At 43.0% G+C, this 71,603-nt stretch overlaps 3 protein-coding genes and 3 long non-coding RNA genes across 16 annotated transcripts in view; 3 read left to right on the plus strand and 3 right to left on the minus strand.

Annotated features, from left to right (window-relative positions):
* Positions 1-12,151: 12,151 nt before the first annotated feature.
* LOC118357428 (regulator of G-protein signaling 9-like) lies at positions 12,152-30,773 on the minus strand. Of its 3 annotated transcripts, none has more exons than XM_052478189.1 (19): positions 30,621-30,773; positions 25,499-25,595; positions 24,415-24,465; positions 23,869-23,975; positions 23,724-23,775; positions 23,535-23,593; positions 23,377-23,453; positions 23,111-23,192; positions 21,739-21,801; positions 21,234-21,263; positions 21,046-21,107; positions 20,752-20,865; positions 20,521-20,636; positions 20,126-20,213; positions 17,030-17,168; positions 16,735-16,817; positions 15,833-15,956; positions 13,073-13,181; positions 12,152-12,982 (listed from the first exon to the last, which is right to left on the minus strand). In XM_052478189.1, exons 2-19 carry the CDS (start codon positions 25,581-25,583, stop codon positions 12,894-12,896), a joined length of 1,530 nt encoding a protein of 509 aa, XP_052334149.1. In that variant the 5' UTR covers positions 25,584-25,595; positions 30,621-30,773; the 3' UTR covers positions 12,152-12,893. The 3 variants fall into 3 exon arrangements, with proteins under 3 accessions (XP_052334149.1, XP_052334148.1, XP_052334150.1); XM_052478188.1 differs by lacking the exon at positions 30,621-30,773 and adding an exon at positions 29,566-30,070; XM_052478190.1 differs by lacking the exons at positions 12,152-12,982; positions 13,073-13,181; positions 30,621-30,773 and adding an exon at positions 29,566-30,001 and having other exon boundaries at positions 13,715-15,956.
* LOC127911450 (uncharacterized) lies at positions 17,163-18,139 on the plus strand. Its single transcript, XR_008078579.1, has 3 exons — positions 17,163-17,293; positions 17,794-17,917; positions 18,085-18,139. It is a non-coding gene; the product is annotated as an uncharacterized LOC127911450 (long non-coding RNA).
* Positions 17,778-20,119, minus strand: LOC127911449 (uncharacterized). Its single transcript, XR_008078578.1, has 4 exons — positions 19,275-20,119; positions 18,289-18,648; positions 17,912-17,951; positions 17,778-17,869 (listed from the first exon to the last, which is right to left on the minus strand). It is a non-coding gene; the product is annotated as an uncharacterized LOC127911449 (long non-coding RNA).
* Positions 30,566-42,611, plus strand: LOC118357427 (guanine nucleotide-binding protein subunit alpha-13-like). The gene is made up of 6 exons (XM_035734509.2): positions 30,566-31,008; positions 31,590-31,816; positions 39,649-39,699; positions 39,804-40,004; positions 40,127-40,261; positions 40,484-42,611. Exons 1-6 carry the CDS (start codon positions 30,726-30,728, stop codon positions 40,718-40,720), a joined length of 1,134 nt encoding a protein of 377 aa, XP_035590402.1. The 5' UTR covers positions 30,566-30,725; the 3' UTR covers positions 40,721-42,611.
* A 9,553-nt stretch (positions 42,612-52,164) lies between these two features.
* Positions 52,165-58,183, plus strand: LOC118402649 (uncharacterized). Of its 5 annotated transcripts, XR_004829523.2 has the most exons (5): positions 52,165-52,439; positions 52,522-52,643; positions 52,711-57,683; positions 57,759-57,958; positions 58,034-58,183. It is a non-coding gene; the product is annotated as an uncharacterized LOC118402649 (long non-coding RNA). The 5 variants fall into 5 exon arrangements; XR_008078574.1 differs by having other exon boundaries at positions 52,522-57,683; XR_008078575.1 differs by having other exon boundaries at positions 52,522-57,683; positions 57,759-57,933.
* LOC118357429 (BRD4-interacting chromatin-remodeling complex-associated protein-like) overlaps positions 56,312-71,603 on the minus strand; it is a 22,402-nt gene continuing 7,110 nt past the window's right edge. For all 5 annotated transcript variants that reach the window (XM_035734514.2, XM_035734512.2, XM_035734515.2 and 2 more), the window contains 5 exons: positions 71,302-71,351; positions 70,397-70,542; positions 60,355-60,449; positions 60,174-60,276; positions 56,312-60,084 (listed from right to left, as the gene is read on the minus strand). In XM_035734514.2, coding sequence (XP_035590407.1) covers positions 59,624-60,084; positions 60,174-60,276; positions 60,355-60,449; positions 70,397-70,542; positions 71,302-71,351 — 855 coding nt within the window. In that variant the 3' untranslated portion in view covers positions 56,312-59,623. The remainder of the gene's footprint in view (positions 60,085-60,173; positions 60,277-60,354; positions 60,450-70,396; positions 70,543-71,301; positions 71,352-71,603) is intronic.

A 71,603-nucleotide genomic window follows, 5' to 3' on the forward strand; every position in this document is an offset into this window, starting at 1 on the left:
GTAGGGGGGAAGGTGAGAGGGTGAGGTCAAAAGAGGAAAGGAGTGGAAAGAAGGAGGCAGAGAGGAATGAGTCAAAGGTAGACGTGGGGAGGTTAAAGTCGCCCAGAACTGTGAGAGGTGAGCCGTCCTCAGGAAAGGAGCTTATCAAGACATCAAGCTCATTGATGAACTCTCCGAGGGGACCTGGAGGGCGATAAATGATAAGGATGTTAAGCTTGAAAGGGCTGGTAACTGTGACAGCATGAAATTCAAAGGAGGCGATAGACAGATGGGTAAGGGAGAAAGAGAGAATGACCACTTGGGAGAGATGAGGATCCCGGTGCCACCACCCCGCTGACCAGAAGCTCTCGGGGTGTGCGAGAACACGTGGGCGGACGAAGAGAGAGCAGTAGGAGTAGCAGTGTTATCTGTGGTGATCCATGTTTCCGTCAGTGCCAAGAAGTCGAGGGACTGGAGGGAGGCATAGGCTGAGATGAACTCTGCCTTGTTGGCCTCAGATCGGCAGTTCCAGAGGCTACCGGAGACCTGGAACTCCACGTGGGTCGTGCGCGCTGGGACCACCAAATTAGGGTGGCCGCGGCCACGCGGTGTGGAGCGTTTGTATGGTCTGTGCAGAGAGGAGATAACAGGGATAGACAGACACATAGTTGACAGGCTACAGAAGAGGCTACGCTAATGCAAGGAGATTGGAATGACAAGTGGACTACACGTCTCGAATGTTCAGAAAGTTAAGCTTACGTAGCAAGAATCTTATTGACTAAAATGATACAGTACTGCTAAAGTAGGCTAGCTGGCAGTGGCTGCGTTGTTGACTTTGTAGGCTAGCTGGCAGTGGCTGCGTTGTTGACACTACACTAATCAAGTCGTTCCGTTGAGTGTAATAGTTTCTACAGTGCTGCTATTCCATGGGACCACGCAGCCATCATACAGCTCAGGAAGGAGACACACTATTATTACTATTATATTTTATACCTATATTTTGAGGCCTAATCTAGTATTAAAAAAATATGCCCAGAGCCCTAAATCAAATCGTATTTAAGACCTTTTAACATCTGCAGGTGTCACAATGTGCATATACAGGAACACATCCTAAAACTCCAAACTAACACGAAGATGTGTATCGGGTATGTAACCCACTGCTGAGTCAAAGAATGATGGCAAGTTATTAATCAATGGATAAAATGGGGATATTTTGTCACTGGCCTAAACACAATACATCAGATGTCCCAATTGAGATGGTTTGGGATGAGATGGACCGCAGAGTGAAGGAAAATCAGCCAACAAGTGCTCAGCATATGTGGGAACTCTTTCAAGACTGTTGGGAAAGGATTCCAGGTGAAGCTGGTTGAGAGAATGCCAAGCGTGTGCAAAGCTGTCATCAAGGCAAAGGGTGGCTACTGTGAATAATCTCCAATATAAAATATATATTGATTTGGTTAACACTTTTTTAGTTACTACATGATTTAATATGTGTTATTTCATAGTTTTGATGTCTTTACTATTATTCTACAATGTAGAAAATAGCAACAAAAAAATTAAAACCCTTGAATGAGTAGGTGTTGGTCGGATTCGCGTTTATCGTCGAAGGAATGAGCATTACACCGAGGCCTGTACTCTGCAGCTGGATCAATTTGGAGGTGGGGGGTCCGTCATGGTCTGGGGCAGTGTGTCACAGCATCATCGGACTGAGCTTGTTGTCATTGCAGGCAATCTCAATGCTGTGCATTACAGGGAAGACATCCTCCTTCCTCATGTGGTACCCTTCCTGCAGGCTCATCCTGACATGACCCTACAGCTTGACAATGCCACCAGACATACTGCTCATTCTGTGCGTGATTTCCTTTAAGACAGGAATGTCAGTGTTCTGCCAGTGCCAGCGAAGAGCACGGGACCTGTTGGACCTAAGTCTGGGACCTGTTGGATCGGAGGGTGAGGGCTAGGGCCATTCCCCACAGAGATGTCCGGGAAGTCTGTGAACTTGCAGGTGCCTTGGTGGAAGAGTGGGGTAACATCTCACAGCAAGAACGGGCAAATCTGGTGCAGTCCATGAGGAGGAGATGCACTGCAGTACTTAATGCAGCTGGTGGCAACACCAGATACTGACTGTTACTTTTGATTTTGACCCCCCGTTTATTCAGGGACACATTATTCCAATTATGTTAGTCTCATGTCTATGGAACTTGTTCAGTTTATGTTTCAGTTGTTGAATCGTATGTTCATACAAATATTTACACATGGTAAGTTTGCTGAAAATAAACACAGTTGACAGTGAGAGGACGCTTCTTTTTTTGCTAAGTTTATATATAATATTCTATTGTCACAAACCGAGCGAGAGTTGCACCCCTTCTGAAAAAACCTACACTCGATCCCTCCGATGTCAACAACTACAGACCAGTATCCCTTCTTTCTTTTCTCTCCAAAACTCTTGAACGTGCCGTCCTTGGCCAGCTCTCCCGCTATCTCTCTCAGAATGACCTTCTTGATCCAAATCAGTCAGGTTTCAAGACTAGTCATTCAACTGAGACTGCTCTTCTCTGTATCACGGAGGCGCTCCGCACTGCTAAAGCTAACTCTCTCTCCTCTGCTCTCATCCTTCTAGACCTATCGGCTGCCTTCGATACTGTGAACCATCAGATCCTCCTCTCCACCCTCTCCGAGTTGGGCATCTCCGGCGCGGCCCACGCTTGGATTGCGTCCTACCTGACAGGTCGCTCCTACCAGGTGGCGTGGCGAGAATCTGTCTCCTCACCACGCGCTCTCACCACTGGTGTCCCCCAGGGCTCTGTTCTAGGCCCTCTCCTATTCTCGCTATACACCAAGTCACTTGGCTCTGTCATAACCTCACATGGTCTCTCCTATCATTGCTATGCAGACGACACACAATTAATCTTCTCCTTTCCCCCTTCTGATGACCAGGTGGCGAATCACATCTCTGCATGTCTGGCAGACATATCAGTGTGGATGACGGATCACCACCTCAAGCTGAACCTCGGCAAGACGGAGCTGCTCTTCCTCCCGGGGAAGCACTGCCCGTTCCATGATCTCGCCATCACGGTTGACAACTCCATTGTGTCCTCCTCCCAGAGCGCTAAGAACCTTGGCGTGATCCTGGACAACACCCTGTCGTTCTCAACTAACATCAAGGCGGTGGCCCGTTCCTGTAGGTTCATGCTCTACAACATCCGCAGAGTACGACCCTGCCTCACACAGGAAGCGGCGCAGGTCCTAATCCAGGCACTTGTCATCTCCCGTCTGGATTACTGAAACTCGCTGTTGGCTGGGCTCCCTGCCTGTGCCATTAAACCCCTACAACTCATCCAGAACGCCGCAGCCCGTCTGGTGTTCAACCTTCCCAAGTTCTCTCACGTCACCCCGCTCCTCCGCTCTTTCCACTGGCTTCCAGTTGAAGTTCGCATCCGCTACAAGACCATGGTGATTGCCTACGGAGCTGTGAGGGGAACGGCACCTCAGTACCTCCAGGCTCTGATCAGGCCCTACACCCAAACAAGGGCACTGCGTTCATCCACCTCTGGCCTGCTCGCCTCCCTACCACTGAGGAAGTACAGTTCCCGCTCAGCCCAGTCAAAACTGTTCGCTGCTCTGGCCCCCCAATGGTGGAACAGACTCCCTCACGACGCCAGGACAGCGGAGTCAATCACCACCTTCCGGAGACACCTGAAACCCCACCTCTTTAAGGAATACCTAGGATAGGATAAAGTAATCCTTCTCACCCCCCCCTCCCCTTAAAAGATGTAGATGCACTATTGTAAAGTGGCTGTTCCACTGGATGTCATAAGGTGAATGCACCAATTTGTAAGTCGCTCTGGATAAGAGCGTCTGCTAAATGACTTAAATGTAAATGTAAATGTATTGGTTGCAAGAATTTTGTATAGTAATTTAAATGTAAAAACTTAAACCATGTGCCATGAAATCGGTACATCGAAAATCTCTTCCCAACTATTTTGCAATCAATATGACACAGCTGTCAATTCTTTGGTCCTTAAATTAAACTGATATACTTTTTTATTTATCACAATTTTCTTTAACCGATGTTGGTGCTTAATGCAGGTCCAACAGACAAGTTCCTTACTTTCTACCCAACACAATTGCCTCTTCCATTTTTGCGGTAATGCTGCAATTAGATGGTTGTAATTTTGGGTAGCATATATTTCCATCTATTTTTGTTAGCTGAATGTGTGACATAACTCCACCAGTCCTATTTATGATATAAATTACAAAGCTTATACTTTTTTTGCCACAAATAGTGTTTGTTTATCAATTTGTATAATTGAGTTGAACCATAATATGTTGTAATATTTGTTCTGCCTTTTCTGGTGGATTAAACTGAAATTGCAACCATCTTTCTATGGCTTGTTTTAAAAATAGAGACATTTTGGTGATTATTTCATTTTCAAATAACCGAAAGTGAGAGTATGTAATCTGAATAAAGTGAAAAAGGCCATTCTTGAACATATGGTGAGACAGATTTACTAATCTGCTGTTTTCAAATAACCGAAAGTGAGAGGTTGTAATCTGAGTAAAGTGAAAAGGGCCATTCTTGAACATGGGGTGAGACATATTTACTAATCTGCTGGAGAACCAGTTTGGATTTAAGTATAACTTTTGTATGATTGAAGCATTTAGTTAGAGGTTTAATGCTTTAATATTTAATCATTTCTGCCTTCTGAATTCATATTTATTATATAAATAGGCCCGATTAATTTTGTCTGGCTTACCGTTCCAAATAAAATGTCATATCTTTTTCTAAAAAAACAACAACAAAACAAGTCACTAGGTGTAGGCAAGGCCATAAGCAAATAGGTAAACTGGGATATGACTAAAGAGTTAATCAGGTAGATTTTTCCACAAATAGATGTCTTATCTATTTTTGATAACTCTCTATGAACATTTATTGTAGTGAGATCATTTCTTTCTTTAGGGATATTAATACACAGTATGTCCACTTCACCATCAGACCATTTGATTGGTAAACTACACGGTAATGTAAAAGTTATTTTTTATTGATCCAATACGTAACATTTATCAGTGCACTACTTTTGTGAGAGGGTTGTGGCAGCACCCTCAGCACCCTTACTTCCTGTGGCTATGCCTATTGGTGGGTAAAAATACAATTAAAAGCAGATACTGAATATTCCTTTGAGCATGGTGAAGTTATTAATTCCACTTTGGATGGTGTATCAATACACCCAGTCAACATAAAGATACAGGCGTCCTAACTAACTCAGTTGCCGGAGAGTAAGGAATCCGCACAGAAAACAGTTTGAGTTTAATGGCTATAACAGGAAAAAACTAAGGATGGATCACCAACATTGTAGTTACTCCACAATATTAATCTAATTAACAGAATTAACAGAGTGAACAGAAGGAACCCTGTAGAGAAAAAACAATTATTCCAAAACATGCATTCTGTTTGCAACAAGGCACTAAAGTAATACTGCAAAAAATGTGGCAAACCAACTAACTTTTTGTCCTGAATACAAAGTCTTATGTTTGGGGCAAATCCAACACAACACATTAATGAGTACCACTCTCCATATTTTCAAGCATGGTGGTGGCTGCATCATGCTTGGGTATGCTTGTAATCATTAAGGACTGGAGAGTTTTGCTTTCCTGGGAGATTAATTCACCTTTCAGCAGGACAATAAACCTAAAACACAAGGCCAAATCCAGTGCTTCATTTGTAAATCTATCTATCTATCTACCTATCACTCTGATTTGGTCCTGCCGTACATACCTACACGTACGCTACGGTCACAAGACGCAGGCCTCCTAATTGTCCCTAGAATTTCTAAGCAAACAGCTGGAGGCAGGACTTTCTTGTATAGAGCTCCATTTTTATGGAACGGTCTGCCTACCCATGTCAGAGACGCAAACTCTGTCACAACCTTTAAGTCTTTACTGAAGACTCATCTCTTCAGTGGGTCATATGATTGAGTGCAGTCTGGCCCAGGAGTGGGAAGGTGAACGGAAAGGCTCTGGAACAACGAACCGCCCTTGCTGTCTCTGCCTGGCCGGTTCCCCTCTTTCCACTGGGATTCTCTGCCTCTAACCCTATTACAGGGGCTGAGTCACTGGCCTATTCGGGCTCTCTCATGCCGTCCCTGGAAGGGGTGCGTCACCTGAGTGGGTTGATTCACTGATGTGGTCATCCTGTCTGGGTTGGTGCCCCCCCCCCCTTGGGCTGTGCCATGGCGGAGATCTTTGTGGGCTATACTCAGCCTTGTCTCAGGACGGTAGGTTGGTGGTTGAAGATATCCCTCTAGTGGTGTGGGGGCTGTGCTTTGGTAAAGTGTGTGGGGTTATATCCTTCCTGTTTGGCCCTGTCTGGGAGTGTCCTCGGATGGGGCCACAGTGTCTCCTGACCCCTCCTGTCTCAGCCTCCAGTATTTATGCTGCAGTAGTTTATGTGTCGGGGGGCTAGGGTCAGTTTGTTATATCTGGAGTACTTCTCCTGTCCTATTCGGTGTCCTGTGTGAATCTAAGTGTGCGTTCTCTAATTCTCTCCTTCTCTCTTTCTTTCTCTCTCTCTGAGGACCTGAGCCCTAGGACCATGCCCCAGGACTACCTGACATGATGACTCCTTGCTGTCCCCAGTCCACCTGACCGTGCTGCTGCTCCAGTTTCAACTGTTCTGCCTTATTATTATTCAGAACATTTGAACATCTTGGCCATGTTCTGTTATAATCTCCACCCGGCACAGCCAGAAGAGGACTGGCCACCCCACATAGCCTGGTTCCTCTCTAGGTTTCTTCCTTGGTTTTGGCCTTTCTAGGGAGTTTTTCCTAGCCACCGTGCTTCTACACCTGCATTGCTTGCTGTTTGGAGTTTTAGGCTGGGTTTCTGTACAGCACTTTGAGATATCAGCTGATGTATGAAGGGATATATAAATACATTTGATTTGATTTGATTTGATTTAAATCGGGAGGTTCTGGAACAAAAAGAGAGAGGGGGGTGACCTAGGGAGTTCTGGGGTACCGGAACGCATGAAAGAAAAAAATCACCTTTATAACAAAGCATTGCACGCATGTCATCACATTTGCGTCATGGCATAGAGCACCAGAGTAGAGTCACTTACAGAAGTTGCATACATGTAGCCTTGGATCCAGGAAACATTTGGCCTTTTATAAATGCATTTCATGCCATTCTACATCATTTTACATGACTGGAGACTTTGGCAGAATCTTTTTTTAATACCGCACAAATGGTCGAAATGGCAGGCTACTTTGACACTGACAAACTAAGAATCTGAGATCAATAAAAAACGACCTTGTCTTGAATCCATCAACAGCGTAGGCCTAATTGTGTGGAGACCAGTGACGAACCGTCATTCAGGGCAGTTTTGAGCCCCACATTTTTAGCTAAAATAAAATGTTTTGCATGTTGTTTTGCCATTAATACGTGTCACGTATAAGTTTGCAAACAATGTATAATTTGTTTTATTTATAATTGAGTTAATAAAGCCGCATACAAACATGGTCTCATTTTTGTTTCCTTGAGCAAGGCAGGTGTTTGAGCCTAGCTCAGTGCTTTCTGTGGTGGTGTGGCAAGCCAGCAGAAAATACGGAGCGTTGCGCCGTGATTGGATTAATGTTCTGTCACTCATGGGGACACAACGCCACCGCCAAGTCTAAGGGTAGAGCTAGAAAATCATTTTAACCCGTGTCATATGATGAGAAATAATGAAGAGAAATTATAGATAAAATATATCGGTGCTCATCGGCCACTGGACATAAACATTACACAACAAGTTGGAAATCACAAATTCAACAATGAGTGGTTTGGAAGGATTCAGGTACAGTGGCTAACTGAAAGCATTGCAAAGCAATCACTATCCTGCTATTCAGTGGAGTGGCTGTGTAGTCCCAAATCTGGGATTAAGGGGCTCTTTTCCAAATTTAAAATGATAAACATTCAACATTGGCCATGCAAGAGCTTTCATTGTTTGCTTATATGCCCCCTGTATTTATCCTACCAGTTCTAACTTGGTGTACAGGGAGAACACTGTATGAACGGCCCATGTTCTGAATTCTGTCGCTGTACATTTCAAAAGTCCTAAACAAATAGTTATATTGACCATGTCCATCCTTAAAGGCAGTAAATGAGGCTGAATGAACTGTTTTGCTGCCAGATAAGGCTCCACTGACAGCCAGGTGTAGCAGTGGTAAGATGTTGGGACTACTGTTGGGCCAGCTTTATGTAGGCCGTTTGTGGTCACCGTTTGTCACCATTATAGTGCAATTAATGTATTGTTTAGTGTTGTGTAGTGGCTTTGCTGGCATGCATCTCACTTTAAAAAAATATACCCACCAAGATTACATGCTAAAATTGCCACTGGTGGAGATATATCGTAGGCTACAATATGAGGAGGAAATGATGGTCCTAAAAATGCTTTCCAGTTTCACGGACTCACCCAATGATGCACAGCTCACTTGCTGGTGATGGCCTATGCACTCGTGCCAAAAGCCTGTCTCTCTTGTTTTACTTTGTAAAACAATATTTGGAAGTTGATCAAATATTTTGGTAGACTCCTTTTTCCCTCTCGATTTGTATTTTAAATATTGCGAAAGCCCTGTTTGGTCTGCATGCTGTTTTTTCAGTAATGCTTTAAACACACCGACAACGTTATTGCGCAAAATAGTACGCAGCATCATATGGATATGTTTTCAACAAAAGTTCAACATTCACCTTCTGCTACCATTTCTGTCAAGCCGTCCACTCATACAGTTTGATGCATATGTTCGATAAATCCAATGTATGCACTACACCGAACCACTGGCTCGCCTGGTTCACCAACTACTTCTCTGATAGAGCTCAGTGTGTCAAATCGGAGGGCCTGTTGTCCGGAACTCTGGCAGTCTCTATGGGGGTGCCACAGGGTTCAATTCTCGGGCCGACTCTCTTCTCTGTATACATCAATGATGTCGCTCTTGCTGCTGGTGATTCTCTGATTCACCTCTACGCAGACGACACCATTCTGTATACTTCTGGCCCTTCTTTGGACACTGTGTTAACTAACCTCCAGACGAGCTTCAATGCCATTACAACTCTCCTTCCGTGGCCTCCAACTGCTCTTAAACGCAAATAAAACTAAATGCATGCTATTCAACCGATCATTGCCCGCACCTGCCGCCCATCCAGCATCACTACTCTGGACGGCTCTGACTTAGAATACGTGGATAACTACAAATACCTAGGTGTCTGGCTAGACTGTCCACTCTCCTTCCAGACTCACATTAAGCATCTCCAATCAAACATTAAATCTAGAATCGGCTTCCTATTTGGCAACAAAGCTTCCTTCACTCATGCTGCCAAACATACCCTCGTAAAATTGACCATCCTACCAATCCTTGACTTCGGCGATGTCATCTATAAAATAGCCTCCAACACTCTACTCAGCAAACTGGATGTCGTCTATCACAGTGCCATCTGTTTTGCCCCAAAGCCAATTCCTCCTTTGCTCGCCTTTCCTTCCAGTTCTCTGCTGCCACTGACTGGAACGAACTGCAAAAATCACAGAAGCTGGAGATTCCCATCTCCCTCACTAGCTTTAAGAACCATCTGTCAGAGCAGCTCACAGATCACTGCTAATGTTCATATCCCATCTGTATACAGCCCATCTATCTACCTCATCCCCATACTGTATTTATTTTTCTCCTTTTGCACCACAGTATCTCTACTTGCACATCCATATTTTGCACATCTAACCTTCCAGTGTTTAATTGCCATATTGTAATTACTTCGCCACCATGGCCTATTTATTGCCTTAACTCCCTTATTTGACCTAATTTGCACTCACTGTATATAGACTTTTTTTTCCTACTGTATTATTGACTGTATGTTTTGTTAATTCCAGGTGTAACTCTGTGTTTTTGTATGTGTCGAACTGCTATGCTTTATCTTGGCCAGGTCACAGTTGCAAATGAGAACTTGTTCTCAACTAGCTTACCTGGTTAAATAAAGGTGAAATAAAAAACATTTAAAATATATATAATTTATTATATCAATAGGCCTGTGAGAGTTGCAGGGTCATGTCTATCAGAGCAGAGAGGGAGAGAGATCATAGAAAGTGAATCTCATTCTAGTTATGTGAGCGATAGCTACTGGCTCTTCTCACACAGCCACGGCCACGTGTTGGCCAGCCCAACTCAAATCAACTCTTAGAATATTAGGCCCAGGCTGAAAATCGACTTTTTCACATAGTTGTTTAGTGTGGGCAGGAGAATGAACGAATAGGCAACTTGAATGAACTTTGATCGCTTTTGTAAAAATTAGTACATTGCAAAAAGTAAAAATTAAAGATAATTTTTCATGCCACCAGAGGTACCGGATCCGTTCTTTTGCCGAAAATCTCCCCCCTTCCAGAATCCCCCCCCCTTCACGTTCTTCATTGCCGCGCCCGCCCGCACCCGGTGAGATGTCGCCCGTACCTAAATCCGCTACTGAATTTTGTATTAGTCTATAAATAAATCTCTTTGCAAAAATTCGTCATCCCTCCCATGTCTTATTCGCCTAGTATTTTTGAAAGTGTAAGGATAATAATTCAGCCGTAGTTGTTCTGAAATGTTTATTGCTTGCCAACATTTTACTCCCTCCTCTATGTTTAATATAACACACATATATGAATTATTAATTTCAGTTGCCTATCCTGACGTGAAGTTTGTTCTATAGAAAGTATTTGACTGATGTGTACCACAGAAAGTATTTGACTCTTGCCACAAAATTAAGGAAATTAGAAGGGGGGGGGGGCTAGAATAAAAGTCCAAAATGGCAAGGTGCAGGATCATGTTCCGGATTGATCTGTCTCAAATGAAGCACTGCTAATCTACATTGGATTTGCTCACCAAGAATACAGTGAATGTTCCTTAGCGGCCGAGTTAGTTTTTTTCCTACTTGAAAATCTGTGGCAAGACCTGAAAATTATTGTCTAGCAATGATCAACAACTAATTTGACAGAGCATGAAGATCTTTAAAATGGGCAAGTGTTGCACAATTCAGGTGTGGAAAGCACTTAGAAACGTACTCAGAAAGACGCACAGCTGTAATCGCTGCCAAAGGTGCTTCTACAAAGTATTGACTCAGAGGTGTGGAATACTTATGTAAATTTGATATTTCTCTATTTCACTTTAAATACATTTGCAAACATTTCTAAAAACATGTTTTCACTTTTGTCATTATAGGTTATTGTGTGTAGATGGATGAGGAAAAAAAACATTTAATCCATATTGAATTCAGGCTGTGACACAACCAAATGTGGAATAAGTCAAGGGGTCTGAATACTTTCTGAAGGGACTGTATGAATGTCCAGAGCTGAGCCACTCTTGATGTATGAATTTAATGACTCATCGCATGAGTTTGGTTAAAGTAAGGATTAATGGTAAGGATTCAGGTGTGTCCGTATGTGTATGTGTGTATGTGTGTATGTATGTATGTATGTATGTATTGTAACAGACCAGGGGGTTTGGTCAAGATGTTTACATAGATCAGACACGGACAGAGTATGATTAGCTCGGTTTCAAGGGTGTTTATTAAATAATAAATAAAAAAAGAAAAGAACAGATCTCCCTCATGATACCCTCTGCGGGATACCTTCTCCTGGGCTCCGAGTCATCCTGTCGGGCACACAAACTCAACTTCCTCGGGTAACCGTATCCAACCACATGGAAGTCACCTCACTTCCCCTCGTCCTCTCCATGTGTACTGCCCTTCTGGCAGCTTTATGGGCCTCGCACAGCTGGTGAGCAATCCGCCCTTGATTACTCACCAGCTCCCAATCAGCCCCAATTAGTCCTGTCCGGAGAGCCCGTCGAGACCTGGCACATCCAGCAGATGGAGCCCCCGCCTCGTGATGTATACTCCATCTGTTACCAGGCCTCGACGAGTCTCCCCTGGTGGCTGACCTGCTGTACGCCACAGTATGTATGTATGTATGTATGTATGTATGTATGTATGTATGTATGTATGTATGTGTGTATGTGTGTATGTGTGTATGTATGTATGTATGTATGTATGTATGTATGTGTGTGTGTGTGAGAGAGAGAGAGAGTGTGTGTGTGTATCTGTGTACATTAACAGGGTTGGGGAGTAATAACTTTAATCAGTTATGTTTCCAGCTAAAATATTGTAATCAGATTACAGATACTTTTGAAAAACTAGATGATTACTTGTTGGATTACTTTTTAAATGAAAAGACATTCTGACACCTTTCTGTTTTCTCAGTGATATTTTATTCAGCATTGAACAACTTTTCTACTTTCAGATTGTTCCACCTGAGCGAGTCCGACAAGTCAGAGACCACTATGAAGACACACGTCTTCTAACGCTTCTGAAGTGAAAAGTATTCCCAAAATAACTACGTAATCAGATTACATTACTGAATTTGAGTAATCCAAATCCTACGTTACTGATTCTGGACAGGTAACTAGTAACTGTAACGGATTATACTTTGGAAATGTCGGCATTAATGTAAGTGTGTGTGTGCGCATGCACGTTAATGTGTGTGTGTGTGTGTGTGTGCGCATGCACGTTAATGTGTGTGTGTGTGTGTGTGTGCGCATGCACGTTAATGTGTGTGTGTGTGTGCGCATGCACGTTAATGTGTGTGTGTGTGTGTGTGTGTGTGTGCGCATGCACGTTAATGTGTGTGTGTGTGTGTGCGCATGCATGTTAATGTGTGTGTGTGCGCATGCACGTTAATGTGTGTGTGTGTGCGCATGCATGTTAATGTGTGTGTGTGTGTGTGCGCATGCACGTTAATGTGTGTGTGTGTGTGTGCACGCGCATGCACGTTAATGTGTGTGTGCGTTACCCGGCCCCATCATAAGGTGTTAGACTTTCCCAGGGACAGATGATCTCCTTCACCTGCCCTCCCCCTCTCAATGCCTCCTTCTCTCCACCTCATCCTCGGAGTCAACGGGGGTAGATACGACACTCTGGAGGGATGTCCACCTTGATCTGGAAAAAACTGAAGGAAAGTGGAGAGGAAAGAGGGATGAGGGACTGAAGGGATGAGGATCTATAAAGGTGTGTGGGAGCTTACTCTTCTGTGACTCACTTGGCAATGCGCCTGGGCGGGGCTTGGCTGGGCTGCTCCATGTTGATAGGCTGAACGCGGCTGCTTGTCCCGGCGGGGGCAGGACATTTTGGCATAATGCTGGGGAATACTGTGGAGGGAGTACAGACCCCTCTCAACAGACGGACCAATGAGAGAACCATACGTGAACGAGAAGAGACAGCAGTCCCCCGGCTCTCAATGTCGGCCTATCCCCTCTCCACCCCACCTCCCCCCTTCCCTCCCACCTATGTTCTGAGGCGGGGGTGCTATCTATGGTTACGCTGATGGGTGAAGAGCAGGTGGGGGTGTTGGGGAGGCAGAGAGGGAAAGGGGGTGAGGTGGAGGAAGAAGGGGGGCCAGAGTAGACCGCCAGGTGGGGTATGGGTGCCGTGAAGTGACACAGATGTAGGGGTTAAAGGTCAGAGTTCAGACATAAGGTCAAGGGGGAAAGATCACTGAGAGGTCATACTAATACACCACACACTGAACACTGGTATAAATGAAGGCAGCATGGACTGGTCTGGCCCTCGGACAGAAAATACTGTGAGTTATCTTTGACTTCTGTTATGGCATTATGGACTAATTGACAGAGATGGGCACAGTGACTGGATGACACAGTGAAGATGAGATGACAGACAGATGTCCTGGACATAGACTCTTTATTGGATGGAAGTTACAATAATGACATGCAACATACAGTATGTGTCATTCCACAAATAGGGCACCTTTAGGGTAGTGTAATTGTTTCCCCATCTCAAGAGGTCAAATTAAGAAAAATGACTAGAAAAGTGAAAATTGACAAGGTTGACCGTGACAGGTTTGTCGATTTCATCTTAAATCATCCATAGCTCCCCTTGTGACAGTGTGTAACTGAAAGTAATCAGAAGTTTGTTGTGGTGAGGAGCAATTAAATACAAGCTTAAAGGTCCTATGCAGCCATTTTTAACTCATTATCAAATCAGTCTTATTATGGTGGTGATTTGACAAAATTACAATCATGGTCTTGAATTGGACTCGCCGCCCATCCAGTCTTGGTCTTGAATCGTTCTCGCTTTATGTGGTCTCGAACACAACACTGCTATATTTACAAAAGTATGGACAGCTCTTCAAATTTGTGGATTCGGCTATTTCAGCCACAGCCGTTGGTGAAAAGTGTACAAAACCGAGCACACAGCCATGCAATCTCCATAGACAAACTTTGGCAGTAGAATGGCCTTACTGAAGAGCTCAGTGACTTTCAAAGTGGCACCATCATAGGATGCCACCTTTCCAACAAGTCAATTCATCAAATTTCTGCCCTGCTTGAGCTGCCCAGGTCAACTGTAAGTGCTGTTATTGTGACGTGGAAACATCTAGGAGCAACAACGGCTAAGCCGCAAAGTGGTAGGTCACACAAGCTAGAACGGGACTGGCGAGTGCTGAGGTACGTGGCGCGTAAAGAAAATCACTCACTATCGAGTTACAAACTGCCTCTGGAAGCAACGTCAGCAACTGTTTGTCTGGAAATGGGTTTATGGCCGAGCAGCCGCACACAAGCCTAAGATCACCATGCGCAATGCCAAGCGCCGGCTGGAGTGGAGTAAAGCTCCCCGCCATTGGACTCTGGAGCAGTGGAAACAGGTTCTCTGGAGTGATGAATCACACTTCACCATCTGGTAGTCCGACGAACTAATTTGGGTTTGGCGGATGCCAGGAGAACACTATCTGCGCCAATGCATAGTGCAAACTGTACAGTTTGGTGGATGAGGAATAATGGTCTGGGGCTGTTTTTCATGGTTCAGGCTAGGCCACATAGTTGCAGTGAAGATAAATCGTAATGCTACAACATACAATGACATTCTAGATGATTCTGTGCTTCCAACTTTGTGGCAACAGTTTGGGGAAGGCCCTTTCCTGTTTCAGCATGACAATGCCCTGGTGCACAAAGTGAGGTCCAAGCAGAAATGGTTTGTTGAGATCGGTGTGGAAGAACTTGACTGGCCTGCACAGAGCCCTGACCTCAACCCCACCGAACACCTTTGGGATGAATTGGAACGCAGACTGCGATTCAGGCCACTTTAGGTCATGTCGTGTAAGTCAGAACGTAGATGTATGTGATCCAACTGTTAAATGGAATGTTTTATCAAAATGTACACACATAATGTATGAGGGACATAAAAGCCACTCTATTGGTGGAATGACACAGATGTGTCCCTATAGGTAGAACATGCTGATGACAGGTGAGAGAAAATGAGATACAGGTGATACTGCTCAGTGAGTGAGGCATACCATCAAGACTAAAACACTTAATAACTTGAAACATTCAATGCTTTTAAACCTTTGTGTCTGTGGTAGTATTGCGTTCTAATGACAGTCAGACTGATAGACATAACTGGAGGAGATAGACTCTCCCAGCTGTTTTGTCTGATGTATGTATGCTACACTGGCCATGGCAGCATACAGTTGATATAAATTCAAAATAGTACATTTTATTTCAAATGCTCACTATTTGTCAACTTTGCTGTACTCCAAGCTATATGTAAAAGGTAGCAACTACATTGCTTAGCTTTCAGCTGGTGTGTATTCTGTGTATGTGTGTGTGCGTGTGTGTGTGTGTGTGTGTGTGTGTGTGTGTGTGTATTCTGTGTATGTGTGTGTGTGTGTGTGTGTGTTTGTGCTTATAGAAGTGTGTGTATTCATGTCTATGCATGTGAGTGTGTCTATGGTCTATTTCTTGGACGGGGGCACCTCCTTGCCCTTGTTGCTGAGTTTGCTCATGACCTGTGTGATGTCCACAGGGCCACTGGTGGCCATCCTGGCTCTCTCCTCCTGCTCCAGCTGGCGGACGATGATGGGACTGATGCTGGGTCGACGCTTCCTCGCATTGGCCTCCAACTGGGGCACACTGGAAAAGGGATGGGGGAGGGAGAGAGTTGAGGAGGGGGAGAGAGAGTTGTACATGTCCTTACAATTACACACTAATTATCTCTTAGAGATAGAGGGGAAAGAGGTGTTGAGGGAGATACCGTAAAACTTTAGTTAATAGCCTGTGAGTTTATTTGTAACACGTGCCTCGAGGCAGGCTTCAATTTGAGCCAGGCATCTATTTCCTTAATGCACACAGTTTTTGCTCATTTGCATATTTAATTGTTTAATTTCAGCATTTCAATCAATTTCTTCATTTCCTGCACTAATGTATTATGGTTTACACACCGTGTCACATTTATTTTGTCTTAGTATGCCTCAAATAAAAAAGAATGACTTTTCCTTGACAGAATAATTATTCTCATTTTTGACTGCGCATTTTCGACAGTTATTACTTTTCACCACTAGAGGGTGATCGGCCAATATCTGGGGTAAGGAATCCAGAAGTTGTTGACTGTTTTTGTGCCTTCCAGTTAGCAAGCAGATCTCAGCTGTTAGCAGCCAATGGCTAGTATTTTCTTACTGGCAATAAAAACAGATGTTTACATAATTGTCATTACTGAATTATTTAATGTAACAAATGAAACATTAAGCCTCATAAACAATTCATGGTAATTAATGGAAACGTCAAAACAATTCATTTAGACCCAGCGTTTATTTGAAACTGCGTTTAATTGAAGTTTTACAGTACTCACACCAGTGCAGACAATATGTTCCACTGTACTGATCACACTCTCTCACACACACATAGCACTGACCTGAACATGTGTTGGTCAGGACAGATGGCCCTCTTCTGAGTGTCCTTAAACACTGGAGACTTCAGGTACCGCCCAAAAGAGTCCTATAACACACACACACACACACACACACACACACACACACACACACACACACACACACACACACTTAGATACCTCCTGTACAAGTATTGAAAGTTTTACTCCAAAATAAGTCACATCATGGCAGCCATGTTACATCATGGCAGCCATTTTGTGTATGATTTTCCAGTTACAGCAGACAGAGGGCCTGTAGTATTAGTGTGGTGAAACTGACCTTCTTCATCAGCATGAAGATGTGTGTCTGAGCTGCATCAAGTACGTATCTGTGAGGGTGTTTCAACCCTTTAACTGTCACCTCCATGGTCTTCCCATCAATGTTGATCCACCGGGGGGCGCCACGCGTCAGGAAAGTCCTAACCAGAGACATGGTTAATGTGTATGTGTTGGTATTACGGTTGCTGTCCTTTCAGACACTGAAGGCACTGAAGGCCTATAGGTTCAACACTGTACTAACATGTAACACACTGAAGACCTATAGGTTCACCACTGTACTAACCTGTCACACACTGAAGACCTATAGGTTCACCACTGTACTAACCTGTCACACACTGAAGACCTATAGGTTCACCACTATACTAACCTGTCACACTGAAGACCTATAGGTTCACCACTATACTAACCTGTCACACTGAAGACCTATAGGTTCACCACTGTACTAACCTGTCACACACTGAAGGACTATAGGTTCACCACTGTACTAACCTGTCACACTGAAGACCTATAGGTTCACCACTGTACTAAACTGTCACACACTGAAGATCTATAGGTTCACCACTGAAGACCTATAGGTTCACCACTGTACTAAACTGTCACACACTGAAGATCTATAGGTTCACCACTGAAGACCTATAGGTTCACCACTGTACTAACCTGTCACACACTGAAGGCCTGTAGGTTCACCACTGTACTAACCTGTCATACACTGAAGGCCTATAGGTTCACCACTGTACTAACCTGTCACACACTGAAGGACTATAGGTTCACCACTGTACTAACCTGTCACACACTGAAGACCTATAGGTTCACCACTGTACTAACCTGTCACACTGAAGACCTATAGGTTCACCACTGTACTAACCTGTCACACACTGAAGACCTATAGGTTCACCACTGTACTAACCTGTTACACTGAAGGTCTATAGGTTCACCACTGTACTAACCTGTCACACACTGAAGGCCCTATAGGTTCACCACTGTACTAACCTGTTACACTGAAGACCTATAGGTTCACCACTGTACTAACCTGTCACACACTGAAGACCTATATAGGTTCACCACAGTACTAACCTGTCACACACTGAAGACCTATAGGTTCACCACTGTACTAACCTGTCACATACTGAAGACCTATAGGTTCACCCCTGTACTAACCTGTCACACACTGAAGACCTATAGGTTCACCACTATACTAACCTGTCACATACTGAAGACCTATAGGTTCACCACTGTACTAACCTGTCACATACTGAAGACCTATAGGTTCACCACTATACTAACCTGTCACATACTGAAGACCTATAGGTTCACCACTGTACTAACCTGTCACATACTGAAGACCTATAGGTTCACCACTATACTAACCTGTCACATACTGAAGACCTATAGGTTCACCCCTGTACTAACCTGTCACACACTGAAGACCTATAGGTTCACCACTGTACTAACCTGTCACATACTGAAGACCTATAGGTTCACCCCTGTACTAACCTGTCACACACTGAAGACCTATAGGTTCACCACTGTACTAACCTGTCACACACTGAAGACCTATAGGTTCACCACTGTACTAACCTGTCACACACTGAAGACCTATAGGTTCACCACTGTACTAACCTGTCACACACTGAAGACCTACAGGTTCACCACTGTACTAACCTGTCACACACTGAAGACCTATAGGTTCAACACTGTACTAACCTGTCACACACTGAAGGCCTATAGGTTCACTGTTCACCACTGTACTAACCTGTCACACACTGAAGACCTATAGGTTCACCACTGTACTAACCTGTCACACACTGAAGACCTATAGGTTCACCACTGTACTAACCTGTCACACACTGAAGACCTATAGGTTCACCACTGTACTAACCTGTCACACACTGAAGACCTATAGGTTCACCACTGTACTAACCTGTTCACACACTGAAGACCTATAGGTTCACCACTGTACTAACCTGTCACACACTGAAGGCCTATAGGTTCACACACTGAAGGCCTATAGTTCACTGTTCACACACTGAAGGCCTATAGGTTTACTAACCTGTCACACACTGAAGGCCTATAGGGTTCACACACTGAAGGCCTATAGGTTCACACACTGAAGGCCTATAGGTTCACACACTGAAGACCTATAGGTTCAACACTGTACTAACCTGTCACACACTGAAGACCTATAGGTTCACCACTATACTAACCTGTCACACACTGAAGACCTATAGGTTCACCACTATACTAACCTGTCACACATTGAAGACATATAGGTTCACTGTACTAACCTGTCACACACTGAAGGTCCTATAGGGTCACCACTGAGCAAACATGTCTATAATAGATTTAAAGACTGTTCAGATAATGTATTAACGTCTCAAAAAAGGAGTATATTCTGTATATTTGGCCTGGCGAAGTGTTTTTATGCGCTGACTGAATGGAAGCTGATAAGTTTTAATCCGCTGGTCTCAGCTGGTCTCGGGAAGAAATGACGAGTCCTCACTGTCCGAGACCGAGTCAAGACCGAGCCCAAATGTATCCGACACGGAGACAAGACCGAGACACTCAATATGTAGTCTCGAGACCTGACCCAAGACCAGTCATGAGTACTACAACACTGCTGTGTTGTATGTTCATCCTGTCTGCAAACTAAACCTATGGGGGCGATAAAACTTGTACTTGAACTTGCGTTCCATGTAGACAGATATATTATCAGAAACACTATTCCTGTACTGTGACTGCTGACAAGTGAATATATCTCCAGGTGAGATGATGTGTTTCTCTGCAGGGAGGAGCTCTGGCCTTTCACTCCGACTGGACAGACAGGCTACTAACGAAGCATCATGGGTAGAGAGTGATGCATCCTGGGTAGTCTCATGGGGGGCAGTGGGGTTGGGGGACTAGCTTATTCCTGTCTTATACCAATCACAAACCAAAACAACATGACCTCAAATCATATCAAATCATACCGTGCACATGACTTAATGTTTTGTCTGTCCGTAGCCAGGGACCGTCAGTGCAATGGATTACATATGGTAGACCCAAACACAGATGTGGTAACAGCTCAGTCCCAAGTGTGTGGGGTTATGTTTCTCTTTACTTGTAGACCTGCTGGGCCTTGTCATTCATGGTAGCGGCTGTTCCCCACTTCAGATCCTCACATGCCTCCCAGAACGCCAGGTTCTCACCTGTCAATAAATCAATCCATTAACTAATCAATAAACCAGCCAGTCAAATGTTTGTTGTATAATGTCAAATCCCCTAATAGAACAAGCAGAGGCACCTTGAAAAGACCCAGACTGTTGGGTGTAAAATGGGACAGGTACATGCCTGCCTAAAATCATGTCAAAAAATTGTTATTGTTTTTTATTTATTTAACCATGTTAGTCTTGTTGAGTCAAGAATCAATCTCCCAAGAAATGGACGAAGACATAATATCATACCACCATTGTTGTAATGTTTCCCCAATGTTGCCGTTACGCTGTATCAACGTACCGCTGAACTCCTTCTTGAGGAAGAGTCTGAAGTCATCTCTGCCTCGAGGGTCAGAGAGCAGCTCCCCAAAACTGAAGGTCCACCTCTCCACACGCATCTTAGTAGGAATTCCCACACTGACACACACACACACATATGAACGTCCATGTTTTGATATCAGTTCAAATAATACATTCTACAATGACAGGTAGGACAGGGATAGTAAGCTGAACAGTTAGGGGTCAGACTCACTTCGCCATGTTGAGAAACCAGTAGGTGACATCATCAGTTACCCAGGGGTTGCTAGGGAGACAGGGGGCTAGGAAAGGGTCGTGCTTATTATAGGTGACAGAGTACTTCACAAGACTGGAGAAAAAAGAAAACAAACACAAAAAACAACTGCTATGTTGGAGAGAATGGAGAATTATGCTTTTTAGCACCTAGTTGATCACCATTAATCGCATGGTCATCGTATAGGATTTCAGCTTTTAACCCTAGGTGTGATGGATTGTCAAACGTGGTGACATCTAAACTATAGTGACATACGCTCCGATAGACACTGATGACTTGACCCTCGGCCTCATGATGGACTGCTGCGTAAAAATCATCTACAGGAAACAGGGGAAAAGGAATATTCATCAACATAGCCAAAAGGAAGGAGGAATTGTTCATATGTACATTTAGGGTAAATGTTATATGCTAATTATTTTAGGATGTTAAAAGTTGTTTCTCACAATTCTTCTGAAGAAGTCTGAAGTTTGTTTCTGGGAAATAAAGCAATGATTTGGTAATATATAACAGCAGAATGGACAGCTGCAGTAAACTTTGCATTTATTGTGCGCGTCTGTCTGTGTGTGTAGAAGTATTCTTCAAAGTTACGACTGTAAGAGAGGCATTGAAGAAAACCTACAGACAGAAAAAGAGAGGGGGGGAACATAATATTGATGAATTCAAACAGAAATAAAACTAAATCTGTTATGTGATTGGCTAACAGAGGGAACAGATGTGATGTGATTGGTTAACAGAGACTACAGTAATGGGAAAGGGGGGGTCAGGAAGAGGGGTATGTACCTGTATTTAGTGTCAGATTACCAAGGTAGAAATCCTCTTATCAAATATAAGCAGATTGAATACCACCTTGTCCTTGCTAGGTCACACAGACAATGATACTGTGGCTACAATATACCCCCACATGAGCAGGCTAATCCATACACACAAACAGCGGGACTAACCTGTTACCTCCTCTGTGTTGGGGTCTACCATGCGTTCAAGTCCGTAGTCCATTGCACTGACGGTCCCTGGCTACAGACAGACAGACAAAATATTAAGTAATGTGCACGGTATGATTCGATATTTTCATGTTTTGGTTTGTGATTGATATCAGAGGAATAAGCTAGGAACCCAACCCCACTGCCCCCCCATGAGACTACCCAGGATGCATCACTCTCTACCCATGATGCTTCGTTAGTAGCCTGTCTATCCAGTCGTGAAAGGCCAGAGCTCCTCCCTGCAGAGAAACACATCATCTCACCTGGAGATATATTCACCTGTCAGCAGTCACAGTACAAGAATAGTGTTTCTGATAATATATCTGTCTACATGGAACGCAGGTTCAAGTTATCGCCCCATAGTGACCTTGCGTGTAATTAAACACATGCAGCTTTTCTTCTGTCATTACTTGTTGCCCTAGAAGACTAAATATTCCCTTGCTCATCAGAAAATGGCCTACATCGATAGAGTTAATACTTCAAATCGATCTTTAAAGTTCTCTCTTTCATCTCTGCTTCTCTTGCATAGCAAAGACGTTAAGGGACCCAGGAGAAAATGCAATAACTCAACCATTTTTTTGGACCAAACAACATCATGGTTTTAAGGGAATTAAAACGACTTCGGCTTGGATGCATATTTTATGCGGTTGAAATACTATCGGCTTTTATGACGCTGATAAAGATAGCGCCTTTACAGACGGTCCCTATCGCGCACTTACATTCTCTCAAGATGCTGAAAGAAATAAATCCTATTTCTCCACTCCTGTTCCCGAGTCAAAATGTACATTTGGTGTATCATTTTACTGCGAGAAATGCATAATTCTGCAGTAGTTAATATTACATTAGAGGTTATAGAACTACAGTCAGCGTCCAGATTTCAGTTACTATTCCATTTAACCCATCTGAACACCACATTTCCCTTGACGTGCCCCATCTTGTGACTGTCAAATTTGTACAGCACCTCACAATCGTCACACATAACATACTGAAGGGCCCTCCCTTCTCTTTATTTTCAGCTCTCCATTTCAAAGCACTTTTATTATTGAATTAAACTCTGGCGTGTATTTGTTGCACTACAGATAAGACCTGAAGCTTAGGCTTGTACACTAACGTCAGATAAATTTAAAAAAATAAAGAAAAACCTCTATGTAGCCTATAGATATTAATTGCAAAATAATGATATATTTATTACATTTTAAAGCAGCGTTTTCTCTTTATTCAACCTGCCCGCCACCCTCCCGCACTTAATCCACACAATATTTCATGACCCTAAACCTGCAGATATAAACGCGGAGGCATTGGGTTATGAGTCAACACACACATCACTAGTGTGTGTGTCTCACCGGAGGTCTGTGTACCACCCAGTAGGCTCTCTCCTGGCAGTCAAACACCACGCGATCCGGCTTCTTCCTCTCCTTCCCCGCCCTGCACACATACACACACAAAACAGTCAAATTTCCCAAGTACACAGTCCATCTGTGGATGATTGTTCCTAGGCCGTCATTGAAAATAAGAATTTGTTCTTAACTGACTTGCCTAGTTAAATAAAGGTTAAATTAAAAAAAATATATATATATATGACAGTGTAGTCTATTTCTGCCAGACTAACCTGTACTGTTCTTTAGCCTGCATCACAATGAAGTCCCACTTATAATTCATCCACTTGTGAAGACTGTTATACTGCACCTGAAGACAACAGAGTAGTGTGTTACCACTTCCACATTAGATAGATGTGTGTGCCTGCGTGCACGTGTGAATGTCTCTCACCTGTTCATACAGCGCCAGTATTCCTTTCTTGCGGATGTTTCTCTTAGCCAGGTATATTGCTGTGAAATAAACATGATTTTCATTTTATTTTGTAATTTTTTGGACTTAAACGTATTTGTCCGCAATGTAGATGACCTAAAAATAAAGAAAACTTTAACTCTGTTTTGTCTTGTTCTGTGTGCATCTCACCATAGTCTGTGTCCTCTACAGGCCACTGCTGGGCTGGCCAGAAGTATGGTGTCTGAGAAAAGACAAAAAGCACAGAGGTTTGGCATAGAGTTAGGCTTAAGGGGGTTGGTTAAGCTTAAGATTCATGAGGTGTTGTCATTGTTACCTGAAAGCGGTAGAGAGACGCGTCTGGTTTGATGACTAGTCGCTTATGATCCTGGAGGGGGTAGATGTACCCAAATGCCACCAACATGGTGCCCAGAGCCCACGCCTCTACACAGAGAGAGGGGGAAGAAGAAGAGAAAGGGAGAGAAATAGAGAAAAGGGGTGGGTGTTCAGGAACCATAATACCAGACAGCTCTGTGTGTGTGTGTGTGTGTGTGTGTGTGTGTGTGTGTGTGTGTGTGTGTGTGTGTGTGTGTGTGTGTGTGTGTGTGTGTGTGTGTGTGTGTGTGTGTGTGTGTGTGTGTGTGTGTGTGTGTGTGTGTGTGTGTGTGTGTGTGTGTGTGTGTGTGTGTGTGTCTGAGACGAAAGTGTGTGTGTGTGTGAAGCGTGTGTGTGTGTGTGTGTGTTTTACCTTCTGCCTCTATACTGTAGCAGTTGGTCAGCCATGCCGTGTGTGTGTGTGTGTGTGTGTGTGTGTGTGTGTGTGTGTGTGTGTGTGTGTGTGTGTGTGTGTGTGTGTGTGTGTCTGAGACGAAAGCTCTTTTACCTTCTGCCTCTATACTGTAGCAGTTGGTCAGCCATGCCACAATGTCCTCACCTGAGAAGGTGACAACAAACAGCTATTGTAGAAATATAACATCACATGTATGACATCAAGACTCATTGGTTTAACTGTCACGTGTGCTCCCTCTCCTGCCTCTAGGTCACCAGTCTGCTTCCCCAGTTGTCATTGTGTCTATTTGTTTCAGGTCAGTGCGCTGTCAGTGTTACGTTTTTTTTTTCATTTATTAAATGTATTCCCTCCCTGAACTTGCTTCCGGACTCTCAGCGCACATCGTTACAGTAACTCTGAAATCAAAAGGGGCTGTGGAGAGGAGAGAGGGGTGATATATAAATGCCAGACGCCTGCCTCAGAGAAACAACTGCTGTGACAGTCAATATGAGAGGAGAGGAGAGGAGGAGACGGCTATTATTTTATTAAATGTTATTACATTTCTCTATAGGGATATTGGAAATTATTCCAGTAAGCTATTTAATTAAAGTGAGAATGCCCTCGAAGCCACTTTTTGGAGGATATATTGGCATGCGTGTTAGGCCCAAGACGAAGTCGAGCACTGGCAAACTATGCCAATATATCCTTCAAACACCGGCTGTGTGGCCATTAGCATTTTTATACAACAGGTTACCAACATATTCAAATAATGATTGACATACAGCATCTTCCAAGAGATAGTCCCGGCCCACCCGTTGTACAATCTATGCTATGCTATTCTATGTTTTACCAATCCCAGACGACATGCTGTTACAGTGTCTGTAATCAAGGATGATTTTATCAGAAACGGACAAAGATGAAGTTGTATCATTAAAACTCAGTAGGTATACAATAGGTTCTTTAGCCATCTCTCTCTCATCTTTCTCTCCTTACTGCACTTCCTCCTACTCTCACTACCTCCCTGTCTCCCTATGCCCCCCCCCCCCCCTCTCACCTTCTCGATCAGAGGTTGTCAATGCGATATAATCTTGAGCTCAAGACTTGGGGAAAAAAGGTCCCGGGGTCTGTAGGAGTTACCTAACCTATGGCAGCCACTATCTGAGAGTTTTTTTCTGTTTGCTTCTTTGTGTGTGTTTACCTGTGATAGCGTGAGGTATAGTAGTGATAACCAGTCTCTGGGGTTGTGACTTGACTCCAGTCTTTGGATCCTGCATCTCCAGCATCACAGACTCCACCTTGCAGACAGCAGGAAAACAGGTCATAAAGACAACAGATATTCACCACTACAGAGGCGGATCACTGAGACAACGGGTTGTCAAGAAAACAGGTTACCATGACAATAGGACAGGAAGTCAACAGGATACTATGATAATGAGACAGGTCAGATCCATATGCATAGAATTACATCTATAGAATCCTATTACTTTTAAATAGAACTATTACTATTAAAGGGACATTTCATCCTGGGGGAATCCAGTCTCGTTTTCATCATGTCTGGGGCATTTCTAGGACAGTGAGATGTGTTTCACACATAATTGCCCAAAAGGAAGGCAGGTCAGGGCTTCACGCACTGGATGATACACCTTATGACGGCTTCCGGTATATTGATGGAGGGAGCACATGTCGGCGGAATCAGATTCTGTACCACTTACATCAAAATACAGAACAATACACAGTTTAACCACCCCACTAATTGTATTAATCAGGGGGTTTGTTTGTAGTGATTGAGTAGGGAAACAGTTGTGGGAAAGGTTCTGACAGATGGGCGTGTCTCTTAAAAGGAACTACACTGGACCTTGTGCAAACTGGAAACCCCACAAGGGTGCGTGCTCAGCCCCCTCATGTACTCCCTGTTCACCCATGACCATGTGGCCACACACACCTCTAACTCAATCATCAGGTTTGCAGACGATACAACAATGGTAGGCCGGATTACCAACAACGACAAGACAGAGGTGAGGGCCCTGGTGGAGTGGTGCCAGGAAAATAACCTCTACCTCAACGTCAACAAAACGAAGGAGCTGATCATGGACCTCAGTTGACAGCAGAGGGAGCACGCCCCCATCAGTGCCTCTTCAACCTCAGGAGGGTGAAGAAATAAAGACCCTTACAAACTTTTACAGATGCACCATTTGGAGCATCCTGTCGGGCTGTATCACCGACCTGGTACGGCAACTGCACCGCAGGGCTCTCCATAGGGTGGTACGGTCTGCCCAACACATCACCTGGGGCACACTGACTGCCCTCCAGGACATCTACAGCACCCGGTGTCACAGGAAGGCCAAGAAGATCATTAAGGACCTCAGCCACCCGAGCCACGGCCTGTTCACCCCGCTATCATCTAGAAGGCGTGGTCAGTACAGGTGCATCAAAGCTGGGACCAAGACAGAAAAACAGCTTCTCTCACAAGGCCATCAGACTATTAAATAGCCATCACTAGCCAGCCTACCCCCAGTACCCTGCCCTGAACTTAGTCACTGTCACTAGCCGGCTACCACCCAGCTATTCAACCCTTCACCTTAGAGGCTGTACATAGATATGGAACACTGGTCACTTCAATATAGTTTACATATTGTTTTACCCAGTTCATATCTATACTGTATTCTCGTCAAGGCCATCCTATTCAACTATTGCTGCACATATACTATTATATCCTAAGTATTCTTCAGATATACAATATATTCTATCCACATACTGTCCATAATGGCTGTATATCCCATCACATATATACACACACACACACACACACACACACACACACACACACACACACACACACACACACACACACACACACACACACACATACATACATACATACATACATACATACATACATACATACATACATACATACATACATACATACATACATACATACATACATTCAGTACCAGTCAAAAGTTTGGACACACCTACTCATTCAAGGGTTTTTCTTTATTTTACTATTAACTATTTACTATTATTTTACTATTACTATTATTTACTATTACTAAGACATCAAAACTATGAAATAACACATATGGAATCAGGTAGTAACCAAAAAAGTTTTGCCGGCCTTCAACTTCGTCTCGGGTCAAACACCCGTGCCAATATATCCTCCAAACACCGGCTTATCGGGAATTATCACTTAATTGTACTCCGGACTCCGACACTGCTCAACCTAATATACAGTTCAAGTCGGAGGTTAACATACACCTTAGCCAAATACATTTACAATTCCTGACACATGGTGTTTAAAAATAGTCCCAGTCTTAGGTGTTTAATATCATCACTTTATTTTAAGAATGTGAAATGTCAGAATAATAGTCCCATGGTGTTTAATAGTCCCTAATAGTCCCATGGTGTTTAATAGTCCCTAATAGTCCCATGGTGTTTAATAGTCTAGTCCCATGGTGTTTAATAGTTCCTAATAGTCCCATGTGTTTAATAACCTAATATAATAGTCCCATGGTGTTTAATAGTTTGGAAATTCCCATGGTGTTTAATAGTCCCAATAGTGAGTTTAATAGTCCCATGGTGTTTAATAGTCACCTAATAGTCCCAAATAGTCCCATGGTGTTTAATAGTCCCAGTTTAGTCCCATGGTGTTTAATAGTCCCTAATAGTCATGGTGTTTAATAGTTTGTTCCATGGTGTTTAATAGTTCACTAATTCCATGTTTAATAGAGTCCCATGGTGTTTAATAGTTCCTAATAGTCCCAGTTTAAAGTCCCTAATAGTCCCATGTGTGTTTAATAGTCCCTAATAGTCCCATGGTGTTTAATAGTCCCCCTAATAGTCCCATGGTGTTTAATAGTTTAATAGTCCCTAATAGTCCCATGTTAGATCATCAATTTATTTTAAGATGGTGTACATAATAGTACCATGGTGTTTAATAGTTCCTAATAGTCCCATGGTGTTTAATAGTTCCTAATAGTCCCATGGTGTTTAATAGTCCCTAATAGTCCCATGGTGTTTAATAGTCCCTAATAGTCCCATGGTGTTTAATAGTCCCTAATAGTCCCATGGTGTTTAATAGTCCCTAATAGTCCCATGGTGTTTAATAGTCCCTAATAGTCCCATGGTGTTTATACTTGAATACTATTGTTTGTACAGATGAACGTGGTACATTCAGGAGTTTGGAAATTGCGAAATTGAGTTTTAATGACTCCAACCTAAGTGTATGTAAACTTCCGACTTCAACTGTATCTATATTTCATAATTCCATTCTTTTACTTTTAGATTTCTATGTATTGTTGTGTATCGTTAGATATTACTCCACTGCTAGGAACACAAGCATTTCGCTAAACCCGCAATAAAACATCTACTAAATATGTGTATGTGTCTAATACAATTTTATTGTATTTGCTGGTTGCAAGGACACACCCAAGAAACACCCACATCATACCACATCCCCAAGTCAACTCATGTTTGGTTTATGTCATGGCCGTCAGCATTTCTTGAGGAGCAAGCCAGAAAACAAGGTCAAATCAGCGGGTGCAGTTCCCCTTTAAGTTACACAGAGAACCCAGTTTTAGTAGCCTGTTGGTAACAGAAGCTGGCACAACAAGCATGGTCCTGGCTGGGAATGCAACAAGAGTTTGTCCTGTCCAGTACGGTTAGTACAAATGGGTTGGATTATCTGCTGGCTGCTGGAGGTGCTAATACTAATCACACAATACTCAGTGACCTCATCACTGAGTAGCAATACAATGGTAGAGAGAACACACTGTCAATCAAAGCCAAAGCTACAGTACAAGTTTGTGAAATGCTGTTCACGGAAGTAATGTACTTACACTTTGCACATTGAGGATAGGTGGTCTCATTTTACGGCATAGGCTAGCTCTCTCACACTCTTATTGACACCTGTGAAACAACTAAACATGACTAGCTGGTTAACTGTAAATATAGACAGGCTTTCCTGGGAATGATGTTTTGTGATATGTGGCAACAAATCCATAACAGCTGAGTTTAAAAAATGGCTGTAGGAGAATATGGCATGTTATGATTTTTTGTTGTTGAAATCATTATGTATTATTATCATATAGGTGCACTGGGTCGACAACCCGGATAATAATACAAAACATCAGACTCCACTGCCCAGCGTGTGATGGACGAATAGTCGATATATATTTTGATGACTAAATATAGCAACACACTGTAGCCGAGATGTCTGCATCTGCCCTGTAGCATAACGATCTCTGATTGGGCTAACCTACCTACCTTTTTGAGACATGCCATCCTCGGTCGGAACCTCTGTCCATGATCCCGTACATTTCTGATGGTCATGTTGTCTGCCTTCCTCCCCTATTATTCACTATGATAACGGCTACAATCTGAATGAATGTAGCCTAATATTTCTCCAGCCAAAGGGAAGACGCTCGATGCGAAGGAATACGCAAGTAGGTTATCAATACAATGACCAGCATGCATCGATAGGGATGGAGAGGGAGATCGTATTAGCCAATCGGGGCACGGTTCTATATTCCCACCAGTGAACCACCTGTCTGTCTGCGATAGGATGCTATATGAAGTAAGGTAACCGATATGCTCTGCATTTATGCAACTGTGTGGTGTGACCACCAGGTGGGGACATTGGATCATACACCTCAGAGCCTAAATGATTCATGATCAAGTCATGATTGTAATTTGACTGTGTTGAATTGTTCTGTTAAATGTTAAATTAGGGCTTTGATGTGATGTGAATAATAAGGTATTTCAATGTTATAATTTTAGGAACAGCTATTTTGTTTAATTTGGTCAACTTTGGTAAAATAAAAAAAGTGGTCTAAATGAGGATGTAAAAAAGTTTTTTTCAGGGCAAAATGAAAAGAATAATCACATGGTTAAGTGATGAAATTAATGTATGATTTTTGCTTTGCAAGAAAGGCATATGCTAGATTTGTAGACTGTACTGTCATCCAAAGCACACTTTTCGGTTATATAAAGATAGGGGCTTGCCCAAAGGCTTGGTCCTGTGTGTGTGTGTGTGTGTGTGTGTGTGTGCGTGTGTGTGTGTGAACATTAACACAGGCAGCCCAATACAGCGGTGTAATCATTCATCCAAACATTTTCAATCATTTTAAGTAGGTCCCTCCCCATTTCGTTCCGTTTGCTTCCGTTACTAAACGTTTTGCAACAGAATCTACGTAATAAATACACCCCTGATTTTTTTCCACGTATTGGTATTTTGTTCAATCAGATCAGCTCTTTCTACAACAATTGGGTAAAATATCAGAATTGAGCTGCCTGTGTAAACGCAGCCAGTGTGTACTTACATAGAAATCATTATATTTCTATGGTGTAGAGTAGACAGTAGCGTTTCCGCGCTCCTCACATGAACGCGCAAACTCTCTCCCGTTTATCGATGAAGCTGGTTGAACATGGCGGACTTCCTGCCGACCCGATCCGTACTAAATCACTACTTCCCCGCTTGCCTGCTTACCAGCACCGAGGTGGAACAGCTGAGGAAATCTAAGGCGATTGACAAAAGTATTTCCCGGGACAAAACCTACGTGAAACGACTAGTGAAGATACTTTTACTGGGCGCGGGCGAGAGCGGCAAGTCCACTTTCCTCAAACAGATGAGGATTATCCACGGGCAGGACTTCGACCAGCAAGCTCGAGAAGAGTTCCGGGCAATAATTTACAGCAATGTTATCAAAGGTAACTAGGGAGAAAGTCTACGGGACTATATCTAAAAATAAAATAAAAAAAAAGCTACATTAACATTCTTAACGTTCCACTTGAGTGGTGAAAACTTTTTGGCAAAGTTTCCATTATGTTTATAAGTGGAGCTGCTATCCGAAGTTAGCAGCAGATTAGCTAGCTAACTGTTACTGTATGGGGTTTAGCTTCAGAAATACAAATTCCCCGTTTAGTGGAGGAACGCCCGTGTTGGTGACTATCGACTAGTGTGTGAGTATCGCCGTTTCTAATGTAGAAATGGCCATTTTTCTTATAACTGGCTAACTAAATCAGATATACTTGAGAAAATATGACTTCCTGCTGCCAGCTCTAAAATTCAACTCCTCTAACGTTATTCTTTGAGGGTTTTTTTCAGTTTCGTTTGAACAGTGGTGTAACATGCCTCCAGAGTGACCAAACTATCTAACTGTGGTTTTATATCCTCGAACATAAAGACTTCTTTTAAATCAGCCTTGTTTCCTTCTGATACTTGTCAGATAGGGTTGTGGGCCACAGACCCCTGTGTGTGTTTAACTCTAAACCCTATCTATCCCCTTCAGGTGTGCGTGTGTTGGTGGATGCACGGGAGAAGCTTCAGATCCCCTGGGGTTCCTCTGACAACCAGCTGCACGGAGACAATGTGATGTCATTTGACACACGATCTTCGATGATGGTGCACGGCCAGGTGGAGACAAGCGTGTTCCTCAAGTACCTGCCCTCCATCCAGGCCCTGTGGGCTGACGTTGCCATACAACACGCCTACGACAGACGCAGGGAGTTCCAGCTGGTCAGTACACACACACACGCATGCACAGATGCACACAGACTCATCAGACTGGCTGAAGTGAAAGTGAAACTGAGTAGAGACCAGAGACTTGCGGCTGCTTCCTCCCTTGTCTCTCAATGGCTCTCTCTGCATGTGTGTGAGGTTGGTGTGTGTGTCGGATGCTCAAGCTGCACGTGCGTCAGTCTGTTAGCTGTGCCGACCTCAGCTCTCCTCTATTGACACCTGGTCTTTCCTAACACACACACTAGGGCTGGGAATTGCTAGGGACCTCACGATACAATATTATCAAGATACTTAGGTACAGCTGCGATATGTATTGAGGTTTTATCATGATTCTGTGTATTGCGAATCGGTACTGTAATTTTTTATTGTGTTCGATGTAATGCTCACTCTGTCTGCTGCAGAGGAACAAGGAAGAGCCATGATAATTTTTGGGGTCATGGAAATGAATGCTGATAACATTAAGTCAAAGTTTGCGTACACAGATTTGCAGACGTTATCGCAGGTGCTGTGAAATGCTTGAGTTTCTAGCTCCAACAGTGCAGTAATACCTAGCAATACAAGCAATGCACACAATCCAAAAAGTAAAAAAATAAATTAAGAAATGTCGGAACGAATCGAATTCACATCCCAAATAGCACAGGTTTGCTCACCATAACATGGAGAACAAGCTATAGATAGAAAAATACTTTAGTATTGGTGAGCTGTTTGTTGGTGAGATCGAGTATGATTTGTGCTGGAATGCTGATCTGCTTACAGGTACAGCACACACTCACTCAAAAGCCCTGTACCGGCTGCATTCAACACTAACACTGACATAAAAGTGACATGGCAGCAATACAGCAGTGACAGCCAGATTTACAGGATGCCAATGAGCTATATAAGTCAGTGTCAGGCCTGAAATTTCGTTTTGTTGAAAAACAAATGATAGTCCCACTAAGGGCAAACCAGGTGGGATGGCATATTGCTGCAGAATGCTGTGGTAGCCTTGCTGAATTCTAAATAAATCACTGACAGTGTTACCACCTCCATGCTTCATGGTGGGAACCACACATGCGGAGATCATCCTTTCACCTAATGTGTCTCACAAAGACACTGCGGTTGGAACCAAAAATCTCATATTTGGACTCATTAATGTCCATTGCTCATGTTTCTTGGGCCAAGCAAGTTTCTTATTATTATTGGTGTCCTTTAGTAGTGGTTTCTTTGCAGAAATTTGACCATGAAGTCTCCTCTGAACAGTTCTGTTCAGTCTGTTTCTTGAACTCTGATGCTTTTATTTGGGCAGCTTCTGAGGTGCAGTTAACTCTAAATAACTAATCCTCTGCAGCAGAGGTAACTTTTTTTACCTTTGTTTAACTAGGCAAGTCAGTTAAGAACCCATTCTTATGTACAATGATGATCTACCGGGGAACAGTGGGTTAACTGCCTTGTTCAGGGGCAGAACGACTGATGTTTACCTTGTCAGCTCGGGGATTCAATCTAGCAATCTTTTGGTTACTGGCCCAATGCTCTAACCACTAAGCTACCTGCCGCCATAAGTCTGGGTCTTCCTTTCCTGTGGCGGTCCTCATGAGTCAGTTTCATCATAGCGCTTGATGGTTTTTGCGACTGCATTTGAAGAAACTTTCAAAGTTCTTGAAATTGTCCTCATTGACTGGCCTTCATGTCTTAAAGTAATGATGGACTGTAATTTCCCTGTGCTTATTTGAGCTCTTCTTGCCATAATATGGACTTGGTCTTTTACCAAATAGGGCTATTTTCTGTATACCACCCATACCTTATCACGGCACAACGGATTGGTTCAAACGCGTTAAGAAGGAAAGAAATTCCACATTTAACAAGGCAGACCGGTTAATTGAAATGCATTCCAGGTGACGACCTCATGAAGCTGATTGATAGAATGCCAAGTGTGCCAAGCTGTCATCAATGCAAAGGGTGGCTACTTTGAAGAATCTCAAATATAAAATATATTTTGGTTACTATATGATTCCATGTGTAATTTCATATTTTTGATGTCTTCACTATTATTCTACATTGTAGAATAATAGGAAAAATAAAGAAAAGCTCTTGAATCTGTAGGTGTGTCAACTTTTGACTGGTTATATATTGTTTTCCCCTAACCCTACCAAATCCAATTTTATTGGTCACATTCACGTTTACCAGATGTTATTGCGGGTGTAGCGAAATGCTTGTAAGGTTGCTTAGGAGCTTCCCTATCTGTCGGCGCCATCTTGTTAAGGGCCACCCCTCCCCCAATTGGAGTAAACAACACTTAGGCTTCTACTTCCATCTTATTCATACTATATCAATTTTACAATAGTTATTTTTGATTTGTTTTTAGTCCCATCCAGCTACTTTCAACCCCTCCCATCTATTTCTGAACATCATCCAGTTTTGATTTGTTTGCCATATATATATTTCAAGTGTGCTGTGATGTTTCACAAAAGTTCTGAACCTTTCTATTCTCATAGTTTCTAAAGATTGTAAATTAAAGAAACATTTTTGCAAAGAGTTATTATATTATTGATCAATTTGACTAACTTTTTAAATCGCCTAGCAGTGCTATTTGCAGAATTGGCTTAAATGTTGCAATTCTTCAGCCATTCCTGAACCTGTGACCAAAAACAAGCTGCATTCGTTGCATGAATTTTGTATAATAATTTTAAAGTTAACTCTAGTTTTGAATACAGTGTCGTTTTGTGTATCAGTTCATAAACCATATGCCATGGAATCGGTACATCGAAAATCTCTTCCCAACTCTATTGCTATATGGCACATCTGTCAATACTTTTTTTATTTAACCTTTTTATTTAAATAGGCAAGTCGGTTAAGAACAAATTCTTATTTACAATGACGGCCTACCAAAAGGACAAAACACACATCACGACAAGAGATACACTTTATGACAATGAGGCATGTCTTACTGTGTTCCGACCATAGGAGTGTAAGGGGATTCTTTTATAAAAACTTCCTCATTTGTCAGACACAATGACAGCCACAGACACAATCCTAGTCATATTAAAAACCCATGCTAGTTGTTGCATTTTTAGACCTTTTCTAAATTTCGAAAGGATATTTTCATCTCGCAATTGCGGTGCGCTTTGGAGATTTGAAGAGTAGTGTTTTCCCGCTAATAGCATTTTGGAACATTCACGCTTATAGCCTACTGCCGTTTTGCACATTCCTGCGCTCATAATGTGAAGAAATAGCCTAATATTTTAACATTTTAAGCTAAATGTTCTGATGGATTTAAAAAATTCTGGGGCATCGACAGCCGGGAAGTCAGTCTGAGATGTAACAATTTGTGTTTATAACTCTCTGTGTGTGGGTGTGTGTCAGGGTTAACTTCAGCTGGTAATAGCAGGCTTTTGTCCAAAAAAAAAATTAAAATCTGATCAATAAAACTGCCACCGGCCAATTGTCCGGGAAAGAAAAAAAATCCCTTTGCTAAATAATGTTTTTTAACCTATTCATTGATTGAAATACCAGTCGATGGAAATGCATTTGACTGGTCATATGCTTATCGGTCTATAGGTTAATTTTTGTAGTGCACTGCATATAGAGGTTATGAGCGGAAATCTGTCAGGACAGCGTGAGAGCTCCTGCTGCTGTTGCTACAGCTTCTCAAACAGCTCATTCGTTGGCTGCTGGAGTGAAACTTGATTTTTATAAGCCCAATCATTGTGTAACAATTCTAAATGCAATTGTGTGTTAAGTTTTGATAGCCGCGATTTTAAAAACATTTCAACTGGTAATTAAAGCCTGCTTCCCATTCACCATTCAAGTGGATGTATGCAGGCTTCAGTGCATCACACCACTTTGCAATGAGCTGGAGGCCGTATGTATTTTGGAAACATACAGTATAATTAATTGTTTGAAGCCTGAATGTTTTACGTCATTATGAGGCATGTCTTACCTTGCTTCAAAGTCAAACCCGACCATAGAAATATGGAGGCAATTATTTTATAAAGACTTCCAAATGCCATTGAAACCAGTAGCCTATTTCTCTCATTTGTTTTCAAATAAACTTTATTTCGTTGTCCAGTAGCCAAAGCCGCAATCCATGCTTATTTCTGCATCTTTAGATCTCACCTCTATCTTAATTTCTAACTGATTTTCATCACTGTCCTTGGAAACAGCTGACATGTATAATGCGCTTTTGACAAGTGTTTTCCTGCTAATTGCATTATGGAACCAACATTCGCACGTTGTGCCTTGCCTAGGGTGCCTTGCCTAGGGTGCCTTGCCTAGGGTGCCTTGCCTAGGGTGCCTTGCCTAGGGTGCCTTGCCTAGGGTGCCTTGCCTAGGGTGCCTTGCCTAGGGTGCGCTGCCTAGGGTGCGCTGCCTAGGGTGCGCTGCCTAGGGTGCACATTGCTGCGCTTTATGTGGAGAAATAATAGTTTATCAACATTTTAAGCAAAACTTTCAGGTCTATTACATCAGATTCATTGCATTTTTTTTTTTTTTTAAGAGGTTGCATGAATTATGACTATCGTCCCACAACTGTCCCAGAGTCTGTTTGGAATTGGCTATTTCTTTCTCGCACAGTACGACAAGCTGACCAATAGAATAGGTCAACTTTTCTGCTATGGGCAATAGATTGACATAGTGACTAGTGATTTTGCTGTTTGTTACTTGTCTTGGCACAGGAAAAGTAAATAACTTCTAACATCTTCAAAGTGCGCATCGGAATTCGGTAAGGACACACACCATTGTATCCTCGACTTGCATGTTCTGTTAAGATGAACAGGTCTAGCCATAATCTACATGTGATTTCTGTCACCCTGAGCACTGTGGGTGGGTACCCTAATCAGGTTACGCACCCAATGCATATGGGTCAGGTAAATTTCTCAAATGTCCATTAAATTAAAATGCTGCCGATCAAATGTTCGGCACCACATTTCATTTTCCTAACGGGAATTCTGGTGTGTGTGTGTGTGTGTGTGTTTACAGTAAGAAGGGAGGCAGGATCTGTTACAGAAAAAAACAAGTCGTGTGCCTAGGTTTCACTTTTGGGTTGTAGCTGAGGCCATCTGTCTAATGATATACTGGTTCCAGTAGCACAGGGCCTGTGTGTATGTTTATCAGTGTGTGTGTGTGTGTGTGTATAGTGTAGGCCTTCATTGTAAATAAGAATTTGTTCTCAACTGACTGGCCTAGTTTAATTTTTAAAAATTAAGTATTCTGCCTGTATGGACAGACACTTAAGCTCTGGTTTGATCAACTCTACATACTCTGTAATCTTAGCCTACCGCAGACAGACAGACAGGTTTTTCAGGCCAGGTGAGTTGTAAAGATAAAAGGCCTTTTAGTGTTATTATCGAATGTGTACAGTAAAACACACACACACACAGAGTTGTGATCTAATCATCACAAAGACACAAGAATAGATAGTTTTTGAAATGTACATTTCTGTAGCTTTCAGGGGTAGCGTGAGTACATGCTCTAACACACACACTCAGACTGGAATGTGAGCCAGTCTTGGCAGTGCAGGCTCATGTTTGGGCACGCCCCACTTACTGAGAAACAACACCAGACCAGGAGGACAGGGTGGAAAACACACCCACACTCCGTTACACATCACACACACATACAGGCACACGAATGCTCACTTCACATGGATGCACTACAGGGGATGGCAACTTGAGGCCATTCCATTACAAGGGGTTGGTATCATGTGGCCAACCTGGTTTTTGGGGGGGTGGGGGGTTTGGTCCAAAAACACTGTAAAATTACCAGGAATTCAGCTACCGATTTGTTTAATTGAGGAAATCTATTCCCAAGTTTTCCCACAAATAAAAATAGACCAAATGTGAGCATATTTGATTCTGAGTTTGTACATAGTGTATTCAGACCCCTTGACATTTTCCACATTTTGTAGCCTTATTCTAAAATAAATAAATAAAACATTAAAAAATCTCATCAATCTACACACACTACCCCATAATGACAAAGCGAAAACAGGTTTTTAGAAGTTTGTGCAAATGTATAAAACATAAAACCCAATACCTTATTTACATAAGTATTCAGATCCTTTGCTATGAGACTCGAAATTGAGCTAAGATGTGTCCTGTTTACATCATTCTTGATGTTTCTACAACTTGATTGGAGTCCACCTGGGGAAATTCAATTGATTGGACATGATTTAGAAAGGCAGAGAACTGTCTATATAGGGTCCCACAGTTGACAGTGCATGTCAGAGCAAAAACCAAGCCATGAGGTTGAAGGAATTGTCCGTAGAGCTCCAAGACAGGATTGTGTCAAGGAACAGATCTGGGAAAGGGCACCAAAAACTGTCTGCAGCATAGAAGGTCCTCAAGAAGACAGTGGCCAACATCCATTCTTAAATGAAAGAAGTTTGGAACCACCAAGACTCTTCCTAGAGCTGGCCGTCTGGCCAAACTGCGCAATCGGGGGTGACCACGAACCCGATGGTCACTCTGACAAAGCTCTAGAGTTCCTCTGTGGAGATGGGAGAACCTTCCAGAAGCCAACCTTCTCTGCAGCACTCCACCAATCAGGCCTTTATGATAGAGTGGCCAGACTGAAGCCACTCTTCAGTAAATGGCACATGACAGCCCGCTTGGAGTTTGCCAAAAGGCACCTAAAGACTCGGACCATGAGAAACAAGATTCTCTGGTCTGATGAAACCAAGATTGAACTCTTTGGCCTGAATGCCAAGTGTTACATCTGGAGGAAACCTTGCACCATCCCTACGATAAAGCATGGTGGTGGCAGCATCATGCTATGGGGATGTTTTCCGTGTCAGGATCAGAGGAAAGATGAATGGATCAAAATGCAGAGGGATCCCTGATGACAACCTGCTCCAGAGCGTTCAGGACCTCAGACTGGGGTAAAGGTTCACCTTCCAACAGGACAATGACCCTAAGCATACAGCCAAGACAATGCAGGAGTGGTTTTGGGACAAGTCCTTGAGTGGTCCAGAGCCTGGACTTGAACCTGATCTAACATTTCTGGAGAGATCTGAACATTTATGTGCAGCGACGCTCCCCATCCAACCTGACACAGCTTGAGAAAATCTGCAGAGAAGAATGGGAGAAACTCCCCAAATACAGGTGTGCCACGCTTGTAGCGTCATACCCAAGAAGACTCGAGGCTGTCATCGCTGGGGGGGGGGGTTTAAATCCATTTTAGAATACGGCTGTAACGTGACAAAATGTGGAAAAAGTGAAAGGGTCTGAATACTTTCCCAATGCACTGTATAAAGTTTGTATGTGAAAACTACTTCTAAGACCCATACATTCAGTTGTTCCGAACACACTTGAGCTGAAGAGGGAGGCTCAATCTGCTGGTGCTAGCGCACGCGCAGATCAAATATACTTCTGGAATGCCGTTTTAGGGTGTTTACATGCCCTAATAATTTTAAAGATTGCTCAGAAAACCATGTTTTAATTGGCGTAGGTTTACTTCGATTTTTTTTTAACCTTTTGCCAATTCAAGATTAAGCAGAGTAAGGTGTTTTATGTGACTATTGCATAATCTGCCTACTTCCATAATCAGCTTAATATCAAAGTATTAGTATGCATGTAAACGTGCTCAATGAAATCAAAGTATGACATTATTGTTATTTTCAAACATAATCAATATTTAGACTTTGTTGTGGTCAATGTGGTTTTTCCAATTATTATTATAATTGAGTTCCGACCATTCGCTCCGACACAAATCGGCCCGCGGCTGAATCTAGTTGCCCTACACTCACTCACTCACATGCAGCAGTTTTAGGCTGATGTGTGTACATAATCTGAGTATTCGAAGGATTGACAATGACGCTAAAACACATTTCTTTCCTCTTCTCTCTCCTCTCTCAGGGTGAGTCGGTTAAGTATTTCTTGGACAATGTGGAGAAGCTCGGGGAGCCGGTAAGTTTCTCTCCCTCGCCCTCTTTCCCTCCATAAATCACTCAGCCTCCTTAACATCCCCGTCCTCTTCTCCTGTCTTCTACTCATCCCTCTCTCTCCTCCAGAGCTACATCCCTTCCCAGCATGACGTCCTGCTAGCCCGTAAGCCCACTAAGGGCATTCATGAGTATGACTTTGAGATCAAGAGTATTCCCTTCAAGATGGTGGACGTGGGAGGACAGCGCTCGGAAAGACGTCGGTGGTTTGAGTGTTTTGACTCTGTCACCTCCATACTATTCCTAGTGTCTTCTTCAGAGTATGACCAGGTACACACACAGTGGACATGCACGCACACTGAACACGCTCACCACACACTCCCTCTGTTTCTCTCTCACTGACACACTACCTAATTTATTTATTTCATTTTTCTATCCCCTGTGTGTTCTAGGTCTTGATGGAGGACAGGCAGACCAACCGGCTGAGAGAGTCGTTGAACATCTTTGAGACGATTGTCAACAACAGAGTCTTCCTCTCAGTCTCCATCATCCTCTTCCTCAACAAGACTGACCTGCTGGAGGAGAAGGTCTGTACAGTCACATTCCCCGTAATCACAAACTCGTTTACCTAAGATAGTGATGCCTTGAGTAGATTGGACCCTGCTCGCATGAGTCCTCACTGAAGAAAATGAGTTCTTAGCTTTTCAGAGAGAAATATATTGATGTCAAGTATTGTGATTGAGTCCAAACCAACCTTCTGATTGTACTGACGTTCCATGTTATGTTCGGCTGATCCTTGTTCTCGGCAGGTCTTGAATGTTTCGCTAAGTAAATACTTCCCAGAGTACACGGGGCCGGACCACAGCCTACCGGACGTCCAGAAGTTCCTAGTGGACTGTTTCCGGGAGAAGAGAAGAGACTTGACACAGAAGCCCCTCTACCACCACTTCACCACGGCCATCAACACAGAGAACATCCGCCTGGTGTTCCGAGATGTCAAGGATACTATCCTTCATGACAACCTCAAACAGCTGATGCTCCAGTGAACTATGACCTCCAGAGAGAACCTGAGCAAAACCAGCCTCCGAGAGGACCCCAGAGAGGACTTATTCTCCTGCCTAAAAGAGGACCTGATTGAGGACCTCTCACCTTTTAAAAGAGGACCTGCAATAAACCAGACTTTAAGAGGACTTGGTTGAGGACACCCATGCCTTGGGGAGGACCTTGACGTTCCACTTCTGTTTAGATGTTTTTATTTGGTTTTTACTGCCCTGTGGTGAGTGGATGGTCTATAGACTGCTCTGAAGTCAGTTTGGCTAGGGACATGATTGAATGCTGGATACTAAGCTCTGTCCCTGGGTCAGTTTGATGTCTACCCTGATGCCTACCGTGCTGTCATAGCCCCTCTCCTGTCCACTGATCTGTGTGACTAACTGATGGAGAAACCATAACACCTTCATACAACATCTTAATAACCCTTAATCACTGTGTGTGTGAGTGCATGTGTTAATCTGTACTGAGCTATTTGTGTATACCTGTCTAGCCTTAGGTATTTGCGTAAACTATCATTTAATCAATCATGTCCTTGATCACCTACATTCCAATGTGTGTGTGTGTGTGTGTATACAGTTAAATGTCTGCCTTCCTATTCCCTGATGGTTAACTTGTAATTCTGCTGTAAGGACACACACACTTGCAGCAGGCAGGCGTAACGGGTAGCTAATATTGTTATCTCAGGGTTGTATGGAGACCATTGTATAAATGTCATTATTGTGTCTGTAGTCTATTGTCGAGACCCCTCAAATTCAAATCTGGCCCTTCATTGCTTTTTTCAATTTTCCCCTTCTAATCAGGGACTGGTTTAGACCTGGGATATCAGGTGGGTGCAATTAATTATCAGGTTGAACAGAACCAGCAGTACTCCATACCTCGTAGGGTAATATTTGAATAACCCATGTCTATATTGGATACTCCAGGTTAAAGCTTTAGATTCTTAGTTAAATGTCTTCTGTGCGAACCTGTTCTTGGATGTATTCTTTAGGCACAAATTGGAAGAAACGGGCTGCAACGGGGAGGTACTATCTGAACTTGTCCAATAAGAAACGGCTGTTTTCTTTTTTTTCATGGCACAATGTTTTGAAATGTTTTGCCACAGTGTGCCCTAATGAATACAACCCAGAAGAGCAGAGGGCTGTGTCTCAGACCCTGGGCTACATTCATTTGGGGAGCAAATGTTATAACCTTCAGGTAGAGCCATACATGCGTGTTAATTCCTATATGAACGTTCTATAACGCCTCCCTCTCCTCCCCTCCCATTGGTGCCCTTGTAAACGGATGTGTGTTGCGTTAGACAGCCTCTCTGGCCATCTGTTTGATGTTTATAGTTGTACAGACTGACTCCAATTTATATTCTAGTTGAAATGTTTTTGATTCTTTCCTGTCTATACTGTAACCTGTGTTGTTGATGACCATAGTGTGTGTGTATACTGTCCTAATGTGTATAGGTATGCTGACACTGTAAAATCTGCCACCTTTATAGTGCTGAATGACAGCTTGAGGCTAACTCCAGATCAGCGTTGTAATGTTTCTCTCCTGCTAAATCACACTGTGCCTTCACCGTATGTGTACAAGGATCAACTGTGATAGTTTTCCTCTAGCTACGGAGATGACGTGTCTGTCTTTCCACTGTTCCTCTCTGGCTCTGGCCTTGTACATACTGACATCTGATGCCTTAGTTGTAATATAAAACACTTGGTTTACTTTCATGTGTAAATGGTTGTTTAAAAAATGGGCAGATGATTATTCGCTGATTGCTGTTTCACACTTTGCCTTGTCATTGAACAGACTATGGACATGTTTCCTTTTTCTAACAATCAGCGTTCTTCCTTGTTTAATGCCACTTAAACCGTTAAAATAAAACCATATTTCTTTAACAAAGTGTGACTTGTCATTCATTCACACCATGGACTACAAAGTAGGGGTTCTCTTGTTCTGGACCAGAAGCCTCCGCCGTGTGCATGCTTCAACTCCCCACGGCCTGATTAGAGTAAGGTTTCTCAAGTTCAGTTGAACTGAAGAGTTCCATCCTCTGACCAGGCTGCCTTAAAATTAAATCTAAAAAGGCATTACGTTTGATTGTTTTCCTACTGCTCTACACAACCTGCTCCACATTTCCAATCTGAATGAAGTATTGATGTGTTTCTAAATGAATGTGATGATGAGATCTTCATTTTTGTCTTCACACCCCAGAGTTAATACTTGGTGGAAGCACCTTTGATAGGAATTACAGCTGTAAATAATTTTAAATAAGATTCTACCTACTCTGCATAACTCTTAGAGCAACATATCCATTGTTTTTGTCAAAATTGCTAAATCTCAGTAAATTTGGTTGGAAGTCACTGAAGTACAGCAATATTCAAACCTTTTCAAAAAAAAATTAAGCAGATTTATGTCAGGACTGAGATTAGACCCCTCAGGAACACTCAACACCTCTTAGAAAGCCATTCTGGTGTGTCTTCGGCATTACGATTTGTGTAATTGTCCAGCTGAAAAATACAACTATCCCAGGTTTAGTTATTCAGAAGACTGAGGCATGTTTTCCTCTAACTTTTTACCTTGGCTTAGTTCCTTTCATATTTCTTTTGATCCTGACAAACTTGAGTATCTGCTGGTGACAAGCATACCCATGACATGATGCTGCCCCCACTATACTTGAAAATACAGAGGCATTGGCGTGTATTCATGGATGCCATGGGAAGCCAGGCTTCCCCAAAAAGGAAAAAAAAACATTTGTTCTGTCTTTCATAAATTTCCTTCACAAGAGGTTGAATGTACTGTGCCTTCGGCAAGTATCCAGATCCCTTTACTTTTTCCACCTTGTGTTACATTACAGCCTTATTCAAAAATAGATTAAATAAATACAAATCCTCAGCAATCTACACACAATACCCCATAATGACAAAGCAATTTTTGAATAAAAAAACAAAAATAAATAAATACATAAGTATTCAGGCCCTTTGCTATGAGACATGAAATTGAGGTCAGGTGCATCCTGTTTCCATTGATCATCCTTGAGATGTTTCTACAACTTGGGAGTCCACCAGTGGTAAATTCAAATGATTGGACATGATTTGGAAAGGCACACACCTGTCTATATAAGGTCCCATTGTTGACAGTGTATGTCAGAGCAAAAACCAAGCTATGAGGTCGAATGGAATTGTCCGTAGAGCTCCAAGACAGGATTGTGTCGATGCACAGATCTGGGCAAGGTTACCCAAATACATTCTGCAGCATTGATGGTCCCCAAACACACAGTGGCCTCCATCATTCTTAAATGGAAGAACTTTGGAACCACCAAGACAAACTAGAGCTGGCTGCTCGGCCAAACTTAGCAATCGGGGGAGAAGGGCCTTGGTCAGGGAGGTGACCAAAAACCTGATGGTCACTGACGGAGCTTTAGAGTTCCTCTGTTGAGATGGGAGAAACTTCCAGAAGGACAACCATCTCTGCAGCACTCCACCAAACAGGCCTTTATGGTAGAGTGGCCAGATGGAAGCTATTCCTCAGTACAAGGCACCTAAAGACTCGCACACCATGAGAAACAAGATTGCTGAAAAACATGCCCACAGCATGATGCTGCCACCACCATGCTTCACCGTAGGGATGGTGCCAGGTTTCCTCCAGACATAACGCTTGGCATTCAGGCCAAAGAGTTCAATCTTTTATTTATTTATTTATTTTTATTTCACCTTTATTTAACCAGGTAGGCAAGTTGAGAACAGGTTCTCATTTACAATTGCGATATAAAGCAAAGCAGTTCGACACAACAAAGAGTTACACATGGAGTAAAACAAACATACAGTCAATAATACAGTAGAAAAGTAAGTCTATATACAATGTGACCAAATGAGGTGAGAAGGGAGGTAAAGGAAAAAAAAGGCCATGGTGTCGAAATAAATACAATATAGCAAGTAAAACCCTGGAATGGTAGATTTGCAGCGGAAGAATGTGCAAAGTAGAGATCGAAATAATGGGGTGCAAAGGAGATAAATACAGTAGGGGGGAGGTAGTTGCTTGGGCTAAATTATAGATGGGCTAAGTACAGGTGCAGTAATCTGCGAGCTGCTCTGACAGCTTGTGCTTAAAGCTAGTGAGGGAGATAAGTGTTTCCTGTTTCAGAGATTTTTGTAGTTCGTTCCAGTCATTGGCAGCAGAGAACTGGAAGGAGAGGCGGCCAAAGGAAGAATTGGTTTTGGGGGTAACCAGAGAGATATACCTGCTGTAGCGCATGCTACAGGTGGGTGCTGCTATGGTGACCAGCGAGCTGAGATAAGGGGGGAATTTACCTAGCAAGGTCTTGTAGATGACCTGGAGCCAGTGGATTTGGCAACGAGTACGAAGCAAGGGCCAGCCAACGCGAGCGTACAGGTCGCAGTTGTGGGTAGTATATGGGGCCTTGGTGACAAAACGGATGGCACTGTGATAGACTGCATCAAATTTATTGAGTAGGGTATTGAAGGCTATATTGTAAATGACATCGCCGAAGTCGAGGATCGGTAGGATGGTCAGTTTTACAAGGGTATGTTTGGCAGCATGAGTGAAGGATGCTTTGTTGTGAAATAGGAAGCCAATTCTAGATTTAACTTTGGATTGGAGATGTTTGACGTGAGTCTGGAAGGAGAGTTTACAGTCTAACCACACACCTAGGTATTTGTAGTTGTCCACATATTCTAAGTCACAACCATCCAGAGTAGTGATGTTGGACGGGCGGGTAGGTGCAGGCAGCGATCGGTTGAAGAGCATGCATTTAGTTTACTTGTATTTAAGAGCAATTGGAGGCCACGGAAAGAGAGCTGTATAGCATTGAAGCTTGTCTGGAGGGTTGTTAACACAATGTCCAAAGAAGGGCCAGAAGTATACAGAATGGTGTCGTCTGCGTAGAGGTGGATCAGAGACTCACCAGCAGCAAGAGAGACATCATTGATGTATACAGAGAAGAGAGTCTGTCCTAGAATTGAACCATGAGACACCCCCATAGAGACTGCCAGAGGCCCGGACAACAGGCCCTCCGATTTGACACACTGAACTCTATCAGAGAAGTAGTTGGTGAACCAGGCGAGGCAATCATTTGAGAAACTAAGGCTATCGAGTCTGCCGATGAGGATGTGGTGATTGACAGAGACGAAAGCCTTGGCCAGGTCAATGAATATGGCTGCACAGTATTGTTTCTTATCGATGGAGGTTAAGATATCGTTTAGGACCTTGAGCGTGGCTGAGGTGCATCCATCAGCAGCTCTGAAACCAGATTGCATAGCGGAGAAGGTATGGTGGGATTCAAAATGGTCTGTAATCTGTTTGTTGACTTGGCTTTCGAAGACCTTAGAAAGGCAGGTTAGGATAGATATAGGTCTGTAGCAGTTTGGGTCAAGAGTGTCCCCCCCTTTGAAGAGGAGGATGACCACAGCTTCTTTCCAATCTTTGGGAATCTCAGACGACACGAAAGAGAGGTTGAACAGGCTAGTAATAGGGGTTGCAACAGATCATTTTAGAAAGAAAGGGTCCAGATTGTCTTGCCCGGCTGATTTGTAGGGGTCCAGATTTTGCCGCAATTTTAGAACATCAGCTGACTGGATTTGGGAGAAGGAGAAATGGGGAAGGATTGGGCGAGTTGCTGTGGGGGGTGCAGTGCTGTTGACCAGGGTAGGCCAGATGGAAAGCATGACCAGCCGTAGAAAAATGCTATTGAAATTCTCAATTATAGTGGATTTATCGGTGGTGACAGTGTTTCCTATCCTCAGTGCAGTGAGCAGCTGGGAGGAGGTGGTCTTATTCTCCAAGGACTTTACAGTGTCCCAGAACATTTTTGAGTTTGTGTTGCAGGAAGCAAATTTCTGTTTGAAAAAGCTAGCCTTGGCTTTTCTAACTGCCTGTGTATATTGGTTTCTAGCTTCCCTGAAAAGTTGCATATCACGGGGGCTGTTCGATGCTAATGCAGAACGCCATAGGATGTTTTTGTGTTGGTTAAGGACAGTCAGGTCTGGAGAGAACCAGGGGCTAGATCTGTTCCTGGTTCTACATTTCTTGAATGGGGCATGCTTATTTAAGATGGTGAGGAAGGATTTTTTTTTAAATAACCAGGCATCCTCTACTGACGGGATGAGGTCAATATCCTTCCAGGATACCCCGGCCAGGTCGATTAGAAAGGCCTGCTTGCTGAAGTGTTTCAGGGAGCGTTTGATAGTGATGAGTGGAGGTTGTTTGACCGCTGACCCGTTACGGATGCAGGCAATGAGGCAGTGATCGCTGAGATCTTGGTTGAAAACAGCAGAGGCGTATTTAGAGGGCAAGTTGGTTAGGATGATATCTAGGGGGGTGCCCGTGTTTACAGCTTTGGGGTGGTACCTGGTAGGTTCATTGATAATTTGTGTGAGATTGAGGGCATCAAGCTTAGATTGTAGGATGGCTGGGGTGTTAAGTATGTTCCAGTTTAGGTCGCCTAGCAGCACGAGCTCTGATGATAGATGGGGGGCAATCAGTTCACATATCGTGTCCAGAGCACAGCTGGGGCAGAGGGTGGTCTATAGCAGGCGGCAACGGTGAGAGACTTGTTTTTAGAGAGGTGGATTTTTAAAGTAGAAGTTCAAATTGTTTGGGTACAGACCTGGATAGTAGGACAGAACTCTGCAGGCTATCTCTGCAGTAGATTGCAACACCGCCCCCTTTGGCCGTTCTAATTTGTCTGAAAATGTTGTAGTTAGGGATGAAGATTTCTGAATTTTTGGTGGTCTTCCTAGGCCAGGATTCAGACACGGCTATAACATCCGGGTTGGCAGAGTGTGCTAAAGCAGTGAATAAAACAAACTTAGGGAGGAGGCTTCTAATGTTAACATGCATGAAACCAAGGCTATTACGGTTACAGAAGTCATCAAAAGAGCGCCTGGGGAATAGGAGTGGAGCTCGGCACTGCAGGGCCTGGATTCACTTCTACATCCCCAGAAGAACAGAGGAGGAGTAGGATAAGGGTACGGCTAAAAGCTATGAGAATTGGACGTCTAGAACGTCTGGAACAGAGAGTAAAGGGAGGTTTCTGGGGGCGATAAAATAGCTTCAAGGTATAATGTACAGACAAAGGTATGGTAGGATGTGAATACAGTGGAGGTAAACCTAGGTATTGAGTGATGATGAGAGAGATATTGTCTCTAGAAACATCATTGAAACCAGGTGATGTCATCGCATGTGTCGGTGGTGGAACATAAAGGTTGGATAAGGTATAATGAGCAGGGCTAGAGGCTCTACAGTGAAATAAGCCAATAAACACTAACCAGAACAGCAATGGACAAGGCATATTGACATTAAGGAGAGGCATGCTTAGCCGAGTGATCATAAGGGTCCAGTGAGTAGTGAGGTTGGTTGGGGTCACAGTGATTCAGACAGCTAGCCGGGCCATCGGCAGCAAACTAGCATAGGATGGAGGTCTGTTTTTAGCCACCTCGTGCGTTTCCGTCGGTGGGGTTCCGTGTGTTAGAGGGGATCATAGGTGATTGTAGCCCAGGCGTGGCTGATGTAACTCTCAGGAGTGGCTGATGGAATAATTGATGTTTGGTCCGGGAACGACGTAAGCCAATAGTCACACGGATAGCAGCTAGCTAGCTAGCTGTGAGATCCAGGTGTAAATGTCCAGAGCTTGTGGTTGGTTTCTTGGTTTCATCAGACCAGAGAATCTTGTTTCTCGTGGTCTGAGAGTTTTTTAGGTGCCTTTTGGCAAACTCCACGCAGGCTGTCATGTGCCTTTTACTGAGGAGTGACTTTGGTCTGGCCACTCTACCATAAAGGCCCGATTGGTGGAGTGCAGCAGAGATGGTTGTCCTTCTGGAAGGTTCTCCCATCTCCACAGAGGAACTCGAAAGCTCTGTCAGAGTGACCATCAGGTGCTTGGTCACTTCCCTGACCAAGGCCCTTCTCCCCCGATTGCCCAGTTTGGCCAGGTGGCCAGCTCTAGCAAGGGTCGTGGTGATTTATTTGGGTAACCTTGCCCAGATCTGTGCCTCGAAACAAGCCTGTCTTGGAGCTCTACGCACAATTCCATTCGACCTCATGGCTTGGTTTTTGCTCTGACATGCACTGTCAACAGTGGGACCTTATACTTTCCAAATCATGTCCAATCAATCGAATTTACCACAGGTGGACTCCAATCAATTTGTAGCAACATCTCAAGGATGATCAATGGAAGCCGGATGCATCTGGGCTCAATTCCGTCTCATAGCAAAGGGTCTGAATATTTATGTAAATACCATGTTTCTGTTTTTTTTATTTTATACATTTACAAAAATTTCGTAAACTCTGTTTTCGCTTTGTTATTATGGGGTATTGTGTGTAGATTGATGGGGATTTTTTTATTAAATCCATTTTAGAATACGGATGTAACGTAACAAAATGTGGAAAAAGTCAAAGGGTCTGAATACTTTCCGAATGCATTGCGTACCAGAGTCAATGCTAGTGAGGGGAGGACTGCTCATAATAATGTCTGGAACAGTACTCATGGAATGGCATCAACCCATGGAAACCATTCCACTAACTCCTTTCCAGCGGTTACCACGAGCCAGTGCTCCCCATTTAAGGTGCCACCAACCTCCTGTAGTGTCAAGGCATATGAACTAACAGGTTATAGAGCAAACAACGCAATTATCACAACACATGGGTTGTAAAATGCATTCTTTTCCCTGGCTTGCCTTCCCCAGTGATTTTACCCACGCACCGCTAAATGTGATAACTGGCCAAAGGGTGTGTCGGATCACTAGGCACTGTAGTGGATCTGTAGGTTCCACTAGGGGGCAGCAAAGGTCTATTTCAGTAAAATAACTGCTTACTACTAGATACATTATATCTGATGTTTTTATCTTTATAACTGTAACCAATTGCTGTATTGGTAACGAGTGAAATAAAAGTTTAGCAAAAGTAAGGTCAAACATTTGGTAACCAGTTATTAATACCAATAAGGCTCCTCTGGGGTTTGTGAGATATGGCCAATTTGCCACGCTTAATGGCTGTGTCCAGGCACTCTGCCAAAAACAGCCCTTAGCCGCGGTATATTGGCCATATATCACAAACCCCCGAGGAGCCTTATTGCTTAACTATAATGTATAGATCATGTAAAGTTTTTTATTCTGACAATAAAGTTAGTAATTAGAGGTAAAAAATAAAACATCTAAAAATAAAACATAATTAATATAATCTATACTGAACAGAAATATAAACACAACATGTAGTGTTGGTCCCATATTTCATGAGCTGAAATAAAAGATCCCTGATTTTTTAAATATGCACAAAAAAAGAATTTCTCTCATTTTGTGTACACATTTGTTACATCACTGTTAGTGAGCATGTTTGCTTTGCCAAGATAATCCATCCACCTGATAGGTGTATCATATCAAGAAGCTGATTAAACAGTATGATCATTACATAGGTGGACCTTATGCTGGGGGAAATAAAAGGCCACTCTAAAACGTGCAGTTTTGTCACTCAAAACAATGCCACAGATGTCTCAAGTTTTGAGGGAGCGTGCAGTTGACATGCTGACTGTAAGAATGTCCACCAGAGCTGCTGCCAGATATTTTAATGTTCATTTCTCTACCACAACGTCATTTTAGAGAATTTGGCAGTACGTCTGACTGGCCTCACAACCGCATACCACGTGTAACCAAGCCAGCCCAGGTCCTCCACATCCAGCTTCTACACCCGCGGGATTATCTGACACCAACAACCTGGACAGCAGATGAAACTGAGTATTTCTATCTGTAATAATGCCCTTTTGTGGAGAAAACCTCCTTCTGATTCTGCTTTCTGACTCCTCCTTCTGATTCTGGCCCTCCCAGGCCCACCCATGGCTGCGCCCCTGCCCAGTCATGTGAAATCCATAGATTAGGGCCGAATTAATTAATGTATTGACTGATTTCCTAATATGAACTATAACTCAGTAGAATCGCTGAAATTCTTGCATGTTGCGTTTATATTTTTGTTCAGTATATTTTCATAATTTATACTGTTCTCCTCTCTGTGTTCCTGCAGTCATGTCTTCCTCAGTAGAGGCGTGTCCATTTTGTGGGAAAACTTTTCTCGAGACTTAACAGCCACCTTCCCAAATGCAAGATGGCTCCAGTCACCATGACAACACAACCCCCCCCTTGCCTACATAACCTAATCACATGTAAGAAGCGCAAAAAGACATCATCATCATCACCTTCAAGAATTTCTACTAAGAGTAAAACATTATCTTCATAATTTCCACCACCTTCATCAGCACCATCGGCAAAGACAACTAAAATTAAGAAAACAACATAATCTTCCTCATCATTGCAAACTACTAAGAAGAGTAAGTAGACACTGTCATCACCATCTTCATCTTCCACACCATCAACAACATCAACTAAGAGTATGAAAAAGCAGAAGCTCCTTGAGACTTTGATAGTCTCCAAGGAGAGTTGGGTTAAATATCCAGCCCAGACCCCCACAAATCTTAGCTTCAACAGCCACAATCAAGCTCAACGCAGACCCAGCCCAGACCCTGCTACAGTCACAGCCAAGACTAAACCCAAAGCTACTGTTCGGAATTTTATGAATAATGACTAAACAATATCTACATTTTCAATAGAACTAATTCAACTCTACTCTGTTTTATTATATCTGATGAATAAATACCATTCCAGCTAGGTTGGGGAGGAAATGGATTGTGGGTTTTAAGTAAGCAGAAAGGATCATTGACCTATGGTTGAACCGACTCAACTTAGCTCTGGGATGTTTAGATAAGGCAGCGAGTGTTTTCCTGGGTTTTCCATTATCTGGAGCTGTCTGCTGAATAGTGATAGATGAAGACTTCAGAAGTTTAATCTTGATTTAACTGTGTGTCTGGAGTGAGCGAGCGAGGGGGTGGGAATAAACCTTTGAACCTGTTGGGTCCTGGTCGAGAGGAGGAAGGACATTTTATAACCTATGACGTCATATTTTGTATATAAAGTGTTGTTCGTGGTTTCATGGCAGCGCGCTCCGAGAATAAATACTATTATCTAATTTTGATAAGACTGGTCTCTGTCTATTTTATGCAAATAAGAATCTTACAAATTCTCATAAAATAGACTAAGTGAATTCAATTAATAATCACATATTGGAATTATGAAATTACATTAACAGCTACTCCAGTCAAGCTCAAAGCAGCCCCAGCCACTGCTACAGTCACAGCCAGCACTAAAGCCAAAGCTGCTTCTAAGAAGGTGTCACTGAAAGAGCTAATTGAGCTATCCGCTCAGACAGCCAGAGCTGCTGCCACACTATCCAAGGATCCTTTAGCAGGGGAAAAAAGGGCTGATGCTTCATGCATCTACTTGGTTCACTCCCTGTCTCCCATTCTCCCCTCCTCCTCTCTCTCACCCTCCTACTCTTTCTGCCCCTCCTCTTTTCTTTCTTTCACCTCTCTCCCTCTCATCGTTGCGAAGGCAGCAACAGCCAATCGGAGCGTGACGAGGGAGAGAGCGCCACTCAACACCAGGAAGTACGGCACTGAGCAGAGGATAATGGGTCAATAGTGTTTGTCTAGTCCTACTTTATTTAGACTGGCTAACACCGTTAACCTTTGACACACCCACTCCCTGTAGAAGAGATGATGAATTGCAGGTGCACTGTCTCTAGGGGAGATGAGGCTGAAGGAACTGCCTGGCTTGATCGCTAACCGAGCTCCTGTCAACCCCATACATGGAATACTGGCCCTGCACAGAGGTAGGACACCCCGCACACACACAAACACACACACTCACTCACACAGTATCTTTTTCGATTATCCCAAGATATCTCTCTCTAGGATAGCAGTGGTACTACGGAAGGTACTGTATATAGACGTGAGGAAAGGTGGATTGGGAGGAGTGGCCATACCGCTCGCTGGATACTGTATCCTCAGCTACACCTGCAGCTTCCCACACATCAGTAAGTGTGTGCATGTGCTTGTCAACTCAGAAAATCTTTCTTTAATGACTGCGTTTTCCCTCTATAGAGCATGATCGCTGGAGGAAGTACCACTGAGCCCTGGCGGTAAGGGTCAGACTAAGGGGAAACATCTGTCACTCAGGGACGGAGCCCCTAGTGGTGGAGACCAGATGTGCAGAGCTGTAGTCTGGTGTTACCCGGAAATAAAGGCTAGAAGATCTGAAGCTATGGCGAGTTCTCTACATAGAATCATCTGTGAGAGGTGGGAGAATGTGAACAGAGGCAACACTAAGGTGCTGAGAAAAAGTCTAATTTCAGTTTCATGTCTTCTAGTCTATACCAGGCCTATATATACAAAGGTATGTAGACACCCATTCAAATTTGTGGATTTGGCTATTTCAGCCACACCCATTGCTGACAGGTCTATAAAACTGAGCACACCGCCATGCAATCTCCATAGACAAACATTGGTAGTAGAATGGCCTTGCTGAAGAGCTCAGTGACTGTCAACCTGGCACCATCATAGGATGCTCCCAGTTTGTCAGTTTGTCAAATTTATGCCCTGTAAGTGCTGTTATTGTGAAGTGGAAACGTCTAGGAGCAACAATGGCTCTGTCGCGAAGTGGTAGGCCACAAAAGCTCACAGAACGGGACCTCCGAGTGCTGAAGTGCAGAGCGCGTAATAAACGTCTGCCGGGACGGGCTGGGATTTAAAAAAATATGTATATAGGACAAAACACACATCACGACAAGAGAGACAACACAACACTACATAAAGAGGGACCTAAGACAGCATAGCAAGGCAGCAACACATGACAACACAGCATGGAAGCAACACAACATGGCAGCAGCACAAAACATGGTACAAACATAATTGGGTACAGACAACAGCACAAAGAACAATAAAGTAGAGACAACAATACATCACGCAAAGCAGCCACAACTGTCAGTAAGTGTCCATGATTGAGTCTTTGAATGAAGAGATTGTGATATAACTGTCCAGTTTGAGTGTTTGCTGCAGCTCGTTCCAGTCGCTCGCTGCAGCGAACTGAAAAGACAAGCGACCCAGGGATGTGTGTGCTTCGGGGACCTTTAACAGAATGTGACTGGCAGAATGGGTGTTGTATGTGGAGGATGAGGGCTCCAGTAGATATCTCAGATAGTGTGGAGTGAGGCCTAAGAGGGTTTTATAAATAAGCATCAACCAGTGGGTGGGTCTTGCAACAGGTATACAGAGATGACCAGTTTACAGAGGAGTACAGAGTGCAGTGATGTGTCCTATAAGGAGCATTGGTGGAGCACCCTTACCTGCCGATCTATAAATTACATCTCCGTAATCTAGCATGGGTAGGATGGTCATCTGAATCAGGGTTAGTTTGGCAGCTAGGGTGAAAGAGGAGCGATTACGATAGAGGAAACCAGGCCTAGACTTAACCTTAGCCTGCAGCTTTGATATGTACTGAGAGGACAGTGTACTGTCTAGCCATACTCCCAGGTACCGTCTACCTCAATGTGCTACCATAGTGCACACTGTAAAGTTTGGTGGAGGGGAAATAATGGTCTGGGCTGTTTTTCATGGTTTGGCTAGGCCCTTTAGTTCCAGTGAAGGAAAATCTTAATGCTACAGCATACAATTACATTCTAGACAATTCTGTGCTTACAACTTTGTGGCAACAGTTTGGGGAAGGCCCTTTCCTGGTTCAGCATGACAATGCCCGTGTACAAAGCGAGGTCCATACAGAAAGGGTTTTTCGAGATTGGTGTGGAAGAACTTGACTGGCCTGCACAGAGCCCTGACCTCAACCCCAACGAACACCTTTGGGATGAATTGGAACGACGACTGCGAGCCAGGCCTAATCGCTCAACATCAATTCTCAACATCAGTGCCCAACCTCACTAATGCTGTTGTGGCTGAATGGAAGCTACTTCCCGTAGCAGTGTTCCAACATCTAGTGGAATGCCTTCCCAGAAGACTGGAGACTGTTATAGCAAAGGGGGGGACTAACTTCATAATAACGCCACTGATTTTGGGATGAGATATTCGACTAGCAAGTGTCCACATTCTTTTGGTCACGTAGTGTATCAGTATATATCTGAAATATTTACAGTGGGGCAAAAAAGTATTTTGTCAGCCACCAATTGTGCAAGTTCTCCCACTTAAAAAGATGAGGCCTGTAATTTTCATCATAGGTACACTTCAACTATGACAGACAAAATGAGAAGAAAAAAAATCCAGAAAATCACATTGTAGGATTTTTAATGAATTTATTTGCAAATTATGGTGGAAAATAAATATTTGGTCAATAACAAAAGTTTATCTCAATACTTTGTTATATACCCTTTGTTAGCAATGACAGAGGTCAAACGTTTTCTGTAAGTCTTCACAAGGTTTTCACACACTGTTGCTGGTATTTTGGCCCATTCCTCCATGCAGATCTCATCTAGAGCAGTGATGTTTTTGGGGCTGTTGCTGGGCAACACAGACTTTCAACTCCCTCCAAAGATTTTCTATGGGGATGAGATCTGGAGACTTGCTAGGCCACTCCAGGACCTTGAAATGCTTCTTACGAAGCCACTCCTTCGTTGCCCGGGCGGTGTGTTTGGGATCATTGTCATGCTGAAAGATGCCCTCGTTGCCCTTGCTGATGGTTGGCTTTGTTACTTTGGTCCCAGCTCTCTGCAGGTCATTCACTAGGTCCCCCCGTGTGGTTCTGGGATTTTTGCTCAACGTTCTTGTGATCATTTTGACCCCACAGGGTGAGATCTTGCGTAGATCCCCAAATCGAAGGAGATTATCAGTGGTCTTGTATGTCTTCCATTTCCTAATAATTGCTCCCACAGTTGATTTCTTCAAACCAAGCTGCTTACCTATTGCAGATTCAGTCTTCCCAGCCTGGTGCAGGTCTACAATTTTGTTTCTGGTGTCCTTTGACAGCTCTTTGGTCTTGGCCATAGTGGAGTTTGGAGTGTGACTGTTTGAGGTTGTGGACAGGTGTCTTTTATACTGATAACAAGTTCAAACAGGTGCCATTAATACAGGTAACGAGTGGAGGACAGAGGAGCCTCTTAAAGAAGAAGTTACAGGTCTGTTAGAGCCAGAAATCTTGCTTGTTTGTAGGTGACCAAATACTTATTTTCCACCATAATTTGCAAATAAATTCATTAAAAATCCTACAATGTGATTTTCTGGATTTTCTTTCTCATTTTGTGTCATAGTTGAAGTGTACAATGATGAAGGCCTCATCTTTTTAAGTGGGAGAACTTGCACAATTGGTGGCTGACTGAATACTTTTTTGCCCCACCGTATGTGTGGCATTTTTTATGATTTTTTCTGTTGTGATGAAAGGGAAGGATACTTCAACAGCACTTGTATTACTAAGACTAGTTAATATTACTTGTAGTGTGAACAGCAACGAAGTGAAACCAGAACCTGTGAAGGGCTCCCAAGACTGTCCACCTGTTGTCTGTCACTCTTGGACTGTTTTTGTATATGGCTCATGATTTTGCTCTACCAGCAACATGCTATGTTGTAAGTCTGTGGAGCCTTGAATGTGAAATAATGACCAGCAGTATGAGTTTCATACTGGACCCCACAACAAACTGAATATCTAACTACTACCAATAATACATGTGTTGGCGAATGTATTAAATCAATCAGGCTGAGCCAGTTTATGATTGTATTCAAAATGAATTTATTATTGACCTATTTTTGCTGTTGTAGTAAACACACAAACTAGAAATGAACAACTGACAGTATTTTGTAACAATTTCTCTTGGAACACTTCAAAGCCAACAGAATAAAAAATTACTTCATTTTCTCATGTTTTTTATCTGGGGTTTTCCTTACAAAAAATTATAAATATTTTGTGTTTCACGTTTTCATTTTTTATACCAAAAAAGCCCCTATACAAATCATGTAGATAGTGAGACAGACCAAAATAAAGTCAACAGTGAAGACGGGTCAAGAAAGTAGAAATGTATTGCTCTCCTTGGCAGAAAGGGCATAGCCTAGTACCTCAACCCCTCAAGACACTCCTGTGTGGAATTACTTCCCATATAGTCCACGACTTTTGAGTCACATAGGGTGAGTTACATAGGCTCTGGGTAAAAATATATGGGGAATAGTGTGTCATTTGAGTGTCGACCAGCAGACACAGTGGTCCTCAGGACCAGGGCTGAGAAGGCCACACCCAGTGGTTGTGTTCCTCTGCTCAGACACTGCTGGCACATGAAGACCTTGCAACACCAGGATAGGATAGACGTGCCACATATGTTCTAGCAATCTGGTGCCCGACGCCACGGCACAGTCAAGGACGTGGCACGCAACCATTGGTTGATGTATGCAACGTTTGAGCAGGAGAACACGACCATTCAAGCCCTTACTCACTCAGACAGAAGACACTTTCTATCTAAGGCCTTCAGTCTGTTCCTTCAGTCAGTTTAAAAGCAGAGTTTAGCATACACTTGTCTCTCATCTCTTAACTGTGGGGAGGGAGAGAAGGATAGAGTGGAGGAGGGGAAACTAAGTGTGCTAGGGAACGAGTAACATTCATCTGGGGTGAGTGAACACACAACAAACATACGAACACACCAGCACACGTTCAGAGAGTGGACATACATATACAATCCATGACCTTCCAGGGTCATTGTATCACATGACAGTAAGACATTGCCATGGTTGCGTGTTGACATCGCTGGGACACACATCACTAACAACACAAATAATGGTGATGTTTCATTTAAAAAAATTAACTAAATCTAATCTAAATAAAAAAAGATAAACATGTCGTAACATTTTTCCCTCAATCTGAGGAGTTAGCTCCCCCCAACACCAATACACGTGTGTGTGTGTGTGTCTTGGTTCTACTATACTTGTGGGGACAAGGATAGTAAAACAAGAAAAATTCTCCCCTCGTGGGGACATTTCCCACATCCCCATGAGGACAAATGCTATTTTAAGCTTAGAGGTTAGGTTTAGGGTTATGCTTACAATTAGGGTTTGGGTAAGGGACTAGGTTCAGTGTTTGGGTAAGGGATTAGGTTCAGGGTTTGGGTAAGGGATTAGGTTCAGGGTTTGGGTAAGGGATTAGGTTCAGGGTTTGGGTAAGGGATTAGGTTCAGGGTTTGGGTAAGGGATTAGGTTCAGTGTTTGGGTAAGGGATTAGGTTCAGGGTTTGGGTAAGGGATTAGGTTCAGGGTTTGGGTAAGGGATTAGGTTCAGGGTTTGGGTAAGGGATTAGGTTCAGGGTTTGGGTAAGGGATTAGGTTCAGGGTTTGGGTAAGGGATTAGGTTCAGGGTTTGGGTAAGGGATTAGGTTCAGGGTTTGGGTAAGGGATTAAGTTCAGGGTTTGGGTAAGGGATTAAGTTCAGGGTTTGGGTAAGGGATTAGGTTCAGGGTTTGGGTAAGGGATTCGGTTCAGGGTTTGGGTTCCAGGTTAAGGTCAGGAAAAATAGGATTTTGAATGGAAATTAATTTTAGGTCCCCATGAAGATAGAACAAAATGTGTGTGTTTGATGTGTGGGTTGGTTTTTCTATCCTTGTGGGGACCTAAAACCCCCAAAAGTCCCCACAAGTAAATAAAATATATGTTTTATCCCTTGTGGGTACATGAGGACAAAGGCTATTTTAAGCTTAAGGGTTATGGTTACAATTATGGTTACAATTAGGTTTAGGAGTTAGGAGTTCAAACTTTGTCACATGCGCAGAACCCAAACTCAACAAATGGTTAGGGGTTAAAGTTAGGTAAAATAGGATTTTGAATGGAAATTAAATTTAGGTCCCCACGAGGATAGAAGAACAAAATGTGTGTGTGTGTGCACGCGCGGAGGGGCATCACATACCTTTAAGGTACATAAGAAAAATGTCAAAGATACATTTTAAAAAACTGACAGAAAACCAAAAGCTGCTTTAGTAGTTAAGACACTCAGAGTGTGAGTGAGTCTCTCTAGCTTGACTATGAAAACTGAAGTATAGAACAGAAAAAGAACAATATATTTATTGTAGTTATCAAATCCATCAAATGACTATGGTATTATACACTGAGTATACAATACATTAAGAACACCTGCTCTTTCCATTCCATAAGACTGACCAGGTGAATCCAGATGAAAACTATGATCCCTTAATTATGTCACTTAAATCCACTTCAATCAGTGTAGATGAAGGGGAGGAGTATTTTTAAGCCTTGAGACATGGATTGTGTATGTTTGCCATTCAGAAGACCAAAGATGTAAGTGCCTTTGAACGAGGTATGGTTGTATTGTGCCAGGCACACCGGTCTCTGTCAAAAACGGCAACGCTGCTGGATTTTTCACGCTCAACAGTTTCCTGTGTGTATCAAGAATGTTCCACCACCCAAAGGTCATCCCAGTCAACTTGACACAACTGTGGGAAGCATTAGAGTCAACATGGGCCAGCATCCCTGTGGAATGCTTTCGACACCTTATAGAGTCATTCCCCGACGAATTGAGGCTGTTATCATGGAGGAGGGGGGGGGGGTGTTCCTAATGTTTGTTATACTCAGTGCGTGAAGGTGTGTAATGTCAGGTGCAAAAATTAAAGGACATTTCTTACAAGGCTTCTTCATGTAAACATTTGAAGGACAACATAGAATTTCTCAGGCACAGAATCATCATCGTCATCATATTCTTCAGCATAATTGCACGTGGCTAAAGTTGGGGTTCAGGGGGTTGATATCTTCTTCCGGCTCACACCCGACAGGACATGATGTAACACAGGTCATGACCCCTGGTTGTCCTACAGTAACCATAGTACTGTAACCATAGAAAAATAATCTAGATTATATTTCTATGACTGTAACTAACTCAGAGCTGGTTGAAAAGGTCTGACAATGGGAGAGGAAAATAAGAAAATAAACAATAACAAACATGTAGCCCCAAGAATGAGCCGGCGAGGCAAAGGATGGAGGGGGATGAGAGAGATGGAATGGTGGCACGTCCGTCTGTCAAATCTGTCTGTCTAACATTCTAGAATGCTGTTCACAGCTGCCTCTAGAACCGAGTCTGTGTCGGGCAGGGTGGGAGGGAGGGGCAGGGGGGCCTGGGGGTGAGAGGACAGGTGAGACAGGAACTGAGTCTGTACCGGCTCTGTCGACATCGCGACTGTGGCAGTAGCAGCCACATTGCCATGGTGATAGTTGCTGTGGTTGCTAGAGGCAGCTTTGTTTCCATAGTTGCTATGTTGAGTCCTCCTCAGGTCCATGATACTCTTAAAAGAGTCTATTCCTCCTCTCCCTCCTCCCCCCGGGTCTCCATAGCCCGACTGGGGGTCTGTCCTGTAAGGGGGGTCTGTGGTCGCCCCCCTCCCCGTCTGTCTACCGCCGTGGCTGGACGAGGGGGTGGAGAGAGGGTCCATGGGGAGGCAGGGTAGAGAGAGGGGAGATGTCTTCACCCCACAGCAGAAATCTTCCAAGAAGCCATCTATGGAGGGAGAGAGAGAGACGATGAGAAAAAACAATGGTCCATACTTGCTCAATGGTCCACACCCCTGCCAAGTCCCGCCTCCTCACCTGGGTCCACCAGTATCATACGTTTGTCTTGTGTCAGGTTCTGGCGCTCCTCTTGGTTGAAGGTCCTGTCAATCATCACCATCTCTGAGGAGGGACTGGAGCGCTGCAGGGAGGGGAAGGGACTTCCTGTTAGCACAACACTTTTCAAAGATTCAAAATAATTGTGTGTGTGCGTACTCACCTCAGCCTCCACCATCAGCAGTCGTCTGTATTTGTTGATCATGACCTGGGTCCTCTTCAACACCTGAGTCGCCGTCGACTCAAACTCATCATCCACTGTTAAGAGACAGAATACAGTGGTTACACAGACACACACACACACACACACTAGTGGTGCATGGGTTGACACACAACCTGCAGTCCCAGCGGTTATGTCCGCAGGGCGGACGGGTTTAGGGTCATGAAATATGGCGTGGATGAAGGGTGGGTGGCGGGCGGGTTGAATAAAGAGAAAACAATGCATTAAAAATCCATAAATGTATCATTATTGCGCAGTTCATATCTATAAGCTATCTATAGGCTATTGAGGTTTTTATTTAGGGACTAACTGTAAGTTTACCAAATACACACCAATTGCCAAATGTTTTGGGAACTTGGGCAGATAAAGTTAACGTCGATCCACTGAGACAAAAAGTCTGAGTTGAATTCAATAAGAGAAAAGCTGCGAAATGGAGAGTTGAAAATAAACAGGAGGGTCAGAACAGTAGGTAGCCTAATGTTATGGGGAAGATTTGGTGAAGAAGTAAAAGAGGATGATTGCAGTGGCAGCTACGTTCTGTGTAATGATTGTGAGACACTATACCAATTCATATAAAAAACCTACATTTTGACTCATGAACAGGAGTGGAGAAATATGATTTATTTCATTCAGCCTCTTGAGAGAATGTGAATGAGAGATTGCACCTTTACAGACGGTCCCTATCCTTATCAGCGTCATAAAAGCCGATAGTATTCCAACCACATAAAATATGCATCCAAGACGAACTGAAATCTTATCAGAAACATGTTTGGTTGTTTTCACAGCTTTTATTTTCCTTAAAACCAGTTAAACTGATGTCATTTGTTAATTATTATTTTTTTAATTGCATTTTGTCCCCGGTCCTTAAACATCTTAACTGCTTAAGAGAATGAGAGATGAAAAACTTTAACAGTGTAAACTAGATTGAAGCATTCATTCTATCATTAAAGACACCTCTGGTATTCTCGGGCAACAAAGGCATATGGCTAAGCTTTCCCTAAAGCATATTGAATTCAATTGCCATAATTAAAGCCTAAATAGTATATTACATAAATAAATTAAAACATCAAAAATAGGCTACAGCACCAGAATGCATAATTTGGCCACAAAGGATTATGAGCTTCTTTGAAAAAAACAAGCTGTGGATTGTTTTTAAAATCACATTGCCTCCAGCAGGAAGGGCCCGCAATTTGGGCAGCGCACACGGCAAATACCAAATAGATGATTGTTGAGTTGCGACTGTCAGTGAAACGTAGAGAGGCCCAGCCAGGCATATTGCAATACTTCAAAATACAATTACAGGAAAACATAGCTATTTTCTTTCCAAACTATTGCTGTAAAGCATTGTTTCCCAAACTCAGTCCTCGGGACCCCAATGGGTGCACGTTTTTTTGTTTTTGTTGCCCTAACACTACACAGCTGATTCAAATGATCAACTAATCATCAAGCTTTGATTATTTGAATCATCTGTGTAGTGCTAGGGCAAAAAACTAAACATGCACCCCTTGGGGTTCCCAGGACCAAGTTTGGGAAACGCTGCTGTAAAGAGAAGACAATGAAAAGATCTGTCTTTTAGTTAGCAAAAATCGCAACTTAATTTAATGAACAATATAGCCTTTCTCAGGGATCATCAACTAGATTCAGCCGCAGGAAGATTTTCTCTTGTAGACTGCAAATTGACCACAAGAAGCCAAAACCGATAAAATATTTGACTAAAACATAATCATTTAAAACCTTGCTTACATATTTGAATACGATCACATACACTCAGTGGCCAGTTTATTAGGTAAACCCATCTAGTACCGGGTCGGAACCCCCTTTGTTTCCAGAACAGCCCAAATTCTTCAGGGAATGGAACCATTGCTCAACAAGTATCAAGGGACCTAACGTGTGCCAGGAAAACATTCCCCATACCATTACACCACCGCCACCAGCCTGTACCGTTGACACCAGGCAGGATGGGGCCATGGACTCAGCTGCTTACGGCAAATCCTGACTCCACCAACCGCATTACGCAACATGAACCTGGATTTGTCGGACCAGGAGATATTTTTCCACTCCTCAATTATCCAGTTTTGGTGATCACGTGCTTCTTCTTATTTTTAGTTAATAGGAGTGGAACTCAGTGTGGTCGTCTGCTGTAATAGCCCATCCGTGACAAGGACCGACAAGTTGTGCGTTCTGAGATGCTGTTCTGAACACCACGGTTATGCTGCGTTTGTGTACTGCCTGTTAGCTTGCACAATTCTTGCCATTCTCCTTCGACCTCTCATCAACGAGCTGTTTTTGCCCACAGGACTGCCGCTGACTGGATGTGTTTTGTCGCTCCATTCTCGGTAGACCCTAAACACTATCGTACGTGAAAAGCCCAGGAGGCCAGCTGTTTCAGAAATACTGGGACCAGCATGCCTGGCACCAATGATCATACCACACTTAGGTCACTCGTTTTGCCCATTCAAACGTTCAATCGAATAATAACTGAATGCTCTATATTGCAAGCCACGCCCATGTGACTCACTCTGTAGGAGCTAATCATTTTCGTGAACAGGGTTGTGTAATTATTTTTTATTTTTTTTATTTTAAAAAACTGTCCACTGAGTGTCTCTCTCTCTCTCTCTCTCTCTACTACTACGTGTGGCAATACTTTAGAACCGATTTCTGAAATTAAAATCACTTATTATTATTATTATTACTTGAAGCTAATTTGCTTGTGTTTTTACAATCAATACAAATATATATACTACAGGTCAAAAGTTTAAGAACACCTACTCATTCAAGGGTTTTTCTTTATTTTTACTATTTTCTACATTGTAGAATAATAATGAAGACATCAAAACTATGAAATAACACATAATGAATAATGTAGTAACCAAAAAAAGTGTTAAACAAATCAAAATATTTTTTATATTTGAGATTCTTCAAATAGCCACCCTTTGCTTTGATGACAGCTTTGCACACCCTTGGCATTCTCGGACAACCAAAAAAACGGACTGTGAAGATGTTTTGTCACAAACTGAATTTATGCAAACTAAGCAATGTATAGTGTAAAGAATCATTGTACATCTAAATCTCTGTGAACTTTCCAAATAACCAAAAATATTGTATTTTCAGATCTTTTAAGCTGGTCTAACAAAACCGAAAGTCAAATGCACAAATGCTAAACTTAACTGGAAGCATAGACATAGCGCATATAGAACCAATCTACTGCTTCTTAAACTTGCTTTCAATGAAAATGACAGATCTATAACACACATTTCTATGTCAATTTGGTCAGGTTGCCCAAAAAGTTACATATTACAGTTTTAACAGTAGTATTACCCCTTTATGGCAACTATCCTTCTAGCGACTGGAGGCTAGTAGGCTACATGAGCACACCCAATGAAACAAATTACAGTATATTGGGATCGTGTGTATGTGTCCCATGTTGAGCTGCCCTCCAAATTCACTACAACACAGCTATTTTGCACCCCACTATCCTAACTTGTAGGCTAATAGTATATTATAGTGGGAAAGTGAATGTTAATTAGACTATAGCCTATCTGCATTATATCCAACAGATGTGGGAGGAGTGAAGCAGGGATTTTACGCAAACGTGTCTGTGGGAGGAGAGGCAAAGGAGATAATTTTAAGCGCTGTTTGAATATATTTAAATAATACATTTATCTAAATAGGCTTATTAGATCAATGATCATAAGCTATATATAAAATAAATAATCACTGTGTGTGTGAGACTCCAAGGACCACATTAATTTACCACATTGCAGTGTAGACGAGGTGAATCTCCCCCGCACTGAAATGGTAGCATCCACTTGAACCAATTTTCCAGCCACGCTAATATTTCAACTTTCAGGTCAAAAGGTCAATTAGAACATTTTACATGGTAGAAAAATAAGAAATGTAAACAATTTCAACCAATTTTCTATTGTTCAATTTCAACAAATGGACCCAAAAATGTATAATTTTTAACATGGAAACTAATATTCTATTATTCAATATCAACGAGTGTATTAGAACATTAGATTGATCAACATTCCCCCTCAAGCCATAAATTGTTGGCAAGCGGTTACAGTGCACATAATCTGGAACCAACAGGACCCTGAACAGCTTCCACCCCCAAGCCATAAGACAGCTAAACAAGACCGCAAAATAGCGCATCAAATGGCTACCTGGACAACCTGCATTTACCTTTTTTTTTTTGCACTAACTCTCTTACACTGTCTCTATGCACACACACTGGACTGTACTTACACTGACACCACAACACATACATACGCCCGCACACACATGCATACTGATGCCACACACTCACCACATATGCTGCTGCTACTACTTGCCTAGTCATTTTACCACTACCTATATGTGTATAGCTACCTCAATTACCTCGTACTCCTGTACATCGACTCAGTACTGGTACTCCCTGTATCTTTAATGACATGTTATTTTTTGTCATTATTGTAATTTCTTTTATCTTTAACTCTGCAATGTTGGAAAAGGACCCATAAGTTAGCATTTCACTGTTAGTCTACACCTGTTGTTTATGAAGCATGTGACAAATAAAATTGTATTTATAGGCTAGGCCAACTCTACATCACTACGTGCTCATGCATTTTTACAAACAGTGATTGAGTTATATTATTAGCCTAAATTGTGATTATCAAGTCCACACATCACATTAGGAATCAAGGTTATTATAGTTTTGCTTTTCCCTTTTCTTTTAGTTTGCCATTTTTTATTTGAAATTCAGTTTTGCAGATCCACTTTACTAGTTTTTATTTAGCTTAAGTTCTATAAAAACAGTTACATTTTTTGTAGTTTCAGTTTTTGTTTTAGTGTTAGTAAAGAAAGTCGCCTATCTACTGTATGCAGGGGAGGCTAGGAGCCACGCACGGCTGAAGTCGTAAGTTTACAAAGTTTCACAATTCCTGACATTTAATCCTCGTAAAAATGATCTGTCTTAGGTCCGTTAGGAACACCACTTTATTTTAAGAATGTGAAATGTCAGAATAATAGTAGAGAATGATTTATTTCAGCTTTTATCTCTTTCATCACATTCCCAGTGGGTCAGAAGTTTACATACACTCAATTAGTATTTGGTAGCATTGCCTTTAAATTGTTAAACTTGGGTCAAACGTTTCCTGTAGCCTTCCACAAGCTTCCAAAATAAGTTGGATGAATTGTGGCCCATTCCTCCAGACAGAGCTGGAGTAACTGAGTCAGGATTGTAGGCCTCCTTGCTCACGCACACTTTTTCAGTTCTACCCACAAATGTTCTATAGGATTGAGGTCAGGGATTTGTGAGGGCCACTCCAATACCTTGACTTTGTTGTCCTTAAACCATTTTGCCACAACTTTGGAAGAATGCTTGGGGTCATTCTCCATTTGGAAGGTCCATTTGCAACCAAGCTTTAACTTCCTGACTGATGTCTTGAGATGTTGCTTCAATATATCCACATAATTTTCCTTGCTCATGATGCCATCTATTTTCTGAAGTGCACCAGTCCCTGATGCAGCAAAGCACCCCCACAAATGATGCTGCCACCCCCGTGCTTCACGGTTGGGATGGTGTTCTTCGGCTTGCAAGTCTCCCCCTTTTTCCTACAAACATAACGATGGTTGTTATGGCCAAACAGTTCTATTTTTGTTTCATCAGACCAGAGAACATTTCTCCAAAAAGTACGATCTTTGTTCCCATGTGCAGTTGCAAACCGTAGGCTGGCTTTTTTAATGCGGTTTTGGAGGAGTGGCTTCTTCCTTGCTGCGCGGCCTTTCAGGTTATGTCGATATTGGACTCGTTTTACTGTGGATATAGATACTTTTGTACCCGTTTCCTCCAGCATCTTCACAAGGTCCTTTGCTGTTGTTCTGTGATTGATTTGCACTTTTCGCAACAAAGTACGTTCATGTCTAGAAGACAGAACGCGTCTCCTTCCTGGGCGATATGACGGCTGCGTGGTCCCTTGGGGTTTATACTTGCGTACTATTGTTTGTACAGATGAACGTGGTACCTTCAGGTGTTTGTAAATTGCTCCCAAGGATAAGCCAGACTTGTGGAGGTCTACAATTTGTTTTCGGAGGTCTTGACTGATTTATTTTGATTTTCCCATGATGTCAAGCAAAGAGGCACTGAGTTTGAAGGTAGGCCTTGAAATACATCCACAGGTACACCTCCAATTGACTCAAATGATGTCAGTTATCCTATCAGAAGCTGCTAAAGCCATGACATCATTTTCTGGAATGTTCCAAGTTGTTTAAAGGCACAGACAATTTAATGTATGTTAATCTGACCCACTGGAATTGACACCTTAAATGATAAGTGAAATAATCTGTAAACAATCTGTAAACAATCCAACAATCTGTAAACAATTGTTGGAAAAAAGAATTGTGTCATGCACAAAGTAGATGTCCTAACTGACTTGCCAAAACTATAGTTTGTTAACGAGAAATTTGTGGAGTGGTTGAAAAACGAGTTTTAATGACTCCAACCTAAGTGTATGTAAACTTCCAACTTCCAACTGTATGTGTTGTATAGTTGTGTTTTTTGGGAGGTCACTTCTTGCCACTGTGGGGCAGTAATACATAACGTGATAGGTCAAGTTTAAAATCAAATCAAATTTTATTTGTCATATACACATGGTTAGCAGATGTTAATGCGAGTGTCGCGAAATGCTTGTGCTTCTAGTTCCGACAATGCACTAATAACCAACAAGTAATTAACTAACAATTCCAAAACTACTGTCTTATACACACAAGTGTAAGGGGATAAAGAATATGTACATAAAGATATATGAATGAGTGATGGTACAGAGCGGCATAGGCAAGATACAGTAGATGGGATCGAGTACAGTATATACATATGAGATGAGTATGTAAACAAAGTGGCATAGTTAAAGTGGCTAGTGATACATGTATTACATAAAGATGCAGTAGATGAGTACAGTATATATATAGTATATATACATATGAGATGAACAATGTAGGGTATGTAAACATTATATTAGGTAGCATTGATTAAAGTGGCTAGTGATATATTTTACATAATTTCCCATCAATTCCCATTATTAAAGTGGCTGGAGTTGAGTCAGTGTGTTGGCAGCATCCACTCAATGTTAGTGGTGGCTGTTTAACAGTCTGATGGTCTTGAGATAGAAGCTGTTTTTCAGTCTCTCGGTCCCAGCTTTGATCCACCTGTACTGACCTCGCCTTCTGGATGATAGCGGGGTGGACAGGCAGTGGCTCGGGTGGTTGTTGTCCTTGATGATCTTTATGGCCTTCCTGTAACATCGGGTGGTGTAGGTGTCCTGGAGGGCAGGTAGTTTGCCCCCGGTGATGCGTTGTGCAGACCTCACTACCCTCTGGAGAGCCTTACGGTTGTAGGCGGAGCAGTTGCCGTACCAGGCGGTGATACGGCCGCCAGGATGCTCTCGATTGTGCATCTGTAGACGTTTGTGAGTGCTTTTGGTGACAAGCCGAATTTCTTCAGCCTCCTGAGGTTGAAGAGGCGCTGCTGCGCCTCCTTCACGATGCTGTCTGTGTGGGTGGACCAATTCAGTTTGTCTGTGATGTGTATGCCGAGGAACTTAAAACTTGCTACCCTCTCCACTACTGTTCCATCGACGTGGATAGGGGGGTGTTCCCTCTGCTGTTTCCTGAAGTCCACAATCATCTCCTTAGTTTTGTTGACGTTGAGTGTGAGGTTATTTTCCTGACACCACACTCCGAGGGCCCTCACCTCCTCCCTGTAGGCCGTCTCGTCGTTGTTGGTAATCAAGCCTACCACTGTTGTGTCATCCGCAAACTTGATGATTGAGTTGGAGGCGTGCGTGGCCACGCAGTCGTGGGTGAACAGGGAGTACAGGAGAGCGCTCAGAACGCACCCTTGTGGGGCCCCAGTGTTGAGGATCAGCGGGGTGGAGATGTTGTTGCCTACCCTCACCACCTGGGGGCGGCCCGTCAGGAAGTCCAGTACCCAGTTGCACAGGGCGGGGTCGAGACCCAGGGTCTCGAGCTTGATGACGAGCTTGGAGGGTACTATGGTGTTAAATGCCGAGCTGTAGTCGATGAACAGCATTCTCACATAGGTATTCCTCTTGTCCAGATGGGTTAGGGCAGTGTGCAGTGTGGTTGAGATTGCATCGTCTGTGGACCTATTTGGGCGGTAAGCAAATTGGAGTGGGTCTAGGGTGTCAGGTAGGGTGGAGGTGATATGGTCCTTGACTAGTCAAAGCACTTCATGATGACGGAAGTGAGTGCTACGGGGCGGTAGTCATTTAGCTCAGTTACCTTAGCTTTCTTGGGAACAGGAACAATGGTGGCCCTCTTGAAGCATGCGGGAACAGCAGACTGGGATAGGGATTGATTGAATTGAGCCTACCTTTGATTAAAGGTAGATTTAGGGAGATGACGTAGGTGCACGACTTAAACAGTAGTAGTGGGTCAATTTCCGCAACAACCTGGAGTGTTGAAGCGCAAGGCTAAACCCTCAGCTGTTTTGATCCTGCAACTACCACGTTGTAGCAGCGTGAAGCGCACCCGTGCACAAGCGCAGATACTCTGGGTGACTGTGTGAGAGCAAAGCATTGCATCATGCCCATCTTAATGCGCGAGCAGATCACTTTTGTCAAGTCGGTGAGCATCGTTGGTCACCGCCATTCAAAGTGTTGCATTCTGGGGACAATAATTGTCCGACTGCCACCTACGTAGCACATGAGATGTATAAAATGTACTCCTCAGCCTGAAGTGTCCCTACTTACACTAGCAAATAGCTAGCTATTTGAGTGGGGCCGACTGGTAAGACACTTCAGGAGAGCGGTCACATGTGCTAGCAAGGCACAGGTCCAAGGTTCAAGCCTCAGTGTGAGCCGAATCAGGAGGAAGTGGTACTCGCTAAGCAAGCAGCGTCACACCAACATGTCAACGCCATGAACTTTACGAAAATCATCATCGAAGTTAATGACGTTTCTTCAGTTGCTTTTCCCCAACTGCAGCCATCGCATGCATTGTGGGAGCCTCTATTGTCAACCAATCATTAGGGTGTTTATGTTTTACCCACACAAATACATGACTGAAACAGGAACAAATTTGCCGGAATTTATGTGTACAGCGGATACATTCAAATAAATGTGATATTTGAGTCTCTCTCTCACTAATCGATTATACAATGTGGAAACAATATTATATTATGATTTCAGTTTGTGTGATATGGGGGTTAGATGATTATTTTGACATTCTAACGAAAACATTTCATAGACTGCCATGTTGATTTGAGCCTTGCTGTTGGAAAACCACATTATACCCTGACTACACCGCTCACATCGCATGCGCGAGTGTTGCAAAATAAATTTAGAAATCTAGATTATTCCATTATTGCACCCACACTGCTCGCGGTCTGCGTTGCCAAGGGCTAAAATAGAAGTCAGTTCTATTTGTGATGCAGATCGCAGTGCAAGTCCTGCCTCTCCCATCTCCTCATTAGTTTATAGAAGCAGATACCCACGTACCATCTCATTGGTTATACCCACGTAGGTGATTGAAAGACGAACTGTGTTGTCAGTCGTCGTGGTAATACTATGAAAGTTTAGATGCCAATCACCATATAAGTTCAAAGAATACAAAACCTGGAAGGAGGAGAGATGACTAGAACGATTCGGTTGACCGTTTTATTTGTGGATTAATTGTCGGAGTAGAGGACCTTGTGCATTTCAGGTAAAATAACAACTCAATGTTCATATCCCAGGACAAATTAGCTAGCAACAGCAAGCCAAGTGCAAGCTAGATAGCTAAATTGCCATAAGTGTTTAATGCTTTTGACCTATAGCCAAATTAATGTAATTAGTTCAGAGTTTGTTTTGATATTTTAACCTGGGTGTAGTGATCTCTTTGATGTGGGGGGACAAAATAAATGTATGTGCTCGGATTTGGGCTCCGTGTTAGTGTCTGACTTTGGGCTGTCGCATATGCACCTCCGGCGGGTGAACAAACAGCTGACCTTGGGAAAACTCTTCCCTGTTGGGCGGAGCTCCATGGAACACGTGGTAGGGGAGGAGTCTGTGCAGTGCGTCATCCAATGAGGTGAAGCGGGCGATGTCAGGTGACAGAACCCCCGAATGATCCATCCTCAACTGCTGTAGCATCCTGGGGAGACACACATAGTACACTTATTACACACACACACTCCAGAAGCCCCCCAAGGGGGTGCCCAGCAAAACTGCGGTACACCACTGACACGCACATATCCAGTCCCTAGTTAAAGTCTACACACCCCTTGCACAGTCTTCACATTTTGCTGCCTTAAAATTCTATCTAAAAACGATTAAATGAAAACCAATCCAAAGTGAAAGAAAAATCACAGAAAATTCTACAAATGACTATGAAATGGAAATTGAGGATGTATTGATTGCATGTCTTCATACCCCAGAGTTAATGCTTAGTGGAAGCATCTTTGGCAGCCATTACAGCTGTGAATCATTTTGAATAAGATTCTACCAACCTTGCTCAACTCTTAAGGCAACGTACATCCATTGTTTTTTGTCAGAATTGCTCAAGCTCAGTACATTTGGTAGGGAATCATTGATGGACAGCAATATTCAAACCTTGCCTCAGGTTATTTTAAGAAGATGTAAGTCAGGGTGGAGACTGGACAATACAGGAACACTCAACACTCAAGAGAGCCATTCTTGCTATTTTGTTTCTTTTTGACCATTATAATTGAAAACAATCACAGTAAGGCACTTAATTGTTACCCAGAAATGATTTGATATTGAGATAAAAACAGATGCATTGGACCTATAAGGCAGCAAAATTTGAAAACTGTGCAAGGGGTGTGTAGACTTTCACAAGAGCACTGAATGCACACACACACACACACGGCATCTATACACATACAGTACTTACATTCCTCCTCTGGTGAGCTGCTGAGGGGCCGGCCTCTTCTGAGCACTGACCTACAAGAGACATATTTCAATATCATCATCATCACCACCACACAGGTCTGTAAACCCATGTTTCGCAATATTTCTATAGGCCACTATTAAAAAGAAGAGGATCCCATCCGCTTTCTATAGGCGAGGCCTACTATATTTATTTCTCAACTTTCCTAATATCAAGCACATCGCTTCACTTTATAAATCGGGGGGCGTACCTACCTGACTAGCATGAAAATGAACCATGGGAAAAGCTTCTGCCATTGGCTATTC

Source organism: Oncorhynchus keta, chromosome 24 (genome assembly GCF_023373465.1).
Source record: "Oncorhynchus keta strain PuntledgeMale-10-30-2019 chromosome 24, Oket_V2, whole genome shotgun sequence".
NCBI classification, from domain to species: domain Eukaryota; kingdom Metazoa; phylum Chordata; class Actinopteri; order Salmoniformes; family Salmonidae; genus Oncorhynchus; species Oncorhynchus keta.

Excerpts from the sequence above, each read along its gene's own strand:
- LOC118357428 (XM_052478188.1), bottom strand. The coding sequence starts at position 29,631 with ATGACCATCAGAAATGTACGGGATCATGGACAGAGGTTCCGACCGAGG. Across the intron at positions 23,776-23,868 it reads CGTCTCTCTACCGCTTTCAG|ACACCATACTTCTGGCCAGC; the intron begins GTAACAATGACA and ends GTCTTTTCTCAG. Across the intron at positions 12,983-13,072 it reads CCGCCCAGGCGCATTGCCAA|TTTTTTCCAGATCAAGGTGG; the intron begins GTGAGTCACAGA and ends ACTTTCCTTCAG.
- LOC118357427 (XM_035734509.2), top strand. The coding sequence starts at position 30,726 with ATGGCGGACTTCCTGCCGACCCGATCCGTACTAAATCACTACTTCCCC. Across the intron at positions 31,817-39,648 it reads GACGCAGGGAGTTCCAGCTG|GGTGAGTCGGTTAAGTATTT; the intron begins GTCAGTACACAC and ends CTCCTCTCTCAG. Across the intron at positions 39,700-39,803 it reads TGGAGAAGCTCGGGGAGCCG|AGCTACATCCCTTCCCAGCA; the intron begins GTAAGTTTCTCT and ends TCTCTCCTCCAG.